Source organism: Typopeltis vanoorti, chromosome 9 (genome assembly GCF_054136105.1).
Source record: "Typopeltis vanoorti isolate ZY-2024b chromosome 9, IOZ_Tvanoo_1.0, whole genome shotgun sequence".
In the NCBI taxonomy this organism is placed as follows: Eukaryota; Metazoa; Arthropoda; class Arachnida; order Uropygi; family Thelyphonidae; genus Typopeltis; species Typopeltis vanoorti.
In genome coordinates this window covers 81,668,046-81,740,134 of record NC_143557.1, presented here as the reverse complement: position 1 = coordinate 81,740,134, position 72,089 = coordinate 81,668,046, and positions in this window count along the sequence as shown.

Here is a 72,089-nt window from a genome sequence, read left to right as displayed (position 1 = left end):
GAATCGAACTTTCCTAGGACACTCCTTCCCCAGTCATGGGATTGCGAAGCGTAAAGCCGCTAGGCTAACCGCGCGGCACCAAAAACACTTAAAATCAATTATAAATATAATTTTCTGCTGACTAAAACATTGTCTATGCACGAAGCACTATGGTACTGATAATCCAAATTCCGCTCTTACTTTTAATCAATAAATGAAACGAAGAAATAAACAAAACATAATCCGTAAAATAAATGATAATATTAAATTGCCGTTTTGATTCTTTATAAAATCAACAAAGAACGTTAGTATTAAAAAATTAATTTATAACAATACAACACGTGAACTTCTTGTATTGTTATAAATTACTCAGTTTGTCTCGGTTACTAAGAACTACTGTATTTAACTCAAATGCTGTGCGTTCGAATTGTTTGTAAAAGTCTGCTTTAAACGAAATTGTATAGCTTCTTGAAATTATAAGGCTTGTCTTTAAAATAAAAAATATTACAAAAAAGTTGTCTAGGATGCGAGAAATGCTTTCTTCCGTTGCTTTCGCCGTAATTACAACCAATATTTCCATTTCTCCAAATTGGAAGTCTCATTTGCAACCGACCATCGAAAAGTAGCACTTGCTCATTTTTTTTTTTTTTTTTTTTTTTTTTTTTTTTTTTGTTGTTGCTAGCTTTGACAATCCATAAGAGTATCAAGTATGTTTTAATGATGTTTATTACCAAGCAATTCTTATTTACTGCAAGAACTTGAGTAATAACTATACTTCCCTCTGCAGACAGCACACACAAAAAAAAAAAACTTTCTCGTAGTCAGATACATTTATCGCTCGTGACTTGAATCAAAAAAAATGCTTGGGAGGCAACTTCCGACGTCATCAACAGTAATTCTCAACCCGATTAACAAATAAAATTATGTTTGCTAAAGGTTTTTCTCCAATCGATATTAAACAATATTAGTTGAAATATTAAAAATATATTCATGATTGTTTCAGTAGGAAACTACTCGATGCAAGTAGTTTTTATACCAAAATTGTCAACTACTAATTGGGAAAATTTTAAATAAGGAAAAGCTCAGTTCCGATGGCTTCGCCTTTTCTCGAAAATATAATTCTAAATTTGTGTTTGTCTATTTAAATGGTTTGTGAATAATATAAAATACTTTTTAAAATGTTTTCCGAATGTCTGCATTTGAAATACGGGAGAAAGTGATGTATAGCTGGAAGACTACCGTAAAATATAAATCATGCGAAATGTTGGCACTTCGTGCTAATTTTTTTTTTTTTTTTTAGATAATTTATAGTGTTTCTGGCATCCCCGCTGAACATTCTCACGTGTGCAGAAATTCTATGGATTCATTTTTTTCCCTTTGATTAAGAACAAGTGTCATATCGTATAATTTACAGCATTGGTTCTTAACCTTTTCGAAGTCACGGAACACTTTGGATTATAAGAAAAATTTGGGGAACACCAAAACGGTGTTCATAAAGCTAACAATAAAAATATGCATGGACTTTCCTTTTATAAAAATGGAATTTATTTTAATACGATACTTGAGCTTGTCGGCTTTTGCAGATTTCAGCAATGTCAGGTCTAATATATGATATAGCTACCCATATCTCTTTGTCTATATTAGTACGTCTTTCACGCTTTTCAGTTTTTATAACGGTTAATATTGAGAAATCGAGCTCACACAAATATGACGTTGAAAATTGTAACAAAATTTTCAGTGCCCTTGTGAAGGAGAGCTGGATATTCGGCTTGGACAAAAATCCAAAATTCCTCAAGAGTTATTTCAAAGAATTCTATTTTCAGAGTACGATCCGTTGACAAGGTAACTAATTGTTCTTCTTCTTGTAACGAAAATTCACAACTCGATATATTAACTGTGCCAAATGGATTTCGTTTCCAGTCATAATTATGTGTATTTAAGGAAGGAAGATAACTTAAAATATTTTCTTCTAATATTGTTAAATTTTTACACATTAAAAAAATAGTACCTATAAACGATATTCAATCGGTTTAGAAGTAAACGCGCAAAGCAGTCTTCAGTTGTTAGGATCAGAGTAATCAATTACACTCAGAACTGTGTCACGTGACATCTTTCACCGGCGGAACACTTGTAACCGGTTTGTGGAACACGAGTGTTAAAGGAGGGGGGGGGACACCGGTTAAGAACCAATGATTTACAGCATTGGAATCATGGATGTCGGCATTGATCAAAGAGAGTCGCGATTTTAGGACATTTTGTTTAATAAACGAAAGGTACAAATATTAGTGCGATATTGATCATCATATTCTTAGGTTACGATCAATTAGCCGAGTGGAATAGCGTATCCGACCTTACACATAACCAACAGGCTGCAGGTTCGAATCGCGCCTGCGTTGAATGTTTGTGATTTGTCTTTAGGTGGGAGATGAATTTCATTGCCAGATGGGAGACCACCAGAACGCTTATTGAAGGTCTGAAGTGGCTTAACAAACTTTCATGTTCGATCTAGGGGAGTTTTGGGATTATTTAATAAATAAAATTAATAAAAAAAAGGAAAATCCTTACTTTGCCTATGTTACTAACGTATTGTAGGTTTACAACCTTTCTTGGCGAACACGCCTAATGACATAAGATAGTATTCATGCATAAATAAACCTGTAACGTCCTCTATTCCCTAAAAGACTAAAGGAATTCCACCTATTTTAACTTTTCGAAAAATTAGTGGGAACCCGGTCCGATCCTTAACCTTCAACGATAACCGAGCTTATGCTTACCGATGATTTTCAGAGAATCGGGAAGAGACTATACGCAGACAACTGTGCCATATCTTTTGATCCTAACAGTAATACTGTTGTTTGAAATGGTGTGAGTTGAAACGCTGATTTTTTTTTTTATTCTGAGACGTGGGGTTAAAACACCAATTTTACGGAGTAAAACCCAATTTGATTCTGCCAGATCTCGACGAACTAGGAATCCTGCTGGAAAAAATCTAGAAAAAGCTCCTCTAGTCGGCGATTAGAAACGAACTTATAACATCATTCTTCTGGCAGTCTACTATTATGGTGCAAAAAATTTCCACAAAACTACCCGCAAACCTCTAATATTTAGAATAATACAAAATATAATAAGCAAAGTTACTTTAAGCAAGAAGAAATATGAAAAGGACAACCCAGGAAGTTAATATCTATACTTGGGCACAGCGCCATCTATATCTGTGCATCATTAAATCAGAATACAACGAGAATACAACAATGAGAGTCTACCACAGTTAATTTTCCACTATTACTAGCTCACAATCAGCAATTTTCTCTGAAATTAATCTGTGAATTTTAATTAAGAAAGTCATTAAGGAATTTTTAATTTACTGACATCGTTATTTGGAAAACTAGCTGGCAGGAGCCAAGTGTATCGGCTCATGAGATTCACCGCTTATGCGTTGAGATTTTTAGGGGTCGGGGGACAACTTTGATGGCACTGTTATTACACAAAAACCTGAAAATATTTGCTCCAATGAATATTTTTCATTTTGGGGCCAGATGAAATTCAGTGTTCCGTAAATCCACGCGGCAGACACAAAATGATACAAAGTGTAGCTAAAGTGCCGCTTACAATATTTAAGTATTTTTCAAAATATCTTCTTTAGCAAAAAGAATGGTTAATTACAAATTATAAAGCTGTAATTTACGTCTGTTATCATCATGATCTCGCGTAATTCTTATCATTCGTAATTTTCCATCGTTCATATCAAGTTGGGATGTTTGAAGGTCAATTTCTTCAGTAGGGATTATCATTGACAGCATTCGAATTCCGTTCTTTTCATCGCAGAATCTTATCGAACGCGCCACACAAACCCTCTCCCCCTTTTCTTCCGTTTCATCTTGATGCTCGCCATTTCATGCAGAGAAAAGTTTCGTAGTAAGGCAAGGCGACAAGATTTTTCGACCGCCAGTGCAACATCTCATCAATCAGGAATATTTTCAATATTCTCGATCGGTAAGCGAGCAGCTGCATTCGCCAAAGCCTGCAACGAATGGATTCTTGTAGGCGTTTCACTGTTTTTTCTAAACATATTTTGGAACGAAATTTAAATTGGATGCGCGGTTTCGTAAAATGAACTGTACACAAATACTTGATCATGTCTTTGTTTATAAAAACAGATTGAACATCGCGTAGTGTGTTTCGGAGTTTTTCTGTTTCGTTATTTCTTGAGCACTTCTTTAGCGTGATGTAAAAAAATCGTAATAAACATGACTGACATCATACTCTGATTATGGAAACGCTCTTATTTCTCCATCACATATTCGCTCTGGATTCCTGTAAGATGATAGAAAAGTTGGTTTTGGATGTATCGAGTCATCAGTGATGTATGGCATAGCTGGAATCCTATTGCAAAACTGGGACGTCTTCGACGAACGTGCACAGCAGTCCCTGATAGTGTTGTTCTCGGAGTGGCGAGCAAGAAATAGGATATTCTTGAAGGAACATAACAAGGCGGATGAAAAAAAAGAAAACGTAAAAAAAGGGGAGTAAAAAAAAAAGTCACTACGCAAGCACACTCCATTTTCTCTTGGCACAAAGCCAATCTCCCCGACTCTGTTGCCGTGAGAGAAGAAAAGGGGAAAAAAAAAAAAAAAAAAAGGATTATTTAAAGTTAACCTAAGGCTTCTAAAGCAACGAGATGCTCGGTTGTGCAGATGGGGTTGTCTTTTAACCTTAGCGTATCGTGGTATTTATGAGAGAATAAAGGGGGGAAATAGTCTTTTGTGTACACGTAGTGAGGGGTGGAGCACTCGTGTCGATTAACTTCAAATTATTGTTGGGTCATAAAGGCTCTAATTCTGAACCTATGAAAAGCAAGGTAATAATTACGGAGAGTCGCGAGATAGCCTAGTGGGTGGAACGAAGTAACTCAGTGAAGAGCAGAACTCATTACTGCATTCGTTATAGGGGAAAGCAAAGCTGTAAGTGAAGAAGTCGGTTGTGTACACACAACCGTATGTGTGCACACTGGCAGTAATTTAAGGGACAGACCACAAGAATTATGTCATTCATTAAATACAAAATGACGTCTTTCGTTTATTAATTTTGCTGTGCGAACGAAAGTATGAAAGTGTTGACGTAATTTTATTTCTCACTTCTTTTTTGGTAAGTGAAAATCGTGTCACTAATTGGGTTATTTGTGGATTGAACGGACACTTACCGAATGTAGTCCGCTTTGCCACTTGCAGTACCAACACAGAATTTAACGTGATTGATATTTTAACATGATTTTAAAGGTAGAATATCCATCTAACCGAAATATATCCAACACATCAAGTTTTTTTTTTTTTAATTTCGTTTCTTTTGTGTGCATTATCCTTTTTTCTGAGTAAGAACAATTTTTCAGCTGAACATGAGGTGGGACTGTTATTCACCTCACAGAAAGACAAACCACCCGAAGAACACACGATTGATATGGTATCGTGTTATTAGATGTTTTATCCTAATACAATAAACTATGACACCCTTTTATGTTTAAGTTTCTGCATCATTTATTGTATTTTAAGACAACAGTAATGTCACTACTACAAGACAAGATCTTAATATTGCTCCGGTTTACTGCAACACTGAAGCATCTCCGTTGATGAAGAAGTTTGAACTGCTTCGGAAAGAATTCGTTTCATTCAATTCAAATTGTGTTCTCATTGCTTGTTATGAAGTTTCAGTAGAAAAATATATTTCCTTAGAAATAGATCCTGCTTTTGGCTTTTTTAACTCCCAGATGGGGTGAGTAGGAGTAGGCAGAACTCTTTTCGCTTCAAGTTTCAAAAATCATTAGGCAGCCGTTCTCCAACCCTCCGCTATTGTTGGTAGCCGAGTTCATTTCTACACACCTTTTGTACACTAAAGGATAACGAGAATTTTGGCAACGAACTGCAACTGCCTCTACTGCCCACCAGCACCACCACTAGCATTTCCACAGACAATCACAAACATCCATGCTCATGGTCGGATTCGAACCTGCAGCCTTTTGGTGGGAAAGCGCATACGCCAACCACTTGATCAACCAGGCAGACCACAGAACCACTTTTTATGGATTTCATATGGAATAGTCCGTAGTTTTGTGATACTTTAACTGACGGAGGGGGAATCTTAAAGAAAATGACATCTTTAAGGATCACTCTGTTTTAATTTCTAGACGAAAACATTACTTTCTGTAATAATATGCATATATTAATTAACAGCAGTCGGCTAAGACAAAAAAAAAAAAAAAAAAACTCTAAATTTTACAGAAATTCAAGCCGAAATTACAAGAATTACAAGAAACCACTTTTTGATTTTTCAAAAGTTTTAATTATTTATTTTTTTATCCCTAATTATAACATGTTTTCATTTAGTTACTGAAATTAACCCAAAATTAATCCGTTAATGTATCCCTTAATCTTTGTGTGTGTGTGAGAGAGAGATAATAATAATAATATAATTAGTTTTTTTAAAAAAAGTTAGCAGGTTTTGATGGTAATCTAAATTTCAAAACTATAATTCTGAATGTAGAGGCGGTTGATTAATTTCAATGCTAACAAGCTTTATTAAATTTATTTTTGTGTTCATTCAAAATTCATTTTTTACATCTTTAATTATTATAACGCAGCTACGAAATTAAAGTTTTAAGTTTCCCACATTTGATAACAGATGGCGGTAAAGGCAAATAGTTTATCGAAGACCAAAAGTAAGCTGAAAGGCCTTCTATCACGTCTGACAATACAATGGAAAATCATAACTTATTAACAATTCATTTGCCAATGTTTTAAGCTTTCCACTCGGTTATTGATCATTATTAATTCAATGTATGTTATTTCAAGAATTTCCTTATACCTAAACCTGAAAATGAAAGACGAACCACTTGAATCAATAAAGCAATGAAGGCGATCAATATTCGAACATAGATTTCAGATTCACTGAATGAGACATTTGAAGAATTTCCGCTAAGCAGTTGTAAATGGTTTACGTGAATAATAGTAATTTTCAACTTCAGCAATAAGTTATTCAATATTTTTTTCTTAAATCAGCAGTAGCTTTTTAGAAGGCAGAATAAAAAAAATCTCACGATAAATATTCAATATTTCTAATATAACGTTTTTAAGATCAATAAATTTTAAGGGAAAAAAATAGAAAATATAAGCCTTGCGAGTCCAAGATCCTATCAAGTGGTTGTTAGTCAGTACACTCTAACAATGAACGTAGAATAAAATGGCAAAAATAAATGAGTAAAATAAAATAAATATAAATCCTAATTTGAACTTCAAGTCAGCATAAATCAATTCATGCAAATATACTTCATTTTCACTTTTCAAGGTCCATCGAAACATCTTTGAAAGTCTTTCTTGTTTATAGAAAGTACTGACAGAGAATAATTAAATCATCAGTCATTCTGTGTTTACATTTTCTAATTTATTACACGGCTTAGAAAACAGGCAACTTAAGATTGATCGCTAAAATAATTAAATGTTAAGCTTTTTTCTAGACTTTTTCAAAAAAATCGATCATAAAACTTGCAAGCAGTAAATTATACCAATCGTATTCGCAGTTATCTGCTGTACTCTCATCCCGGAATTTTGAAATCATCGGTAGTCCTAAATCCACTATCGTGGCTACTAATGGTGGAGCCTAGTTGGGTACCAATTTACAAAAAGTTAGAACGAAAAACTTCTGCATGCTCCTGTTTGAGAAAGAAAGGCGTTTGAAGATTAATTTTGATTTTAAGAATTCCTTCAAGTATTACTTGATTTCTATTAGGAAAATCATGACTTTATTTTTGTAAAATTATACAACATTCACACCAAAGGGTATCATCAAAATTTTAATAGACGCAGAAATTCCAATAGACCCATCAAAATATATTTCTAAGAACACACATGTAAAAGATTAATTGCAGGGGCGAATTCTCCATGCTTGCTGCGCAAGCTCATTAATTGAGAAAGAAGTAATATTTATTTGTTAATAAATGCATGCATTTATAAGCATTCCATTTAGGCTTTTATTTTTGTAGACAGAACACGTCTTAAGCTTGCGCGGCAAGAATTGAGCTTTGCGTTGTTGTGTATCAAAGGCCGATGCTCGCTCGTCCAGTCAAAGCTACCTTGGCTTGCTCGGTTGCGGGAGCTTTCAGGTGCTCGCCGCAGCACTGTGATTTCATGCTTGCGCATATCCATTTCCGCTCCCTTCACGTCATCTCACTTGTTGCTTAGACACGGGCCATACGCAGTGGTGAGCCATGGAAATTTTAACAAAGGGCTCGCATCGTCGAGCAAAAAAAAAAAAAAAAAAAAAAAAGTCGTATTTCACACAAAAACTTTTATTAATACAGCTTGTGTACAAATTCCAATCAAGAAGTATTAGAGAACAATCAACCTCTAAAGGCTATCATTTTTAAACAAATATTTCATGATCTAAAGATGAAATATTTGCACACAATCAACTGTGTTAATTTATCATACATAAGAAAAACATTTTTTAACTATCAAAATATAATAAGAATGAAATCTTTTACAATCTTTTATAAAACATTTGATTGGCTACTGGTTTTTCCATATCTTTCTATCAGAAGGGAGAAGGGTAAAGATGGCGCATGCGCATATTTTATTTTCAAAAGTTGGGGGCATTCGTTATAAAGGAGTTGAAACCATAATTCCAAATAATCTATACACTGCCGAATAGACTAATTTTTGTCAGGTTACCGTATGAGTTTGTCGCTTAATGTGTTTCAAAAAAAAAAAAATAAAGTAAACAAGAAGAACAAGGGAAAATTTGAGAAAAATTTAACAAAGGGCTCGCGCGAGCCCCCGCGACTCCCTTATAGCTCACCACTGGCCATACGCAGTGAACGTAGCTCCAGCCTTTACAAGTGTGCGTGTTGCTTGGGAAAATTGAGTTACAACCAACTTTTCATGACGATGTTATTGACCAGCTCATAAAGAAGTACCGTAGGGTAGAATTTGTATTCAAGTAGCTAAATTGAAAAAGATAGAATATCATTTGTAAAATAAATGTTGTATTTGTATGATTAAATGTACATAAATTTCTAAATATACAGTTTTAAATAGTCAGTAATATCATTATTCCGCTAATCAGACTCACAATAACACCTCTCACTCCCTGAATGACAACAAGAACAAGCGTGAATTTCAAGACCAGCATTCGCCTGATTAATTGCAATAATTATGTTTTTATATACAGTAGTTATTTATTATTCAAATTAAGGCGTCACAGATATTAAGGTAAATAAACTGACGTAGAATATTGTTTACATTAAGTAAAATTACATAAAAAGTGAATAATTCTATGGAATGCTATTTTGCTTTACATTTTCCAACAAACCATTAGAAAGCGTTAGATTTGCACGAATATAACATTTTGCGATCTTCTACGTAAGGTTAAACACTTGTGTAATGTGTTTTAATATGTGGTAGCAAATTATCTCACAGTTGGCAAACTTCCAAATTAAATGGTAGCCATTTCTTTCTCTTGCTGCATGACGTTCTATTACAAGAGTTGATAATTGTTGCATGTAGGAAGCATACTGTAGTGCCATGTACACGGAAAAACAAATTGCAATTAAATCTAAATTTATAAATACCTTGTGATTAACTGTATATCTGGTTACAAGACTACTGAAGAGGATAATATCCGTGTTTGGATCCACTGAATTAAATAGTGGCTACCTATGTTTATCGCGTAATGTTTTTGATTATTAAAAACACAAAATGAAAATTAAATGCAGACGACAATTTACGTCAGCAAATAATTTGTGTAAACCAATAGGTGGCAGCATTATCTTCCATGAACGTAATGTCTTCATATCACGAAGTGACTGCTAACCGGATTAGACATCATTGCAACACACAATTAATCTTTAATAGCACGGCAAGCTGGAATGCAGCGCCTTTATTTACTGAAGACAGTGGACTCATTTTCGGCTTGATTAATTTTATTGTTTCCAGGAATAATTACGAAGTTTAATTTCTACGCCGAAAATTTACAAAAAATAATTTTCCTTTCTGAATTCAATTACAAAAAAAATAGAGTAAGTAAGGAAGTCGTAATAATTTTTCGTCGTTAACTACGAATGAAAAATTTGCAACTATCTTCACTGAAATTGTGTTAAACTTTTTTTTTTCTTAATCTTAGATATGAAAGTTTTTATGAATGAATAAAAAAAATACGAAAAAGGAAGACATAAAAAAGTATGAAAGCTCGTATAGTAGCAGCTAAAAATTCCGTGAATTAGCTATGTTTCGCTGATTTTCAGTCTAGCGTATTATCCTGGCATGTTAATACATGCTGCAATATAATAAAATATGTTAAAATATTTAACAAACAGCGATCTCTCTCTCTCTCTCTCTCTCTCTCTCTCTCTCTCTCTCTCGGGTTAACAGACCCGCTGAAAAATGATTTTTTTTTTCCCCACAGAGAGTTCATATCCTTTTTAAAGGTAGGTCTGTGGAATTGTTGATAAAGACAGAAGAACAGTAATTAACAAGATTGTAATATGGTAGCTTTCTGGGATTAAAATCCCCAATCCCAAACACACACATGCGTGCATTCTCTGTACACTGAAACAATATACACTAGACCGCAATAAATACTTGAACACTTCCATACTTCTTGAGTACTGTACTAATGAGAAACTACGCAACACATCAAAGTATAAAGGCAACACCAAATGCGTTGTTAGCTCCAACATGCCTTAGAGTTAACCTATTTCCATCGAGGTATTCTTGTAGACTCGTATTGGTCAACATGTTGGGCCTTCTTTAGCCGATATAACTGCTTATTTTCATCTTGACATTGACTCCAATAGACCATAGAAGGTATCCTGAGATATTTGGACTAACCAGACAGAATAACGTTCGGAGATCTGCGATCGAGCGAGCCATTAGCTTCAACCGGTGAATGCTGTGTTCCACATGATTCCAGAAATGTTGATATGATTCAAATCAAGAGAATTCACGGGAGCACCGTGAATCATTGGATATGCGCTTCGAACCATGCTTGCACAACTGCGAGTCTTGTGACAAGAGGTATTTTTCTTGCTGAAAGAGTCCGGATCCGCCGGGCCACATTGTCACCACGTAGGCAATTCATGATCCGAAACAATCCCCGTGCGAATTAGGGGTCACGATGTGTTCAGTGGAGATTAAAAGATTCAGTGATGTCTATGGTCAATCCCATACTAGTATAACGGCACCACTAGCCTGTTTCCGGCCAACTGGTGCAGTCTGGGCGATCATAATGTTTTGGCTCGTGAGTGTACTTAACTCTCTAACCTCGCTTTCAATGAAAGGCTGTTGATTTTCACCAATCCCATACAATTCTTTTTAATTTTCATGCTGTAGATCTTGTTGACTGTACGGTATGAAGCGACGAATCATGATGTGTATGTTTGAAATCAGATTTAGGTATAGCAACTACCAGGAAAACCTTATATACTCGTATTAGGGTGTATCATTATGACTGTTAACTATGACAGGTTTGTGGAGTTGACTCAGTTGAGTATGTGTCAACTGTCAATATGTGTTCAACGTGCTAAAGTAATGTATAAAAGGAAAGCTAATTAAATATAGCTTGAAGGAAAAGACAACACTTCAGGCTAGCGAGCAGAAGATACCCAATGTGAAGGGATATTTTCCCGAAGATATCCCTATAGAGTATCTTTCAGATGAGTTGACGACTTAACCAGCATAATCCAACTTCCATATTGAGTAGTATTTTGGTCGAAGAATGAACACTAAACAACTTGTGGTCTTTTGATCAGCATTTGGTGGAAAGGTCACTGTCTAGTGTACCGAAGCTTGTGAAAATAAAAAAAATTTGGAGATACTCGAGTGTTTAAAAGATTTTATTGGATATTACCCTTTATCGAAAGAAAACAACAGAACGCCCTCTCACAACAAATTGCCCACTACCTCTTCTAGGAATCATTACAGCCGGCTGAATAAAATGTATTTTCACGTAGAGGAAAAGATAAACCAGATTTTAAACGGAAAAGATGTGTGCACCCTCTACCTGCCTCTGTAAGTCATTCATGTTAGGTTTCTACGATACCCTGATGCCCCTCCCTTGCTTCCTTCTGAGTATTATTATGGATAATAACAACTGCATGCTTAATGATATGGGGAATATTTTATTGTACTGTTAAAAAAGTCTTGTGTTTTACATGCTATAATTTGCTTACGTTACCACATCTTATTTATTTTTCCTTTTAAATGATATCCCATGCTCGCCTCTCTCTCTCTCTCTCTCTCTCTCTCTCTCTCTCTGGGAGAAATGAAGGGCGACTTATTTCCTTCTGGAAATAAGTCGGCCTTCATTTTTTCTGGAAATTATGTTTCGTATTTTGATATACAGAGAGATGGTTGTTCTCGATTTGGCGGAAATGAAGCCCAGAGCTTTGTGTGCGCGTAAAAAAAATAGGATTGCTTGTTCGAAATACAAATACGAAACGTAATTCGAGGATATCTGTTCTGTGAGAACTTGGGATCGATATTTAAGGGGTAAAGTTATACTGTTGCACCAGAAAATTGCTAACTCATTCTGTGAAGTCTTTTTTCGTAGAATGTAATGTTTGTTTAGGTGCGAAGTTGTATTTAAACGTCTCTCTCTCTCTCTCTCTCTCTCTCTCTTTCTTTCTTTCTTGGAAATTTAAGAGTTTCAGAGTTCATTATTAGAAGGCTGTTACGTTTATTTCTGCCTATGCAAACAGTTCTCAAGTTTGAAACTGTGCTCTCTGGCCTTCTGAATGCGAAGTATTTCCTTGTCTTATTTTTTCTCTCTCTTCAGGGGAAAGTTACGTTCTCTTTAATTCAGTTTCGCACGTGGAACAACGATCAGTCTGCAACGATAATTGAGAGACATCATTCTGCACTATTTGTAAAGGAAAAATTTTTTTTTTTCGCCCACGAAAAGTTAAGTTGTTAACCTATATGACATTGTCATAGAATAAGTTTATTTATTTTTTATTTAAATGTTTTTCAGGCATTGGCAATTATTTTTATGATAATCCCACTCATAAAGAGTTGGAAGCCAATACGTTAAAAGAATTGTACCCAGTGACCATGCTGATGGTTACAAAGTGGAAACACTACCCATCTGTAATCCATCCATGTAGCCCATTTTAGACGGAAGAACTTTTCCCTCAAGAATAGGCAAAAGGGGCGTTAAACATGCACATAATGCGCTCTCCTGACGTCCCAAGTTTGAAAACTAGGGACATCAGGAGATCAGGAGTGTGCTATTTGATCACCGCTCAGAAATTTGCTGATTCAAGATCAACAAATATTTTGTGCCAATCTCCAAAGCTGTTCTCTCTTTCTGTTTTTTACTCCCCTTGTTTTCTACACGTATATTTTGATCCAGCAAAGCTGATGCGAAGTTTTCAACCATTTTTTTTGTACTTTCTTTAAGCTTTTTCCTCAGTTTAAAACGATTATTTTAATTTTGATTCTCCGGAAATTTAAATCTTCTGCTAGTAACTTACAGCGATTTTTGCATCCGTTTTTACAGGATCCTCCTCCTTTCGAGTTCAAGTCTCTTTTATACGGCTGTGACTGATTTCTTCTTCAATCCATCATCGTTTTTAATTATTGGGTGTTATTCATTCGTATTTTTCATTCAATAACTCCAGCAGCCTGGGAAGGAAAGAAACTGTGACTTGAGTGTGTCGGAAGATGCTTATGTAGCACATCAATACCTTGTTCAAATCTTTCAAGCCGTTGCATAATGTAACTTCATTTTATATTTGGAACTTACCACTTTCTTCTGTTCGCTTTCTGAAGGTGTTCGATGACGAACTTTGACGAGTGATAAGATTCGTTTAAATTGCTGTCTGTCCATTCCTTTTTCTCTTGCTGCGAAATCCAGCAAATGTATCATCTAGTTTCTCTTTGCAAACAGCAAATGTCGAAGTAATTGGCATTACTTCGACATTTGTTGGAAAAATCTGGGTTCGAATCCGCCTAAGAAACGGCGCCTCCGTAGCGCAATTGGAAGAATGACGGTACGTTGTGTCCTTCGATTGGAAAAGGCCTGGGTTCGATTCTCGTCGTTACAGGAGGAATTTTAATATGGGTTTTTTCAATTAAAAGTGAGTTAGCCGATCTCATACGGGGGTAGCAGGGTTTTTCGCCTAAAAACTCGTTTTTTTTTTATCCCGCATGCAGACAAATCGAGGACACACGCAATTTACAAAGAGAAGTACTAGTGTATTGATGGTGGATAGTAGATGGCATTGATGTAGGTGATGGAGAAGGAGAATTGTTGAGTAGGTGCCTTCCCTCGACGAGTCTTTGGACTCCTTGGAGGTGTCACGAAATAATAATAATAATAAAGCTTTTTCAGTTGAAGATGAGTTAGTAACTCATATGAGATGGCAGCGTTTCTTCTCCAAATAGGCAAACCTGCCGGAGAACACAGTTAACAGAAATAACATGTTTGCCGTAGCACCAGTCATATTTGCATTTAAGTCGCATAAAGTTACTACACAGTCTATAAGTTTTTGAAGATAGTGACTCTTCAAAATACTTGTCGGGCGTATCTTCGTCGTGCAGTTTCTTGCGAGAAGCCCACTCCCCCCCCCCCCCCTCTTAACTAAGGTAGTTGTACATTGGTTTAACTCTGACGAATACCATCTAAGTGAAATATATTTCACGATTTGGTTACACAATCATTTCATTCGCATCCAGGATAATTAAATTAAAATCCGATTGAACAAAGTGCGTAGCAATTAATTTTTGGGATGAATTTTAACCCGAGCATGCAGGTAATTGTTGCTCTTGGTGATCGGATTTCCCTCAAAACATCCTCCCTCAGCTTAAAACATAGCAACGTAGTTTTCCGTTCTTCATTGGTCTTTCCCCCTCTTCTGTTAATCGAAATAGTCTTTCTTAATCACTGTTGCCCCGAAACGACAGACCATCATTTAAATACAGTTTTAACAAGTACTTTTTATTCTACTCGAAATCTACAGTCTAACTTGTGATTTCAGAGGTATACGCTAAGGATAAGTTTTTAACGGATTTCTAAGTTAAACATAAAATTAAACACTGCAGAGTTAAGGATTAAAAAATCGTAAAGTAAATTTTGCTTTACTTTTACTTCGTTAAAAATGATTAATAGTCTTAAAATAACTCAAACCAGTAATTGTAATCATGACATTTATTAGTAAAAATAAATAGAAGTGACTTAATGATTTATAGAGTGGAATGTGATCATATTGTTAATTTATTCTTTCTCTCTTTCGTGAGAATGCTTGAATATTATACGTATAGTGTATGCACGCAATGCATTCTCGAATAACATCCTTTACTAAGGGACAGGAATTATTCCCAAAAAGTCTTTGCAAGTCCTAATGCAACACGTGATTCGCTTCTTCTGTAAAAATTAAAATTGAAATAATAAGATTTTTATTGTTTTTTCTCTCTTGAATTATTAATCTTTCATTTTCTTTCAATCTACCGCACATTCTTCCCCCCCCCCTTCTGCTCTTGCGACATAATCGCATATACTCGATTGCGACTTCCAGTAACTTTCTCTTTCCAGATGTGAATGTCGGTTATCGCCTCCGTAAAGCCTGACATCCCACCTTTCACGACATCTTTCATCCCGCAGCGTTCAAACGAAGTTCACTGTAATTATCTCACCACTCTCGGTTATCATTTATTAAAAGGGGGAATCTAGAATAAAGTTTGGGGATGTACAAGTTGTCGATATCAATCTCGTGCATGGGAGATGCGGCACTCGGTGTCAATAACAGATCCTCGTGAAAGAAAAAAAAAAATGTTTCGATTATTAATGCGCATTAGAATGGCGGCGATAACTGTCTGACGCAGAATCGGCGTGAACTCATTTGTCTTGGAGAAGTGTCTCCTGGAAAATAAAACATTGCATTTGCGGATTTTTAAAATTGAACGTCAGCTTCCTTTTTTAATTGGATGATCGGTCGTTAAAATTGAAGATCGGTTTCGATCTTTAAATTGAAAATTATTGGCATTCTGGGAGAGAAAATAAAGGCGATACTCCAATAACAGCATTCTACATGAATTAAATATATACCAGAGTCCGAAAAAGCAAATGTTATACCTTAACTTTTATATCTCACCACTTTTATAACTCAGATTATAAATCACCAGGGGGCGGCTCGTGCATAGGCACTGCGGAGCTCCAATTTTTCTCGAGATATAAATATATTAATTAATTTATTTACATTTGCTTGTAATATTTAATTTTATCGTCAACAATCCTATACAATTCTCTTATTTTGTATAAAAGATAATAAAAAATCCATCTTGTAGCACTTAGGAGGGCGAAGGACGCTAGCGGCAATGTGTTTACCACAGTGTCATATTGCTACGCGCGCATGCATATACACGTCATAGTGAGATACGAATTATTAGCGTAATGCGGCACTGTCCGTCGCGCAGTTCCACTGTTGTTTATATGCAGTTTGCGCCAGTAGTAGAGTGTTCGTAGTGCTCATCGTGTTTACTCCGTCTCTTTAAATATTTGGACATTACAGTTAAAGCCATAACATTTGTTATGGTTTTTATTTTAGAACATTATTGGGGTTATTGACAATTATGACCTCAGAATTTTTAAGTAATTTTGAATTATACCAACCTATATAATTTTATCGATAATAAACAATATTTTTTCAGGTTTAATTTTTTTTTTTTTAATTTTACCATAATTTTGATATTTTATCCAAACACGTATACACTACTTACAGTGTGTACATATATTTCGAAAGTTGCAGCACCCCCACGATTTCAAGCCACGAGTCGCCACTGCAAATCGCTCTATAATCTGTAAAAATCACAAATATTAAATTGAATGAACGTAATGAAGTCATCATGTCATAGTTTTAACTTACAAGAGAAGTTGCAGTTTATTAGAAAACAAATGCATACCCTGATGCTTCTGTTAACGAGATAACTGGTAATCGAGAGATAAAAATTTATTACTTACCAAAGTTCGCTTAGCATGTCTATGAAATTTAATTCTTCATTTAATATGCTAATAACCGCATATTAAATTAAGTAATTCGCATCTTTTTTTTAGCAAATTCTGAAACTACTCTCTTTCCCGGCACCAGTAGGTTCACTACATTCGTTGATGTTAGTCTCAATGACATTCTATGACCAAATAACTTGGCTCATAACTCAGCATGAGTGGAAAAGCTCTTATGAAGGTTCTTTGATCCTAGACGGGACTCGAACCCAGCTCTTTCCAGCCAAAGAACATCGACTGACCGACCCTCCTGAGGTGGTGCGATGTCGTTAGTGAGAATAGAAATTCTTTCAGCTGATGAATTACATTCTCAGTTTCATTTTATTTAAAAAAAAGCTAAAAATATTCACCCTTCATACCAGATAGGTCAATCAGCGTTCATATTCTGAACGGCAAAGGAGTTTTGAAAGAACTTCGGAGCTTACATGACTTTTTTTGATTTGAGTTGATTTGGTATTCCACTGATTAAACTTATTTCTTCGTAAGATTATATTTATTTTTCATTAAAGATTCAACCGACCATGCAGTTTCGAACTTAATGAGATTCCTCAGACCAAATAGAAACTCAGAATATCTGTAATATATCTGAGAATTCGGATTAACGTTTAATCAGAATTCTCTTTTTAAACAGAAACACATGAAATCGTTTAGGATTGTGTAGTACGTATCACAGCATGCAGTATAAACTATTCGTGGAAGACAGCAAACGACAACACGGCGAAAGTAAAATGGTCAATAGCTAGCTAATGATTCCCTCTACACTATGCTACAATGTATGCGCGACCCCTTCACCTCCCCCTCTTAATTAAATATCGAAATAAAAGTAAACAGAACATAAGTAGCATAACATATATGGAGGTTATCCCGATATAAGGATTAAGGAAGCCATACGCTATACTGAACCTTCTTAGCATAATTCAATCCCAGATTAGACTAGAACCATCTTCTACAGCGAGGCAGTTCTAAACTCAATAATTCAAACCACTAGTTTGTTATTTCGGTAATTATACTAATAATCATCAGGACGCATAGGTTGTAACTTTTGTTTAATAATCAATAATAGTTTGTATAATTGGTAGCATCGTTTAAGCCTAATTTAACAGACTTATTCAAGTCGGAATTGAGTCATTAAGTTCACAAAAACAGCATTCAAGATTTACGTAATTACATTAATTTCCGTGAAATCTTTTTTCTTTGAAAAAACAAAAAACTCAGCGAATTATGAATACATTTGGATAATTTCTCAACTTCATCCTCAAAATCAAGAATTTCTTGATTATCGAAACTGTTTATTTTTCACGCGTTACTTCAAATTAAATTCATATTCTCTTAAAAGCGTACAGAATAGTTAATAATCTACAGATTTAATTAATGACGCAATTTAAAGAAAGCGGGACTTGATTATTTTCTCCCCTTTTTGCGCTTTAAGATTCTCTCCTTCTGGCCGAATGCCAACGTTGCCTTTTCTAATGTGCCACCGATGTAATCCGGATCAATAGATCTCATATTTCGACTCTCCATTTCCCATGGCTCCTTCTTCCAAGAAAGTGTTGTGCCAAATAATAATCATAATACATAACAGCGAAGCCGAGAGAGAGAGAGAGAGAATCTGACAGCTTAAACAATGCACGCAGATCGATCCCAACATATTAATAGCTACTTTCCAGCGTGCACTTTCTTCGTAAACCTATCGATGGAAGAAGGTGAATATTTCCTATTAGCGAAGCCTTCCATTGATTCACCAGTTAGAGCAATACTGTTCAAAACTTCAAAGTCTAAAAGCCGAAACGACGTTAAAGAATACCGAATAGAAAATAGGAATTCAGACGTGTTCTTCTGTCGATAAGGTTGCAACATTACATCCAACAGACACTGCCTAAGAAAGAAAGCGAAGATGGAATAAAAGAAAGAAAAAAAAAAGCAAGATAAAAGAAATCGAACGAAATTTATCTTAAAATAAGCAAAATTTCGAATGCATTTCCAGAACCAAATTGAAACTCCGACCGTACCGTTTTGCGGTTTTGTCTGCCGTCGCTTCGTCATACTATTCACAATAGCTCGCTTCATTTCCGCATTCAAGTACTTAACATAACTGAACAGCGCACATGAGGTCGGCGTTTCGTATAGTATGCACGAAGTAATCCCAAGAAATGGTGTTCAGCTCACGTTCTTCCATAACGTCAAGGTCGTTCCCAATTACGAGAAGGATGTAATTGCGGTACCACACACTTCAGACTACGGAATGAGGAGCATGAGATCAATACATTCCGTAAATATTTTAATTGAATTGGCATATTATATATAAATATTACTGAATTGATAATGGTGTGCGTTCTGCCACCTTGTGGCGAAACTTTTAATATTCAGCATCTGTTTGCAGTTTTTTTTTTTTTTTTTATATATATACTACTCTAGGGGGCATTTTCCGAAATAATCCTCTTACTTGATACTATCTTTTTCTAATTTCTTCAAACATTTGAACATTATATTTGCAATTTATATGGATGAACAGTGAGGAGAAACATGTTCATATTGTCGCCATTGATATGACTGAATGACAATCATAAGCAACCATCATTGTTATAATATTGTCGCGACATAGAATAGTGATAGGAAGTCATTATTCGGCTATTTATCGTTGTTATAAGATTTTCTTGTCCCTCATAAGAGCAATGATAAAGAAGAGTCATCGCCCTATTGTTTATCATTGTTATAAATTTTCCGTGGCCATCGTAAAAACAATGATAAGAAGTAGTCATAATTGTTCTATTGTTTATCATTACTATAAAATTTTCAGTAATTTTCAGGCCGTTGTAACAGTGACAAGCAGTAGTCAACTTGTTCTGTTGTTTATTATTATTATTATAAAATTTTTACGACTGTCGTAACAAGCAGTAATTATCTTGCTTTGTTTATTATTAATATAAACTTTTCGTTTATATTATTTATATTTCGTTTATGTCTATTACATAAACGGCGTTTATATCAGTAATGTTTTATTTATTTTATTTTTTTTAGTCATTCATTATTATGAGTATGTTTTCCAGTTATTATAAAACGAACTCACTATTTCTTTACTTGTAAGAAAATTCATCTAATTGATGCGTGTTTACATCAAAATAATCGCATACCAAATTGCTTTAGACAGCTTAATACAAGGACTAGCGTTCACTATTTGTCTCTTGTCAATAATGGGAGTAAGTTTTCTCATTTCGCCAAAGAATTATTAGGATTATTTTTATTGGTTGTTGCAGTTGTTGACTGCTTCTATAGTTACTGCTGTTACTGTAGTCGATTCTATTAATGGCATTTTCTCTTGCGGTTCCTCACAACATAGAAGACAGGAGAGAAGTGGTTGCCCTTTCTCAGATGTCATTCAGACTCTCTGTTAGCTCCATTTATCACCGAACATATTCACCGAGGACAAAACGTTGTGAAAAGTATCACTTCTTCCGCTTCTGTTCGTGATTAATGCTAGACGGGAAGACACTTTGGTCTTCTCATTTTATCTACGAGTCTTTGCAAAGTAAGAATTGTACGGGTGATTTTTCGTCGCCAACTCCTTTTACGTTATCGCTAAGCTACATTAAGGCAAAGGTCACAGGACAGAAATGCTATAGATTAACATTACCAGCAATATTTTTGAAAAAAAAATAGTCGCCCGAAAAGAGCCCAATTTATTTAAATCGCCGGTGAGCAGCATATCAACTTTAGCGGTTGATTTTTTTTTTTTTTTTTTTTTTTTTTTTTTTTTTTTTTTGCGTCTATTCAGTTTATGAATCTTTTAGTCGATGACGTATTCTCTGTCATTTTAAAAGCACTGTCTTCATTAACTCATTTAAAATCACATTAGTATTCATTTCTTTCATTTATCAGCCTTTTCTACAATATTCGTTGTAAGCCCCTTCTCTTACCATTATAGTTTTGAACGCAATTACATCCAGTTTGCATCCAAGTGAAGGATCGCATACGTAATCGAAAGGATGAGTGAAACCGGTTCAAACGATGTATGAGATCTGTTGTACCGCATCCTAACACAACCGTTCTTCGCGATTGTTGTGTTGAAGATCATGTGGAGCCGTAACCATGGAAACCTTTCCATTGTTGGTATGCAATATTGGGTTGAAATACCTGGCCGGAGTTCGAGTGGAGCGAATATGTCAAATATCAGCGCTTCCATTATTATTCTGCAGTCACTTTTCTATCGGTTGATAAGTAATCTCTGTGCAATATCTCTACCAGCGAGAGTCTACTGCCTGACGAGTTCCCTTTGACCATAACCAGCAAACCGTAGATCGAATCGACTACCTTAAGTAAACTTGCAGTTTGTAGAAGTGACGGAAATAGATAGCTTGTCAAAAATTTGGAAACGTCAAGTTCTTTGTATCTATAGCACGTTTTCTAAGCCATCTAAATGGCTTAGAAAAGAATTTTCTTAAATTGTTAGAAATAGTATTCGTTATACACTGTTAAACTTAAAAATTAATAAAAATATTCTCATAAAAATATCCAGAAATTTTGAGTCCACCTTTTTTTTTTTTTTTTTTTTTTTTTTTTTTTGCAAAGAGAAGGAAATGGAACAACAAATGGCTCTCACTGAGAATTAACTGACTAATGAAGAGGGAAAAAAACTTCGAAATTCGAGTTAAATCGCTGAGTTCAAATTTCCTTAGTTAATAATTAAGGAGATGAACTCTACACGTATTCATTTGATAAAAATTAAATATTTTTGAACCATTTTCGTATCGTATTGCATTCTATAAAGCCACAAGAAATTGATAAGAACGCATATAAAACAACTTGATCAAAACATGACGTATTTTCATATTTACCATGCGATATTCTCGCTGAACTGCACTATCTGTCAAGAGCATCGTGATAAATTGCAGGGATGCGAGCATACTCCATGCATATTCCCTGATGAGACGCTAAACGTATCTTGCCTATCAACTTTGTCTTTTTGAGGCTCATTTTTGAAACTTTTAAGTGTTTGGAGACTGAGCGATGACCTCATCGTTTGGTTTCATCCCTGAATGTAATGTAGCGAGTTGCTTAAAATGAAAGGGTTCGTTGTTAATTTATATTATCAGTGGGTATTATGATTTTTTTAAAACTTATTCCAAGAAATATTTCTTTTACTTTTAATGGTTCAACACCTAAAAACCTCTGAAGTGATAACTTACATTATGTTCCCTCTTCAACTCTTGTGTTCTTATCCCGAATTCCAATACCAACATCCAGTAGTCAAAATATTTGTTTTTATTTTTTCAATTCATTGGGTTATTGGGATTATCCTGTTTTTTTTTTCACTCCAGATGGGGTGGAGTTGAATTTGTAGAAGATAAGATCGCTTCCATAAAGCATTTGAAAGAACGGTTTTTGATTGGAAAAGATCTTGGTTCGATTCTCATTGCGGACGTCAGGAATATTTCTCAGAAATATCTTTAGGCCCGGTATGAGACCGGTTATCTTATCTTCAGTTAAAGTATTTTTATTTTGCTTTTTAACTGAAGGTGAGTTTACCAGTCTCATGCGAAGGGGTCGGGATTTCTGCCCTTCCAAATAACTCTGGATTTTCATTCCGGAAAAAGACACTGTCCTGAAAGCATATAGCGAAATCATGTTTACAAGACGATGGACTTGTAAGAGACTTGCGTGAAGGATGCTGATTATCTAAGGGATTGGAGACCTGGATCTAGGGAATTGCATTAGGTAAGATGCAGTTTTCTGTGCTATTCTTCCTCCGTATAACAATAAACATTATTAAGCATTGGTAAGTAAGCTAATGATTAGATAATCCGGAGGAAAAAACTTCGTCGGAGGCTAAACATGGAACTTTTTCAAACGACTTCAGTCTTAATATTTAAGGATGATCTCCCAACACTTTTTATACAGAGTGTCGTGAGCTTTTCATTGACAAGAAAATCAGTCCACCTTAAACTATTTCCAATCCTTTTCTATTAGCAACTGAGATGTTTTGTTTTCTGATCTTCATAATTCATTGGTTGAAATGCTGTTTAATATTATTACAAATCAAATTAAGGTTGTTATGCTGAGCTTTTGTAAGTTCGTTAGGTAACATTCGGGCTTGAAATTCTTCTTCACAATGTTCCTCACCATCTTTTGTGTTTCCATTCGCTTCCTCCATTATTCGAGTAACCGAGATGCGTTAATAATCCCTTTCAATAATAACCAAAATTTTACGAGCATGTAGCTCGACCTGTGGGGACTGAGGGATTTATGCGATCTCATTGGGTAGTAGAATGGCTTTAGGTCTTCTGTGCTTGTAGAGATCGTTCTCGCTGCAGCTTGTTGTACCAGCTGATTAGGATGATTAGTCGCTTTTGAAAAGAACTTTACTGCTCGAGTGCGAAGAAATGGGGAGATATATGGAATATTGGTGTCCCGGTGAATCTGATCATTTCTGACGAACCACGGAGCATTTAGTATCATTCGCAAGCATTTGTTTTGCACTCGTTATAATTTTAATATGTTAACATGCATCTTTCTGTTAGTGAGATTGATCTGATTAAATGTATCATCTTCAATGATGTGTTAGTAATAAGTTTATAAAGCAAACTCTAGTGCCAGATTTTGTCAAATGCCTTTGCAATGTCAAGGAATACGGCCCACCGGTGTGTTGTATCCCCTAGTGATGTATTCAATTAGACGATGAATTTTTTTGGGTAGTACTATGATTTCGACGAAAGCCAAATTGTTTATACTGTACGATATTTAATATGTCAACTGATTCTTGAAATCTGGAGAGGATAATTTTTTTCGGCAATTTTTCCTAGGTGTGATAGCAGGTGCAGGTGATGGGGGCGATAATTTTGAGGTAAATGAAGGTTTTTGTCTGGCTTGTGAACCGAAATAACGTCAGCAATTTCCAAAAGGGAGGGAAATATTGCATTCTAAAGATAGCATTTATAATGGTAACAAGATGCACTATAGCTTTGTGGGATAGTAATTTGATAACTTTGTTGGTAATGCCATCCGGACTTGGAGCTTTTTTTATTGTTGAGATACCTGAATGATGTTAATTACGTATATCTGCTGGTGAAGTAGGATTAATCAGATTTGAATTATTGTCAGGTTGTTTTAGTGTACGTCTAACATGGCGATGAACTTTATATATATGATTGACGTTTAAATTTTCGTATGTAGGATTGTACTGTTTTTCCAGATTACGTACTATGGCTTCTGCTTCTTTTTAGCATCAGTGTGTGTGTGTGCTAAACCCTGATCTAATTGGATGGGGGGGTGGAGATTTGCGTTTGTTTCTGAGATTTCTTAAAAAATTTCCAGATGGAATGACCTGCAGGGTTAACAGATGATACTTTATTTTCCCACTGCTGGTTTCTATGATTTTTGAGAGCTTGTCTTACTGAACTGTTCAGTTTGATGAGGAATTTCATATCTTGAGGAGCACATGTGTGATATCTTTTCTTTTGATTTAATTTTTTTCTCTAATTTTATTCATGATGTCTTCTAGAACACAGTTAGGCTTATAAGTAGATGTAGATTTGGTGAGTGCTGCTAGTGCTTTGTTGACTTGATTAGTGAGGTTTTCTATCGCTTTATCAATCTCTTCCTTTGATTTTATGCTGGGTATTGGACCAATGCATTCAGGGAGTATTTTTGATAGTCTGTCCAAAGCTATGAAGGAGTGAAAGGGAGATAGTTGTTCTTGATTGCTCAATTTAAGTAAAATAAGTTTGCGGTCTGAGGACAACTCATTCAGTGATTGAAGATTGTCTTGGTATTTAACGTTCTGTACAATGGCAATATCTAAGACATCAGATCTGTCAATAGGAGTGTGATGAGTAGGCTTGGTAGGACCAGTCGCTACAATATAATTTGACCCTGTATAATCATGGAATGCGACCGTTTTTATTGATTGTTTTCCTGTTCCAAGCTGGGTGATTTCAATTCAGATCCACATCGATGATGATAATGGACTCTCTGATGCCAAGAATGGCGTCTGAATCAGCCGACAGCAAATTTCTCGTTAGTGAGTTGCAAGCAGCATAGATTTTGAGCTTAACAGCTGTGTTGGTGTATACTTCAATGCTCTTAATCTCTAAATTTGTAACTGATAGGTTGGTTATTGAATTTTGCTTAATGTAGTTTTTGAGGAAAATGGCAGTGCCTCTGTAATCCAGTCTATCAGTTCTGTAGAGCAGGTATCCTCTCAATTTCGGATTATCTGCAGGTCTTAGGTGAGTTTCATTTATTAATATAATATCTGGATTATATCTTTGTGATTATTCTTGAAATCCCAGTCTTGTTGGTTAAGCCGTTGTCATTCCAATCGGCAATTCGAAAGGAGTTTGGAAGAAATTTATTTCTAATCATAAGCGAGTGTTGTTAGGATAAAGTGCATTTCTTGAAGGAATCTTTTTTGTAGAGGTCCGTGATGGATTTGATTTACTGAAATCCTGCAGCGTGGTAGCGAGAGAAGCAGCAATAACTGCAATCAGGTTAGAATGTGTTTGATCCTTCGCGTTGCTTTCATATGGCAAAAGCCACTTCGGCGTAAGTTTTGTCCTTGTGATGAATATATGCTTTATAAATTCTGCTTGAATTTGCAGAAATTCTGCTTCCTTTAGTTGTGTGCGAGGTTCAGAGGTGGACTGATTATTTTCACTGCCAGCCTGTTTTCGATAGTAGGCGCATTCTTTGAAATTGACCAGATGAGGGCCACTGCAGTTGGTGAGTGTGGTTTTAGGCTTGATGCAGATGTTAGTGGGGATGGTTCTCACCACATTTTAAACACCTGTAATCAACTCCGCATAATTTCTGAGCATGCCATATTTTTGGCACCTGTGGCACTGACCCGATGATATTCTTTTTTTCTGAAAGGCGCACGTACTTCTTAGAAGTCTGTGAGTGAAGAAACCACCAAGTCAATTTTTTCCTTCTCTGGTATCATGTCATCCCCTTCTGTATCATTATTTGTTTAAGTATCCTGGACATTCGATTTTCTTTTAATAATTTTGAAGCAGCTTAAGTGCAACATTTTTAACCAGTTTTTGGATTAAGTCATTTGTGCCGAGATTATTGATAGTTTAAAGAAGTAACTTACCTGTGCAACAGCTACTATTTCTCTCAGGCGCTGATATGATAAAAATCAACGATTCTGAGATTCAGTTAACCAACTGAATAGTCCTTATAGTCCTTATAAGGACTGGCTTAAAGGGGCGAAGCAAGAATGCTTTTCATATTCCCCGTTATCTGTAGAGGACAGTGTAGGGATAAGGTGTTATTGAGTTATTAAAGCTCTAATCATGGCAGGAGGGTAACAGCAATAGCCAAGCCTCAGTTAGAACTTCATTGGCTACAGCATTGCCGTTCTTTTATTGTAGTTTAAAATAGGTGTGCGCTTGAAATGAAAGGATATTTCGAAAATAAATTATTTCTTCATTTAAGATGGCTTGATGAAAGGTGTTTTTTAGGTTAAAATAGTTTTTTTATCAAGATGATTTAAAATTGTGATTTTTTTTTTTTGCTATAATTGGACCATTTTAATTCAGTTAGATAAACAAAAAACTATCTTTTATTATGTGGAAAAAAGTCTTTCACGAAGGCCATATTTTCTTCATAGTCCTCTCTCACCAAAAAGAATTGCGTTTAAATTCCCACAAATATTTTCCTAGTAGACCTTGTATCTTATTATTTCCACCCACTTGGACATATACGTTCAGAAGTCTTCTTACTTACTGCATGGGTGAAAGGTATGAAGACCCTCTCGTGCTGTTAGGGAAAAAATACTTTTAACTTTCAAAGAAGTTTACAAAACAAGCGCCAATTTCTTGGCTCGTCAACTTAACCCCTTAACGTACCTATTAAAAATCCGAAAGCGGTAGTTTTTCTGCCAATTTTTTGGGCGAGGGTGATTTGCTGGATCAAATTCATCATTATTTGATTTTTATTTCTCTTAAAAAAATAGAAAAAGTTTCATCCCTGGAGCTAATATACGTTCCACTTTCTTTAAAAAAGAGATCCAAGCTGTTCTGATTACTGTTCAGATGAACCATCTTTTCGTTTGGAATTTAACACTTACGATGATAGTAGAGGACGTTGGAAGATCTAAAGAATGAGTCCGTGGTTTTATGATGGAATCTGTTTGGATGCAATATTATACGTATGTTTTCATGGGAAATCCAGATGGGTTAGTTTAGTTAAATGGAAGTAACGATCTGTTGCATGAACTTTTGATTCTCTTCAAATCATTGGCTCACAAAAGTCACGTGTCGACCTCTTCTATGAATTCATTGAGTCCATTTAACTTTATACGAAGTACAACAAAATGATGAAGCTCACATCTTTCGGTTCCCGGTTTAAAAGTAGTTAAAGTCTATAGTTAAAAATTGCAGCTACGAAAAAACTCCAAAATTGAAAAAAAAAAAAAAATGTTTTCTCTTCATTTGTGGCCCGATAGTTAAATTATTATAAAATAGTAATTTTATAATTGCTCAACAATGAGGTATTAGTCACATGACATTGTTCTCACGCAAATTGCGTGCAATATATTGATTGCATAAATCCTTTAAAAATTAGTCGAACAATATGATTTTATTTTATTTTTATTTATTAATTTTTGAATGGAAACCGCTAATCCATATATGAATTCTACTTTCAATTTAAGATGTCAAACGAGAGGCGTTCCGTTTTCATCTGTTGAATGCGGGTTTTTTTCCTTAGAAATTTATTTTTGAGGTTCGTCAACTCTCGAAATGAGCGAAAATTTAAGACACGGAACTGTCCTAAATTTATGTCTTAAAAGTTATGGAAATGTATTCATATTTCATTTTCACGTTATTTAATTCTCTACAAAATGGCTAAGATAAGAAAACACGATTTTAAGCAAATAGCCTTAGGTAAAAGGTGTTAAGGAGCATCATAAGAAGTCCCTAACATCCATCGAAACATTTTTTGGTTCCAATAAAATTCTTGTTGTACACAAAGTGTGCAACAGCACTGCATACGGATGCAGCGGGGGGGAGGGGGAGATTACTGCCCTTACTACGCCGTTGGACAGCAAAAGTATTTCCTTCCAGTCGAACACGTTCAATCAATTGGGAGGGGGGGGGGAGAAGACTGGTTCCACTCCAAACTTCTACTGATCAGAAATGGAAAAACCAACCACTCGTGTTACGTGTGCTGTCTGGACACTAGCAAATACAAAATATTTTGAAAAGATAAGAATTTACATTTAAATTAAAAATCTCCGATTCCGTGCTTGGGAGCAACTGGTGCATTCCGATACGCTGTTGCTGGAGGATGATCACAAACTTTGCTTCCCTGTTGTGAGATTCGAGCTACGAAAGACATCCAAAGCAGACTCTTTGCTGTTACTCGAAGAAAATAAATTGGGGCTAGTTTCGATCAAAGTGCTGTAGAATTTAAGCGATTCACAAGATAGATGTGTTTCTTTTCCTTTGATCACGTGACTGTGCATCATTGAATTCGTCTTCTTCCTTCCTTTTAAATAGCTTTTGGTTTGTGCGATGATTGAGCAACCAATTAAGTATTTTAATTTGGAGTAGCGCATTTAATGGGGTAAAAAAATATCCTAAAGTAATATCACATCCAAACAAGGCCATTTGATAATGAAAAAGCGTTTTAGACGTGTCCAAACACTCCCAAAGACATTTTTGAATGTAATACTAACGAATGTATTTTCATGACTATTACTTTTTACTTTGTGGGATTGCAGAGAAAATATTACGTGCTAAATTGTTAGATTTCTTGGAAAATGGTGCATGGTCTTTCTAGATAAGTATGAAAGAAAAAAAAGGACTTTCTACTTAAAGTCTAAAGTAACTCAGTGATTTTTCGACGAATAACTATCGCCCGTATATTCTCCCATAAGAAAGGATATTCTAAAGGAACTGGACTACATCCAAAAGTCAATGCATAATAAAAACATTTCTTTAAGTGTACTGAGACAGTTCAAGAAAAAAAAAATCTTTTTTTACTATAATACTATAACAATTACCTTTTTTTAATTCTCAGAGAAAGCATTTAAAAGCGCAAGTCTATTGCATTATTTCGAATAAGCGACTTTGTAAGTTTTGTGTGTCAAAATTCTGTTTGCCTTTATTTTTCGCGCAGATAAAAGTATGAGACTAAACAAAGGACTTTTTCAAGACACTTCAGGCCTTCATTAAGCGGGGAGGTGGTCTCACATCAGACGATGAACTTCATCTCCCGTCTGAAGACAATCACAGGTATCCATGCCGAAAGCGGGATTCGAACCTGCAGCCTATTGAACGGAGAGTGACTACATTAATCACTCGACCAACCAGGCCAACAAATGTCGAAGGACTGAGAACTAGCTGCTCTTATAACATGTTCACTAATTGACGATTCTAACCTCATGAAATATGATTTTCTATACCAGCGTTTCCCAAATTTTTCCTACGACGGAACACGTCAAAAACCCTGAAATTTTAACGAAACACCTTGGTTCGAGTGTCGAGTATCATCGGTCTCGCATTCAATGTAAAACTAAGCGCACACTATCGCCGAAGCAGGCTGTATCGCATCGCAAAAATGCGACAGCGCACACTACAGCGTGCCGGGCCGCATCGCATTGACCTTGCTTGTGACCGCACGTTTCATAGAATAGACACCTCCGTACTTCACTCGCACTCGGAGATGTCGACAACTGCGGGCGGCTGAGCCAAGGCCAGCGCGCGCTGGCCTTAATAGCACAATCCATACGCAAAATGAGCAGCGCCTGATTTTCAAACATGTTTGAACTTGTCGCAGAATTTAAAACCATTCCACGCTTATTAATTTTGATAAATTTTCACGGAACACTTATTCACCTTCCGCGGAACACACTTTGGGAAACAATAGTCTGTACTTTAAACTATGCTTTGTAAGCCATCGACCACTTTTAACTGATTTACTTCTTCTGGATCGATCATTTTATTTTGTTTTTTTTATTTTATGAGCGTCTTAAGTTCTGTTAAACATTTTCGATGAAATGGATAAAGCGGCATTGTACTGCATCTGCAATATTTAATCAGAGATGTGCATAGTTTAAAGAAGTGCGTGGGATGCGTCTTCGTAAAGCACTCCATTGATTAAAAAACAACAACCTGTGCTACAAATTTCCTTTTAATCTCGAAACTTCCATCATATATACCAACAGTTTCATATTCATTTGTCTGCACGGACCTACGAGTCTTTCAAATTTTCAATGACGTATTCATTTTTCAAGGAGGGAGTGTGACATTAATCTTTGGATGACATAACATCAAAGATGTCAGGGTTGCTTGCTTGACCTATGGAATCTGTACAAGCCCAATTAAACCATAATTAAGTTCTTAGACAAATTTGTATCGTTTCACTAATGGCCCATTTCCCTTTGTAGACTTCTTTAGTGTGCATAGATCAATACGCGTATCATTTTTATACTCCTGTTATACACTTTTAATAAATATCAGTAAAGTCCTTATTTCGTTCCCTGTTTTTTTTTTTTTTCCTCTATTCGTTAATGACTTGCTTAGACAATTGAACAACTAACAGCCCCAAAACAAACAATAGATGATAATTACCATGGTCGTTAGAGTATCCCTTCATCATTTGAATTCAGTACCATGTCTATATCGTAAGCCTAACCTACCAAATATAAACAAAAGCAAACAAACACACACACACAAAAAAAAGAACTAAAACGAAATACATGCAATAAAAACGACGTTTCTTTGCAAGGATGTATTATATTCCACTGTTGGCACATAATGGATGAGTCTGACCTTGTCTTTTATGCAGTTAACGTTTGCGTTTTGTATTATTTTTTTTCTTTCTTTCGTTTTTTTTTTTTTTTTATGTTTTTCTTTTTATAAGTGTCAGCTTCTTAAAGCATACAGAAATGATATCGTGTACAAGGCTATGATCGATGCGTTTCACCTTCGATTCCGAGCATGGCGACCTCACTAAGTAACGGCAGTCTTTATTCTAATCTGCACGTGCATGCATTTTTCGCTGGCAGCCTTGGGATTTCGTACGTTGGCATTGATGCATTTTGATGTGTGCCTTGGCTCTCATGCAGAATTTTTTGGTGATTTATTTGGAGAAAGACAGACAGAGGGAAGTATAAATCATTATTAATATGGAAAACAATAGCTAGGCCAAGATGGATAGTTTGCCTAAGACCACTTTATCTATGAAATCGCTTTTAAGTTACGGTGAAGCGAAAGCCGTATTATAATTAGCGAGGGGGGGGGGGAATAATACGCTTACATATGAATAGAATGTTGTTTTTATTGTTGGATTCTCAAGTCATTCAAACGTATAGAAATACTTGTATATTGGCCTTAATTTTATTGCTGAATTCGGGTGGTCAATGAGCTTCTATAAAGATATAGAAATGCTTCTAATATACATGAATAATGAGTGCACACGGTTTAGTGTCGTAATGTGACCTAGCCATTTTCTGAAGACGTTGATATCCTTTATATTGTGACTTATGTGTTGCTCTATAATTAGACGCAAATGTTATGTCCATGGGGATTACGGTTCATAAATTGGAAACAGTTTTAATGTTCGCGCAACTTTCCATAACTTTTAGCGTGAGTTTTAGTGACATATTTCCCAATAAATTAGAATTTCGGAGGAACTTGGTAGCGTCAGATCCAATGTGATTTGACATTCGATTGGATTCTTTTAATACGACACTGCAATAATGTCCAAATAGCAGCATATGAAATACGAATTGCGTGATACTCAGGTTTTAAAGCAAAGATATCATCTATTGCTATTACAGAAATGATTCTGTAGATGTCACTTTTGTTTAAAAACTGACCTATACATATTATAAACAGTTTACTTCATCAAGATATCACCACGTCTTTTGAAGCAAACGCATTGCGATAAAAATGGGAACCTTAGCCAAGTTTATAAATCTCCAAAGAATCTCTCGATAAAAAATGTTAATTTCCAGCATATGCAAAACCTTTTTATTCTATTTACATAAAGTATTGGGGAACTGTTAAAGAATGCAAAAACTTGGGTTTTAGATAAGGATCCGTTTCGAAATTGGTAACGTTGAGCTAACTGTTCACTTTCTCTGAAAACTGTCTCAATCAACGAAGCGTGCACCTACGGTAGCGCCACCTAGTGGTGGGGGCAAGAAGTGAGCAAGGAATGAGAAACATCCGAAATTTTTGGAGCCCCGAATTTCGAAAAAATCAATTGTTTGTTGAGTTTATTGTTTTTTAAATATTTTTTTTACTAGTTTTCTTTTATCCAACTATGAATTTTGTTATAGATTTTTGTCTTCTAACGTACCACGAGAAGAGTGCTTCTATAACCTCCATCTCATGTTGACTTTAAACTCATTTTACTCTCTGCATTGCAAATAAGCGTTTCTACGATATATCGTTCGTGAAGGTCACTAAGTCCCATACGTTGTGTTTCATTCCACCTCGTGTGCTACGGGCGCTCATTCCTCTGAGAATGCGGTTTCAAATCTTTCAATGCCGATACATCTGCAATGGCGAATCTATTGTTTTCAGATTTATTTATTTTTCTACGTTTTAGTTTCAAGTCCGAAACGGAAACTTCAGAAGAAATATTAAAACCACAAAATATCAAAGCAATCCCGCAGGATATCAGCAACATTCGGAATTTACTATCGACATTTTATACATAAATAATCTTTGTAAGTTTATTCTATTGTTTATAACTGCGACAGATGGCTTCTTTGTTAAATGCATTTTTTTTAAGCGCTGATAATCTCACCAGTGAAGAAATGATTACAAGGATCAACGGTACTTGTGCTACATTCTTTTTTGTTGACATCGTTTATTAGTACGACAATCGAACCTACACTCGTTTTTTGACTTACGCAGACAATTTAGTACCATTAACATCTTAATGAAATCTTAAAAATCATTTTAAAAAATTCCATCCAGCCGGTGCGAGTTATTAATACCGGTTTGAATAATTTTGGCCTAAATATTATCAAACTGAAACCAAAATGGAGTCTTGCGAACATTTAAAAGCCTTATTTATTAAATGTATCCAACCACAGCGAAGTTACATCAATATATAATTTTCAGCACGTTTCTCCCTTTTGCTAGACCGTTTCGGCAGCGATTTTCCATTTACGACTTAAATCACCTTTCTAATCACGGCTTTTAAACAGAAGATTAGCCGGTTTCATACGATGGGTGGCAGGCTTTTCATTTGTTAAAATGGCAAACCAGCCGAAGAACACACACACACACAATAGATATAATACACTGGTCTCCAACACTTAGTTGCTTTGCCCATAATTACTTAAAAACTCGAATAAAAATAACGTGTTCTACTTTTAATTTATTTTAATCTATTTTTAAAAAAATTAATTTCGAGTCCATGTTGTGCCTTCATTAGCTTTTTATACTTAATTTCGACATACAGCCTGTCCCCGGGTTACGAACAAGAAACGTTCCTGAGAACGTCTTTAGGTCGGATTTTTATGTAACTCGGATCCCTGATGATCATCGCATATGCGGTAATAACACCCCTATATTGTAATAATAACTTGCAGAAACTATTGTGCTGTTTCTTTTGATTCAAACAAACAGAACAGAAAAATCAAACATTATAGAGGGGAAATTTCAACCAAGAATATTAAAGATTGCATCAACGTCTTGCTTACTGGAAGAGGCATTTTTGAGGCAAGAAGGTTGGTAACATTAATCGAAAGATGACGATGGAGATGGTGCTAGAGAGGATGGACCTGGTGCTGGAGAATCAGGATCTGATTCTGCTGCTGGAGGAGGGGAGCTTACCACTGAAGTCGGTTTCTTGAAAAAAAAAATATATCTAGGGTTGTTTGCACAGCTTTTTTTTTTTTTCATCATAAATGTAGCAGCGAGAACACCTTTCTTTGAACACCAAAGGTGTTGAACAGGATGCACAGTAAATCTTTGTAAACCGCTCAATGTTAGGATCTTGCTCCTCAAGCGTAAAGATGCCGCGCCAATGAACCGCTTACGCCATGCGAGTTTGTTTACATGCGCCGAAGAAACTAGTTCCCGAATTAATAATTTAATTATTTAATTATCCTTATGGGGAAACCTTGGGAGCCCGTTCGTAAGTATGGAATGCCGTAAGTCGGGTCGTCCGTAACCCGAGGAACGACTGTACTATAAAAAAAAAAAAAAAAGTCATTTAAACATTTTACTTTGCCTTTTAATTGTCGCGTTCCGAAGGTGAATTGTCATCTTAACCATATTAAACTCAATGTTAGCTTCAACGGAAAAATACTCCTCGGAATCGAAACTTACCACCATAATATGCGAGTTGAATCACGTGGATATGATACAATACTAGCAAAGGGAGACTTAGAATCCTCGTCTACTTGACAATAGAAAATGACCAACAATACAGAAGTGTAATCCCATAATGTTAACGGTATCGATCGGTTTGGTTTTCTCTTATTTGAGTGGAAATTCTTACTCCCCCCCCCCCCCAGGTCGAAATTAGCTGTCCAAACTATGAGCGTAACTATTTGTCTTTGAAGTAACGATTGCCATAGAATTAACGGTCGCTGTCATTGGCACAGAACTGAGCATTTTTCCAACCGCGCGAGTTATAACCAGGATATTCAGCGAATAAAGACAAATCAACTATTCATTGAAATCCCCTCCCTTCACCCCCCCCCTCCCGTTTGTCCATCCGTCCAGGATGTTGAAATCTAAATATAACTCCATCATTTCTGCTACGAGAGACAGAAAGAGAGAGAGAGAGAATTCTCTTCTGGGAGATTTCACCGTGGTGATATTCCAAGCTTTGTATGGCTGCACGTTAATGCTGTCAGCCGGGGGGTTTGTGCAGTGCGCGTGGTGTGTGTGTGTGTGTGTGTGTGTGTGTGTGTGTGTGTGTGTGTGTGTGTGTGTGTGTATTGATCGACAAGCATCCTCAGCGTGACTAAAGGAAGGCAATTCCTAACGTATTGCAGCAGTTACACAAAGAGCACGTGCTGGGGAAAGGTGTCCCGCTAATATGGTGATCTGGAAAGATAAATTTGATCAGCGGTACTGTAAAGCTGTGACATACTGTGGGCTCTTTCGGGATGGCACGTGCAAGCTGTGTTTTTTTTCCTTCGACAGGGAAAAATAAAATGCCAAGGATTGTTTTGGAGAAGTCTATATAAAGGAATTTTTGCTACGTAAACAACTACGTCGTGTGTGTGCTTGTAATAAAATAACTTTCAGACTAAATCATCTTACGACTGTCTTGAAAGAATACGCAAGATCTTCTTCACACACAAGATGGATCCTTTGATCGTTTTAACAACTCTTAAGACCTCTTAGGATTACATTCATTTTTCTTCGGAAGATGTTCAATGAATACATAACTAAATATTAGGATTACACTACATTTAAATCCAATATTAAAACTCATGTTCCACATGAACGTCATCAAAAGTCAGAGTACGGATAGTTCTCTTACTAAAAACTACTCCATGTCATGAAAAAACACTCAAGATATTTCCGTAGAAACTTTTCATGGCTTTATAAAGAACAACCACAATAACTTACTGTTGTTCATTGTAGAATCGATTATATTGTCTTCTTGACACGTTTCAAACCTCGTGTGCAGTTTTATCCAGGGTTACTTTCACAGATTCGACACAAATGAACCGTTTCTATTTAAAACCTATCTAGCAGATTACTTCCAAAAGTGTCCGAAGTGATCCGTTACATAGTTTAAACTGGTAGATTTCATGCAGTCGGTTCATTGTTGCGTAATGTTTTCTGGATATTAACATCATTGGCTCGTTTCTTTATTGTTAATAAGGCACAATAAATCTGCAATAAAATCATGCCAGTGTTTAAGTTTAATTATTAGCTGAAATAACTGGTTAATTTCTTTAAAGTTTCCCTTGTTGAAGATAAAACTACAAATTTGTAGATTCATGTAGTTCGGTTTGTCTTTGGCAGTAATACTTCAGTTAAGTGTTGAACAGGATGTTTTAAACAATGTACAAATAATATTAATAGCCGATTTCCGTGTTTGGTAGGTTTAACTCTATCAAGTTATACTTGACTATTTAATTTGGGAACTCTTAGATCTCCCACTTTCAAGTTTACCAGAGTCGATAGAGTGTCCAACAGTGTCTTTAGGATGTATTTCTTCCTCTTAATCATGAGTAAGATTTACTGATCCCGAAGTGTTGTAAGCGACAAATTGATGCCGAATATCATCCATCTTTACAGAAATGCTCATTTAGATTGTTATTATGCAGTTGAGCAGGACATAATAAATGCTTGGTCTTAATTATGTTCGCTAAGTCGATTTTGCCTCGGGTAATGAGAGTATTATAGTCTCAATTAAGGTTGGCTATCGGAAGGGAGGAGGGGGGTGGCCACAAGTTTGAGTATACTTGATCCGCAAACCACCTGGCATTGCTTTCCTTAATTTAGTGAAGGATAATAAGTATGAGTGTGGTAACAAATCAGATTCCGGTATGTTTCTGTATAATCTCTCTCTCTCTCTCTCTCTCTTTCTTTCTCTCTGAGATACCATCGAGTTAAGTCAGCAAGCATTTCTTGCATCGGGTGTGGTTCTCTTTAGAAGGCCTTAAGAGATGCCTGTTGTACTACGCAGTATTTTCTGACTGTTCAAACTCATATTTCTTTGTATGCAAAATTACCTTCTAAAATGGATTATGAATGTCAAGACAACTCATTCAAATCCCTTAAGACAAAAATATAAGGATAGCAAAAGATATAACGAATAGCAGTAGAAATAACTCGTCTGTGTTTTATGCAGGGCCGACCCTACCATACAAGCGAACCAAGCATCGCTTGGGGTGCAAAATATTGGGGGGGGGGGGCGCAAATTGATTCGAAAATATTTGGAATATCAACAATTTTATCGGCGAGGGCGCTCCAAAGGCTCCGCGCTTGGGGCGCAAAAGTACTTTGGGCCGCGGCTTGGTTTTATGATGCTGATAAATTACAGTAACAAAGTCAGTGCTAGATACAATAAGTAAAAAAACGAATAAAAGAGAGAATATAATTTATTCGGACTGTTTTTAAAGTTTCAGACCTTTCTACATGTCGTAAGAGTTTTATATTACTGTCTGAAATTCCTATACGTGATTGTATTTGAATTTGCGTACTTCAAACACTATCGTAAATTGTAATCGCCTGTATTAACTGCTATTAAGCTGTGCTTACAATAGCAAAAAAAAAAGTGCACACCAACACGTGATCATAGATTTCATTTCAGTGTTGCATCTCGGTTGCTTTTTATTTTAGTAATGAACAAAAAATACAAATCACAGCATATTAATTAATAGTCTATGACGTTTGCTACTGAACAGGTGACGAGATTAAATTGCTCTTTCACGGGCCCAAAATGTCTTTCATGGATGGCGTTTTTCCTGCAAACACAAAAACACCACGGAAGCAAGCAAGTGGGGGGGGGGGAAGGAAGGAATGAACATCGTTCAATGCATAAACCACGGCGACTCGAGGCGAGTGTTACGGGTGGGAAAGTTAGGTCGCACGCGATAATTAATGTGCTGTTTAATTAACTTAGGTAAATGAAATACGAATCTGATGCGATGTCGTATTCATTAATCTACACCAGAGCGCCCTCAATATCGAGGGCTGCTGTTATGATGTGTCACGGGGAAGCGATTCCGATCAATAATACGGGGGGGGGAGAGCACACTGACGTATACGACACGGATCGGGTGTCTTGATAAATGCGGATCGCATCGGCCGACACAGTGACGCGACAGTATGCACCATGTTCAGGCTTTCCATAGAGATGCACCATCGGAAAGATTCCGCCGAAGAAGGTGAAGATAGAAAAACGGGAGAGAGAGAGAGAAACAGCGCGATACAATTGAGCTGCTCGGTGTGTGCGCGCGTTTGTCTGGCAGCACGCCAGGATGTGGCCCTTTTTGGTGACTCCCCCCAAGGAACGAAATAATTCGGAAGATTATTCCCCCCCCCCCCCTCTTCGTTGACATCCAGTGATGTATTGTGCGGAGATGATTCCGGCGAACGTATCGTTACGGGTTCGTGGTGGTAGCCAATGATGAGAGGGAAATTAATATAGATTATTGTCGGTGTTCTCCTAGCGAAGTCATCGGACACAATTCCAATTTGAAATCGCATTGATCATCATTAAGGTCTTTGGCATTGGTCTGTGTTGTGTTGTGTTTCACTTCGGACACTAAAAATTCCGTGGAAATTTTTTTGTCATAAAAAATGCCTTTAAATGGAGTTTAAAAAGCGTCAATACAGAAGCTTTGTTTTTATTTTATTTTATTTTATTTTTTTGCGCTTCTTCCTGCGGAGCACAGTTCATCTGTTGAAGACTGTCGCGTCAACCGGAAGTGGATTCACTGTACCGTTTCGAAGTTGATTTTTTTTTTTTTTTCCCTCTCTAAAATCCTTTTCCATTTTCGTAATCGGATGGATTGCTTTCCTTAATTTAACCCTCTCATGCATGAATTTTTATATTCATTTGTAAAAAAAAATTCTAATGATGATACAGTACCATTTTAATCGTACACTATTACAATGAATTGATTAATTTTGCTAAATATTCGTGCCCTCTGTATGTTAAAAATGATGTCCTCCTCTGAGGATATCATTTTTATGTGTCCTCATACGAGGCCCTTATGCATGAGAGGGTTAAAGATTTTAACATCCTTAAAATTTTACATTTTTTTTTTTTGTCTTATTCTTGTGCTGTTTGCAAATATAAACAGTTCAGTGCCATCCATAGAACTACAAGTTAAACAGCGATGCGATCCTAATACTTTTATTTCCCTTGTGTTTCATAACAGTTACTTCGACGATGGCTTCCATTACAAGTGTATTTATTTATTTAAACCCTGCCTTTCTTTTCCGACTCATTGAATCGCTAAGTTGATTTAATAATAATTCTTTTGTCATTAAATTGAATCTCTTTATTCGGCAAGCTTGGTGCCAGATTATTGAAATTTTTCCGGAGCTATCTAAATGTTAATCTGAGGTTTATTTAAAATAGTTCCGTAATGTTGTCGGGATCAAATTACTCCTCTTAGTGGATCAGCAAAAACTAACTAAAGTTCATTTTGTTGATCAGGAAATGCTTTTCATTTTAACTGACTTTTATTTATTAGTATTTTTATTATTGTTGTTTTAACGGTGATTGCGTTGCGGAAATTTCAGACCGGAAGTTCAATTACGAACAATTAAATCAACGCTAGTTAATTAGCCGTTTTCTGAATCGTAGCCAACTTCCGGCTGCAATTCACAAGTGCTTGACTCACTTTGATCTTACTTGAGGGATAGGTCGATCAGTTGAACGGTGGTTTGTGCAGGTCTCCACATTTTATTCCCCCCCCCCCGCATCCCTTTCATTTTGATTTGATTGATCTGAAATTCTCAGGAGAGTTGAAGCAACATTCTAAACAACCATAATAAAAATTTGGTAGAAAACTATTGTAAATCATGCTGCATTATTCATAGGGGAGAACGCCTCTTCCCTTATAATCTTCCTTCGTTTTAATCTGTTTAGGGGCGCAGTTTATTATACCAGATTTAGTTGATATCGGTTGAATGATGTTATCGGTCGAGGAAGTGGACAAAATTGAAAGTAAGGACATTTGATTTTAAAAAAAGGAACATTTTTGTCCGTTTCTCTCAAGTGCTGTGTGTGTGTGTTCACTAATCTAGAATGATGGTTCAAATATTCTTTACCATGCCCTGTGGAATACTTCTGTCGCATTAAAGTGGAGGAACAGATAGTACGAATTTATATTCATCGTGTAATCGGAATTATAGAAAGATTTAATTTTTGCCCTAATAACTGTCTTCTCGCTCAATTACTTGTCTTAAGCATAGTCACGACCGTGAATCTTTATTAGAACACAATGCATTTACGTCAGTATGCAGGATTGAAAAAAGTCACCTAAATTAAGGGAATAAATACCCGAGAATCACAACAGTTGTGTCCAGTCGAGAAGGTTTTTTTCTTGATAATATAATATAGAATAATAATAATTGTGGGTGTGCCCTTCACGAAATGTAAGGACCGATTAAGTTGTTCTATTTACTTTTGTTCCACAATGATTGGATATGAAACAAACAAACAAACAGCAAAAACAAAATCTTGACATTGTTGGACAAATTTTTATAAGGACTCTACGTACGACATTTCTATAAAAAAGTTATCCAATGAGAGTCTAGGAATAACTTACCGAACAACAAAACGAAACAAAGTGTTTTCGCATTTTGCGAAACTCGTCTAACAATGGTAATAATATTCAAATGTTATCGTGAATCCAGCAACAAAATGATGACGTAATAGTGAGCAGTATTGTTACGTGAAGGCTTAAAATAGTTTTATTTTTAAACAATGAATGAAATAATAACACGTTACTTAAAAAAAAAGTCTATGGAACATGAATGGAAAAAAAACGGTTTAAAATTTTTGACGATAAATCGATTTTGACTTATGTCAAGAAACCTGATTAAAGGTGAAGGATATGATTGTGTGCATTGTTTAGGAAAGTTACGTTCATCCTGGTCTTTACTGCAATGTCTTCTGTCTGTTTCTCACGATGCGCAGTGTCTTTCACAGTATCTCTCTTCTGCGCACTAACCTGCTACCTCTTGGCGTGTGTGTGTGTGTGTGTGTGTGTTTCAAATGAAACTTGTCTATTCCGACCGCATCCATCTCCGTGTCTCGAGGACAGGAAATTGAACTGTAGACATCCTTCACAAATAAAATATATGCCTGCATAAGGCAATTCGTGCAGTAAGATGCCATTGGGGGTGTACACTCGTCTAAGACAGTGAATTCGTTTTGCTTGTCAAACTAAAATTCGAGCGCGGGGTGAATTGCCATGCGAACTACACGCTCTTCCCAAGTCGGGCAATCCCTGTCATCATTCCGGTGTGTAATTAATCGGCGACCGTATTTATGCACATTTCCAAAAGGGGTCTGTGATGAGTTCTTATTCATCATTTCTTCCTTTATAAGATCAATGCCGAGATGCAGTACATTAAGACGGCGCTATAAACGGAAGAGGAGGATCATGAGTTGGTCGAACCGTATATTTGTTAATTCACTATCTCTTTCTTACTAATTCACTTCGTTCTATCACGCAGCCTGTTTCTCTCTGATTCTGACTTGTACACGCAGTTGGCAGTCATTTATTCGGTCGTGATTTTGACCATCCCAACCCACCATACTTCGATCTGTTAATGGCCTCTAATATTAACCGATACTTTGAAACAGCAGTCAGTAAAACATTTAACCAATGTACTAATAAAAGGAAAATATGTGGGCTCTTAAACAGAGTTCGTGTCTTTTACATAGTACAATATCAAAACAATCGTGCCACAGGTTTTGCATTTTAATAAATGCCTATAAAGTTACCACGCATATTTATTATCTCCCATTTTAAAGTAGTTTTAAGGTGAAGTCGACGTTACTTTCTTTATTAGCCACTTGAATTTCTTTTACGCAAATACTAGAACTTTCATCCGCTTGCTAATACGTTGCCATTTCATATTAAAAAACATTGATTTATATCACATTGAAATACAATAACCTTGCTTATTTAATTCATCCAATTATATAGAATGGAATTTTTAAAAAATAAATTACTGTCAAAAATGCTTCATCGGCTTTCTATACGTTAGTAAAATAAAATAGAAAGAAACTCTTCGACTGTATAAACGCAATATTTTTAACACAGCAATGAGTCTCCAAACGAATGATTATAGCCGCCATTGTTGTTAGGAGTTCAAGCGATTCTGTACATTAATTGTTAGTTAAAAATGGGTGTATTCTGTTTCAAGTAGCATTGTTGAAAGAATTTATGATTTGCTGTTATTAGTAGGATAGCAATCACTAGTTTTCCGAGTGCAGAAAATTTTATGAAATATAATATAATTCCATATTATTTCTGGTTCGATAAGTCAGTTCCTTATCTTTATATAACACACATTATTATTATTATTATTATTATTACTACTACTACTACTACTTGATATCTCCAAGTGTGTCCAATGTCTCATCATGGAGGATACTCTATACCGACACAGCTCAACATCTGCACTACTTAATCCGCATTTTTTCGCCTAATAATACAGTTTTTGTTGGTTATGTGTGTTCTTTGGTCGATTTGTCTGTATGCGAGATAGAAACCAAGTTTCCGAGAGGAGGAAAAAAACTGCCACCTCAGTATGAGATCAGACTAACTCACTTTCAATTCTTTTATCATAACGAGAATCGAACTCGGGTCTAATGAAAAAAACGAATGCAATGAAATAATAATATTGAAACAAAAAAAAAATAGTGTTTGCTATACTTTATAAAAAGCTTGTATATATCGATTGACTTGCTTAGAGGCAAGTCCGAGGATTCTTCAAGGGAAAAAAAAAAAAAAAGAAATCCCGCAGTGTAAACACACCAAATGGATGTATCACTTGCGCGAGAGGTCGCACGAAGTCATTCCTAACCAGATGACAACAGCATGGGATCTTCTCGCTGTCGCTATTGCACCTTAAGTACTTTTCCCCTCCGTTTTCCGCGTGATCTCGGTGGCATTCCGTGGCCGAAGAACGCAACTTGTGCAGAACTGGGGGGTGGGGGTGGGGAACGTCCTTTGACTGCCACTCATCGATGGATGCCCTTTATTCACGACGTTACAAAGAACGAAACTGGTTTCAGATGTTCGGTACACACGAGATGGGCAACGATCGTTAACTGTCGGCATGTTTGTTATCGCGTGCTCATCTGTCACCTCGCAAACAGAAGTGTCAGCCAGCCAGATGACAAAACGACGATAGTTATTAGGTGTACCGAGTCTCTCATGTGGACATCCAGTAGGCCTATAAATGAGCAGTTGATAGGTTCAGTAGTTTTGATGTCGAGTTCCACGAATCGATCGAACTCATATCATTGTTGGACTTCAACCATTAGCGCGTGGAATCCAGTGTTCGATGCGATTATTTAAATGAAATGCTAATTTAATAGTGTTATGATACGTAAATCACGTGACAAGTGAATCATGCATAGTTCACATATTAGTTTAAATTAAGGGGGGGGGGTATTAAATCCCACATTATTTCAAAGCCGAATAAGAAACTGAAAAAAAGAAACTTTTTCGGAAAAATCCGAAAAGCCGCAACTTTTATAGTTGACTATATTCGGCATGAAACTCTTTGATTCCTGTCTTTGAGTTTCTTATTCGGCTTTGAAACAATGTGGGATTGAATATCCCCTTCATTTAAATAATGTTACATCGCCGAAGTGAAGCCTAAGGAAGTGAATTGAATTGAATTAGAAGTGAATTATATTAAATCACGTGGTTTTATCCGAATGAGTAAAATTTGATCCATGTCGTTCTGGCATCAGACGAAATGCTTTTTTCATATTCACGTGTATCCCATGACTTACTCCATGTATCGGGATTGAATTGATTCGCCATCAGGAAAGACTGAACAATGCAAGGAATACTTTTAGGAATAAAACGTAAGGTGCTGAGTCATCCAGTCTTAGGCGAGGTCGAATGGATTCTCTGTCACCTCAATGTTTGTTTGAATCCTAATGGATTTCAAGTAATAAATTCATTTTTGTGTTCCGTACTGTTTTTTTTTCCTTTTTAATAAATACATTTGAGGATTTTTTTATTTATTTATTTTCGCACGCCCTTCCATAATCCAGTGATCTCAACTTCGAGTGGATAAGATGATAGCGCTACGCGGAGTTTATGTGCTTTGTAAAACTTCCTTAGAAGCGAATAATGACAAATACACCCTTCCTATTATTGTTTCAAACAACTGAAGAATACGAAAAATTGTCTTTACGCCATACTTCTTGTGTGATATCAGCGGAATAGCATAGACTGCCATCTAGTGATACGCATCTTAGTGTTCCATTAAGTCACCATTGATCTCTGATCATCAATGTTACTTCGGCTTCAGAAGGATTCGACGAAGAAGTAATAGACTGTTTATTAGTTAGAATAAAACTGTCCTGCGATATGAACTATTTAAAAAATTCCAGATTCGTTTTCTGAGAAATATTCTCAGTACAATTTTTCAATTTAAGGAAACACATCTTCCACAGTGCTGAATATAATTGCTGCTTTGGCGCAGAAGCAACCTCATCTTCCACCATTAAAACCCTTGTAATGCTCTATAATGCTCTCCGATCCAATTCTGTCAGTCCATCCCAAATACATTGACACTTGTAGAAAGTCGCTTTCAGTAGTTCAACTTGGATTTTTTATGTTATTCAATTATCCATTCTTAGATAATACTTTTGGTTATTATTTTTAATTTTTTTTAAAATTGTTTTATCGTTTTCTTATCGGTGTTGTACTTGGGAATAAGAGATATGAGCCTCCTCCTCCCTGCAATGTACCGTCTCCCTCAGAACTCGATGATTTTTACTTCTCGGTGTGGTATTGAGGGTAAGGTACATAGAGTATCGCTTAAGTTTTAACGAAGTTCGTGCCAATGTTTTCTGAACAGCCATCGAATGGAAGAAACTCATTCACATTAAAAAAAAAGTGGACAATTTAATCTTCTTAGCAAAAAAAAAAAAAAATCTGGAAAGTTCTACAAACACTTACAACAAAAAGTAATTAATTTTATGTCTTATACATCCTAAAAGAAAAGATATTTTCCGGAAAAAAATTAAAAAAAAAAACATTTTTATATGAAAAAAGTTTATGAAACATTTATGTTCTAGGTGTTTATCAAAACTTTCTAGAACCCCCCCCCCATCCCTCGTATTTAGGTTCATTTAGGATAAGACAACTTAAATAAGTGACAGTTGAAGATGGAAACGTCGTAGTGCATTGATACATCCCAGGATTTATCAGTGGATTGTATTGATGACTTCCAGTGTCAAAATGAACAGGATATTTCTTCATGTAAGTGAGAACAGACTCGTCGATTAGTGGGGTTGAGAAGTAGCCATCCCTCGTCGATTGTTCAATGACTTTATCCCTGTTAATTTTCTTTATTGACTGAGTAAAACATATTCGGGGCCATACTTAAACTTTTCCCCAGGCGGGCGTGGCCCGAGGCGCTACAGTGCTCCGGAGCCTCAACTCATTGTTGAGGCCCTTAAATTTCCCTATTTTTCGGGGCTCTGCTACAGCCTCATGCATAAGTACGCCCCCTATATATATGTACTTCGCCTGATCGATAATTGCATAACCTAAATTTTGCTCAGTAGACGGGGAGCGTCTTAAATTATAGCTTAGATGCCCTCGTAACTATTAGGATTTTTGTCTAGGACGATTTACCTATCTTATATTATAGAAAGATAACTCTAAATACGAAATATAAGAAATACAAATTCATATAAATAGACAAAAAAAATTGTTTTTTTTTTATTAGTCTACCAACAGATTAGCAAGCAAACAAATAAAACTCAACAATACGACAGCAACTTGCCCTTTGTTTATTGTTACGATCGCCTGAGCGTCGGGAGATTTTCCGTTGTAAAATTCCCTGACCTTTTCTTTCTGCCGTAGCCGAAATGTTCCTTCGGAGATAGGGTTACAACTGTCTTCATCGAATTTCGTCTCTCACCGAGAGTGGTGGGTGTTGTTTCAATGCTCGCGAAGAGCACAAGTTCACTTGTGAAGAGGAGTGTAATAACTAATTAGTGGCGAGTTAGCACCTCGTCCGGCGTAATTACGAAGACTGCTGTTAGGTCTTCATTAGCGGTTCATAAATAAGAACAGCGAATGTCTTCGGCGGATGAGATCGTCTGTGACACCTCGAGAAAAATTGCAAAGCTCATTACAATCATTCCTTTAAACTAATAGCTTTTCTTTTTACGGGCTTCAGTAAAACTTCATTTGGTCGAAGCCCTTCTGGGGATATTCGCAATTAGCCGTTAGTCATTAAAGATCATGCAATTAATTTTGCAGCCAAATCCAAATATTCAATTTGTTTTGTGTGCGTTTACTTTGAAACAACACAAAATTTTCGTCGCGTTCGGGGTTAATTTGTTCGAGGATCGCCGATGTTATTTGCCTTAATACCAGAATGGTCTCCAACCGTGTTTACTTCCCGTAGTCTTTCCGAAGCGACAACCCTTAATCATGGGATGCAAGCAATTGCACGAGAATTTAAATAAGTGATTAAACAAACAACAAAAAAAAAACTGTTGATGGATGGCCGTTTAGGAAAACCACTCAGGACTTCGACGAGTGGCGATTAGGATGCGGAGGTCATCACTGCATGTAAAAATAGCTTGGGTGGTAAATGACTAAATATACAGAGAACTCTTTGCCCTTAATAATAATTACGCGGTGGCTGCTTTTCAGCCATCTATTTCCACACTGCCTCTGGGATCTGTCGATGATTGAATTAAAAACAAAAATCGTACGGCATAATGTCGGAAGTCTGCCATAAGTCGTAGATTATCATTGCCTTACTGTACTTCTGCAGTACACGCAAGAAATCCCCCTCCCATTAATTCGATACTGGGGGGTAGTCTGGGGACAACATGACTTGTTCTTTCAGTATGGAAGAACTTGGTTCGAATCCCGTCTAAACAGGAGGAATTTTTATGGCTTAAGATGAGTTTTCCTGTCTCAGGTGGAGGAGGAAGAATTTTTTTTTTATTGGAAATCAAGGTTTCTATTCCGAAACAGACAAATCGACCAGAGAATACACGAAGTCAACAGATATGCTGGTCTCATAACATTTAACCTCGACCATAATTTCCAATTTTCCTGCGTAAAATAATCCATCATAAAATCAGTTGTCGATTTGCTGCTGCTCAGTTCCCCTCTGTCAGTACGTCGACAGGGTGTAGCACAGAGGCAGCTTGCCTCACGGCGCGGCTTAATAAGGGCGCTCGTTCAGCCATATTACGACAAGCGCCGTCGCTACGCTAACAATTCCTGTTAGCTAGCAAGGGCGGAAGGAAGCTTTTCCCAGCTTAAACCGATTAAAAGTTATTTGCAAACAGCAACGACCCAAGAAAGATTGGTTGGTCTAGCAACTATATCGATAGAGGCGGACATAGCTTATAATTTAAATTTAGAAGAGCTTATAAACAGGTTTATTGTGCAATATCCCGTAAAGCAAACATTTAATTAATATTATTATATAATCGTTTTGCATTAATGTTTCTCTTGTAATAAAAACAAAACAGCATTTGGAGATTTTCTTCTATTTTTGTCTTATAATCCATCAGAGGCGATATTTAATTGCTTGCCTCAGGGCGCGATCTAATCTGGTGACGGCCCCGCCCTCTGCTCACCATATCTTCATCCCTTCAATCCAGGTTTAACCCAGAGAAAGCGCACGTGCTCCTAAAACACTGCCCCTCCCTACAATAAACGGTCCCAATGCGCCCTTGAGCCTCCGTAGCTCAGTCGGTATAGACGAAGCCAGCCCTTTGGTCGGAAAGACCTGGGTGTTCGATTCCCGTCAGTTACGGAGTAACTTTATCTGGTCTCTTTTGACGAAAGGTGAGTTAGCCGGTCTCATACCAAGGTAGGGTTTTTTTTTATTTTTTATTTTCCACCCAGAACAGGCAAATCGGCCCAGTGAACACACACGATTTATGAATACATCCCAGCCATATGCCGGTTCCGAACCCGGATAAAATTAGGGATTTGGGGAAAGCAATGGTGAAGTACTCTGTAAAAATCTCACCAGGAGTACTTTGTGGGCAAAGCCTACAAAGTCACTTGAAAGTTTATTTTGCACTTGGTTAGACTATAATAAATTCAGTATTACCCTGTTGTACTACATTAGCTCAGTCCTGAAGATACTTCAGGCGCAAACTTTGTTTGCTCACACTTGCATAAAGGATTAAACTAAATTTATTATATCCTACAGACGGTCAGAAACGACTGAAAGGGAAAATCAGAATGCGCACTTAACTATACATACATAATAGACTGCCTACCAATTATTGGTAGAATCCTCCTCCACATGACTATATTCAGGCCACCTGCTTCAGGGATTGAATTCTCCTGTTGTGGCCGCCTGCACTCATGTCCTTAGGCCTGTTTGTATGTCTCACGACAGTTAAAAAACGCGTGTCCTCTCTGAGGTTTGAGTTTTAACTCTCGGAAGACAGACAACTTTCGTATGAGATAGCACTCACGTTCATTTGAAGAAGCCGGCTTGGTTGACCGAGTGGGTTCAAATCCCGCTGCGAGCATGAATGTTTGTGATTATCTTACGTTCTGTACTGCTATAACTTTTGATATGGCGCAGAATGATGTTTGCTGCCCCTGCGACATTAAAACCATAAATCATCATCGCCATGTGCTCTTTGCATCTTTTGACTTGCGATGGAGTTCAGTACTGAGAGGAGTCGCTAAGAAAAAAAATCAATCGTGGCTGGGGGGAGGGGGGGGATAAACGGAATAAAACACCAAAATTGTGCTCTGCAACGAGCATGCTCACTAAAACGCGAAAATGAGTCTTTGCAATGAAAGGTCATTCTTTCGACTGTATTACGAAGGCGTTCATGGATGCATTCAGCACTGCAAAGGCCATCCACAGTCGAAAAAAAAAAAACACTTTTTATCAGCTGTTAGATTATATAGTCAAGATGTTTTATACATCAAATTCAACCTCAGAATGTTCTTCAAAGAATATTTTCAGATGCCTCTAGAAGAAGATTCTACTTAAAGAGAAAAACAGACTACGGTTGAAATCCTCTCGAGCTACCTTTATAGTGTCTGTTAAAAGGCGCATGCACTTTAGTTAGAAAGACCCGGGTTCGAACCCCGTCTAGGATTCGAGCAATACGTTGAAGAGAATTTCAATTCAAGTGACAGCCGGTCTCATACAGAAGTAAGAGTTTTTCCTAGCGTAATATGCAAACTAGCTATGGAACACACGCCAGCGGAAATCACAGCCCCAATAGACCTTGCATCACAGTCCTCATGGCTATGATGTCATCGAAACCATTGTTTAAATACAAAATTAATGAAGGAAAATCTCACGTAAAAAGAATTTTTTAATTTTGTATTTATGACTACTCACGGTATTCCCTTACTCAGAATTAAAAAAAAAAAAAAAAAAAAAAAAAACGTTGTTTCAAGAATACGATGTAGAGCGCAGTCCTCCAATCAGTGCTGTTTTCAAATTCCAAACCTTAGTATTCTAGGCAGAGTATGAAAAAGTACTTAAACAAAAACGATCACGTGCTCTGCTAGGAACCAATTTCCTATAGGAGCTCTATTAGAACAAGTTTCCGAAGAGCCAAAAAAGGTTCAAGCTACTGTATAATTTTTTTTTTAAGTCGAAATTATGTCGTAATGTCCATTAAACGGTTGAAAATCACCCATCTTAAACACGAATCTGAGATCATTACCGAACACTTGAGAACCATTTTGAAATAGAAATTGTTGAGCATTTTGCGTGCCCAAAATCTCAACAGTATTTCTAGAATGCCATTTTGTCATCCCCGATACGATCGCTTCATAGTTATATGTTGGAATACCGGTAGATGGCGCTTTCATCTTTTCAAGTTATTCCACACAGTGCTGATAAAAACAAAAAAATGTGTCCAAAACCTTCGACTGGAAAATCAAATACAGGCAGGGGATTTATTTTTGTTACCTTATATATATATATATATATATATAAAAGGTAACAAAATTAAATGCCTCCTTCAATCTTTTAATATATATATATATATATATATATATATATATATATATATATATATATATATATATATATATATATATATATATATATATATATATATATATATATTAAAAGATTGAAGGAGGCATTTAATTGCCTGTAAGCTATTAAAACAAATAATAAAGAGCGAAAAAAATTAGAGATGGCACTTAAACAAATTAACAATATCAACAGCACGTGAGGTGGATTTGGCTACAAGGGGAAAGTGATCTTGCAAGCAGTTAGCAAAGCAATTTTCTCTTTCACAGTTTGTGTAAAAGGAAATTAAATATGGAGAATGAAAAACACTCATTGTGTGTGTGTGTGTGGATGGATCATAACAAAGCTCGTCTCCTTCTCCATCATTAGAACAACACGCTACAGAGAGCAATGAGTGAATCTCCCCTAGGAGACCACTAATTATTTTCCGATATCAAGGAGAGAAACTGCGATAATTATAGGGGCGGCAACTAATTAACATTTGCCAACACTTAACAGCACGGTGAGCAGTTCAGGAGACTCCCAACTCCTTTAGATAATTTTAAAGAAATTATTTTAGACGCCTAAACTACCTACTCGGGGGGGGGGTTAGATGATAATGCTGCTTTTTATTATTCTTTATTTATTCCCTACCCTCTAACAAATAAGATCAGGTAAAAAAAAAACACGTCATCTTCCTATTAAAATATGCATTTACTTTGATAGAGAGAAAGAAAAAAGTATCGATTTTTGCCTCGAATTTATCCCATACCTACATTCATTACTGTGAGTACTGGATAAAAAAAAACTTTTACTGCATTAAAATATAATTAAATACCTATTGTTTTTAAAAATCTCTGAAGGAATCCCTGGCTCCTCGAAAGTCTCGAATAATAATATTTAAAAAACTTCTAGAAAACCAGTTGCACAAATATAGTAAAATATAATAACCTTCTATTCCCACCAATGACAGCCTAGTATTGATTCAGCAATTGTTTAGTAGTCGTTGTTGGAAATTTCAACCAACATAACAATTGAGAAAGAATCTCAATTGTTGTATGACAATACCTAAAAAATATAGTTGATGTGACGAGCAGCGATACATATTTAGCTATTATGTAGCTTTTATCGGCTTGTAGTTGCTTGGAATTATGCCAAAAGGTAAGTAAGGCTGTCAAGCCAGTATATATTGTGTCTGTAAATTGTGTATTATTGTGGTTTGCCTATTTTGAGGGATTCAAAACCCGACTTTCCAGGAATGGAAAACTCTATTCTGTAAACTTGTCATCAGATGTTAATTATTAGAAATGTTTTAAGCAATGACATTGTTGAGAAATAAAAAAAAATAAAAAAAGAACTTTTCCATTTAGTTTTTGGGCTAGTTAATATTTTTCATGAAACAACGCTGACGTCATGAGTGACGTAGCATGACGACCTGATGGTTGAATGAATAGGGATATCGCTTTGCTTCCAACGTGATATGGATTTGAATTCCACTGTGTTGGATGTTTCTGACGTATCTGCACGGTAGATGATTTTCACCGCCTGATGTGAGACAGCACCATATTTATTAAAAACGTGAAATGGCTTCATAAATCACATTTTTGGTTTCTTTATCGGGCCGTAAGTTATATAATGTTCTAAATATCAAATCTCGTGCAATTTCTAACATAAATTAGGAAAGGGAGCGCGGATAAGTAAGAAATAAAAGGTAGATAATAAAAACACTCTATTGTTGTTTTAAGGCTTCTCGTGATACAGATTGATGCTACTAATAGTTTCCAGGATATGCGGGAATCACTTATTGCACGAACGATTAAAGCTCATTATTCTAATCTAATTTACAATGCGTTCGAGATTACGCTGGATTTCCTCAGGGGATGTTATTAGAACTCTGAATAGTCAACAGCCCTGAGGAAATCCAATACCTAATTAAGGCACTGCTTTAATCTCGGCTAAAACATCGCATTAATTAAGCATCCAGTGATATTTGATCATTTATTGGACGTCAATTGATGCGAAGCTCTCAGAAGTTATAAATATTAGACATTAGTTCGTTTCCCTTTAAGTTTCTAGTCCGGGATTTTCTTAGAACTTGAGATTTGTGTTTTAGATTTGACCGTTGCTCATAGTCTGATGTCCTAATTCGAGGGCAACACGAGCACGCTTAAGATCACTTCAAAGGGAATGGTATGTCTCATGAAGGAGCGTCATCTAACTGAATAGCTACCCGCTCCTTCCTTCCTTGGGATTCCATAGTAAAGCAGCAGTCCGACGCCTCTGTGGTCTGGTGGTTTTTCTATGTGTCATTTTTCGCTGATAGAAACTGAAATCAGGTTTCAGTTTCTATCTGTGATGAAGAAATCTCTTTCAAAGTCTTTTATATACAAAAGTAAATTATCCGATCTCAAACAGAACTAGTAGGATTTGTCTCCAAGAAACGCTTGATTTTCTGTTCATATGGAAGAGAAACTTATCTGTCTTTGCCCGAACCTTTATTTTCTCTCTTTGTTTTCGTATATTCTTCTACTTTAGCTGTAATAGCCATCTACGTTTGGTCGTAGTTCATGTTTCAATGATGGTTGGAGCGAACCTTTCTTCTGTCTTCTATTCTTCTTCCTGTTTGACCAATATATGCTTGATCATAGCTGCAGGAAAGAATATTTTCACTGTGTGCGTTTTTGAGGTATTGATATTATTTTTTGCTAATCTCAGTTTTCTTTTCTTTTTTTTATTTTCCCGATAATGAGGAGAACTTGGTGCAGACTGTTATTTGCTGTGCATTTAACCCAAGAATTGTATATTATGATGCAATACCATCTGGATCTATTTCACTGTTGGTGAGTTCATTTGCATCGACATGTGGGGATGTCAATACAATCTGTTGATCGTAGCTTCTGCTAAATACTAGAATAAGTCAGCATGTATACATTTCATTACAATCTTTATGTATATGCTCTCTCTCTCTCTAAGTGAGATGTCTTCTGGATATCAGTGCATAGAAAAAGCACATTTCTATTAACTTGTCTTCAGGACAAAGGGAAACTAAAGCCTAAAAAAAAACATTCGACATAACAAAGCATGTCAGGACATGCCTCGTATACCAGTCTAAATGTCTTCTCTCAGTTGCAGATGATCATTGCGTCTCTTTACAACTGCTTCATTTGCATTGTTAGTGAGCAATGGTCATCAGATTTTGGAGTTTGAGGCAAGTGAAGGTAAGACGTTCTTCTAAATTCTAATTGCTCACAGACGAATGTTAGCACGGTAAGGCGAAAAGTATAACAATGAGTAGAGAAGGTCAAAGAAATCACCTTCTCTTACCATGATAGCGGCTTAGCGTCTTTACTACATAAACTAACTAAAATTATAGATTATGAAGAATCATGTGATAATATCTTTAACAATAACGACAACGAATGTTCATTCCAAACAATGATTTATTCTATTTCAGCCTACAACAATGACACCAAACAAATTCGTTATCACATTGTTGTTAAGAAGTTCGTTTAATTACCCCAAACGATATCAGGGAACCATTTTGGCCAAAGGAAGATATTCAAGACAGGATTTCTGCCGAACCTCTTGCCGCTAGCAATCCGTAGCGAAATCTATTCCTTGATACCTTCCGTCGTTGTTTCTTGCTTGCAGTCGAAGCTATCTACGGGTAGTTTACGCGCACTCTTAATAATGCTCTTTTCTTCGGTTGCACATCTATTCCGGTTGGGTGCCTGATCGATTGTCGGATGTGACGTGCTCGGTTCCAATAGTTGTTGGGCATCAATCGGACGGCAGGTGGGGGGGCAGAGGGGAAAGACACGGCTGGAAATGCCATTTTCGGGGTTAAGTGAGGGGGAAATGAAACTTGAGATCACTGGGGTGGTGGAAAAGCTACGTTAAGAGTCGTAAACTGATTGGAAATTGCAATCATCTTCCGCTACCTCCGTCGTCATTTGTGATGCCGACGCAGGAGTCGGTGACGTCCTAAATTGTGAAAGTTCAGGAAAAGAAGTTATTGTCTGTTGATTAATTTGTGTCTCTAACTGATTCTCATTCGGTAATATCAGTTGTTTTTTCCTTCTATTTACCTATCTTTCCGGTGCATTTCTAAGCATCTTTATCGTTCTATTAATTTCTGCTTCTTTTATCATTTTATGGTCGATCATCTTGCAATCACACGAGCTTGGAAGTCAGAGAATAGTTTTATGGATAAGGAATGGACTACAATACCTTTTGTAAGAAATTTTTCCACTTTTTTAACACGTGACGCATTTGGATTTGAAATTATTAGTTTTTTTTTTTTTTCCCCCTCAGTTTGGATAAAACTATTATCAATATCCCGATATGAAATCAACCTGTTGTTAAATTCATTAAGTGAGCAGACGAAACGGTGTTGCAAAAATGAATACAACTAACCAATGACATTTCACTGAAATTGAAATATCAACAACAATGAAATTTCCAACAATATCCTTTCGACTCACAATTATTACGTTTTATTCGAATGCGTTTATCTTTTTAACCGTGCGTTAACTGGGTATCGCGTTGAACAGTTAAATGTGCTAATAATTAAGCTAATTGCCATAATTAAACTTTCATATTTCATACAAGGACTGTAACATAAGATTCGAACTCATTCATGTGAGAATTCCATTTCCCAGTAGAGATTAACACTTCGCATTTAAAAAAAAAAAAAAAAAAAAGGATAAAATAAGCACGCAAAAAAAAAGTAAACGGAAGTGCTTGTTGAAGTGAGTTTAAAGACTAGATTCAGAATATGATTAATAGAGAAGTACAAAATTAATACACAAAACGTCAGAAAAGTCATTTGCTTGAGACTTCGGGCCAAAACCGGAAGTGAATGCAATGAGCCATCCTTAATGACCGGAAGTATCCATGGAGCAGAGAGAAAGAGAAAGTGAAGAGAGAATTGGCTGTCACGGCATACATCTCTTGTCATAGCATAGAGTAATTCAGAATAAAGCAATATAGATTGTTATTACTGATAATTTAAATCATTTAATGAAAACAACTGAAAAAAAAATACAGGATTTTGTTTGTGAATCTAAATTTAGGTTTATTTATAAACCTTATCCAAAGATCGGGAAGGTGCTCCCGTAGTCTCAGCGGAATGCTGAGAGATCCGACATTCTATCAAACCTAAGATGTTTGCGAAACCGTATTGGAAAACGAATTCGAGGAGTCTCTCTGTTGTTATCTGTCCACTTAACCACACTCTCCAGCAGGACACTCTTACCTGATTTATGATTTTCCGATGGGAAGGTTGGCTTTCTAAACGGCAAGTGTACTGATCGATTTGAACAGTTTGGATTGTCCACTTTATCTGAGTGTAATAGAAAATCAGTCAGAATATCTTTCTCTTGTATAAACTTAATCGTGTTTTTTTTTTTTTTCTATATTCGATATTGCGTTTTATTCCCATCCCCTGTAATCCGTGTGTGTATACAAACACCCCATAGTAAAATGTCGCAGTCTTTGAATCTTTTATTATTATTTGTGAATTCTTACGGACGGATCATTAGTAACTCAGCATATTACTAGAAATGTCTATGTAATAAATACTTCGGTTTTTTTTAAGATCGATAAGCGTTTCCATGACAACGGTGGTACTAGTTTTTCAGTAAATGATGTTGCCATATAAGATAGATTTTAATACGCTACGCGTGCCGAGGCTCTAGATGATAATGAACAGTTTATTTCGGGGGGGGGTATATAATTCGTTTCTATTATTGATATATATATTTTTAATTTAAGGTAATCGCCTTTTAAAATAAAGAAGTTGGAATAATGCCGGTGTGATTGGCCGAATCACTTACCCACTTTCTGAACTGTAGACTGTTGGTTCGAATCCAGCTGTGAGCATGGATATAACGCCTTTTTGATGCGAGATGAATTTCACTGTTGGGTGCGAGACTACCCCCTTGCTTGTTGGAGGCCTGAAGTGGCTTTAAAAAGTTCCATGTTCGGTCCCTGAAAACCCTGTTTCAGAGACCAATCAAAAAAAATACATAAAAACAAATAAATAAAAAATAACCTTAGCCCACCCACTCACAGTACTAAGGTACTACAGGGTTTACAACCTTTCGCTGGCGGCAGTCACATAAAAAAAAAAAATAAATAAAACCATGCATGGATGTTCGATCGCATTAGCATTCCTAGTTCCGAGTTATAATATCATCATTATTCTTAACTAATATTTTTCTTGTGTTTCAATGTATAACGCCCCAACTAACTCTAAAATAAGATTCCCCCCCCTCTCGCTTTTTTTTTTCCTTTTCAGACGGAAAAGATGGCATTGAATGCATCAATTGCTAAAAACATACTTTCGATTTAAGTGGTAGTTTAGGACCTTCTATGAACGCTAAAGTATATATTAAGCCCAATGGAACTTCTTGTGGTCGTATGCTTATATAATTACTGGAAATTGAAGCCTCCTTTGGAGTTGTTCTAAAGTACAGACATTAAGAAGATTATAATATCAACAAATCGCTTTCATATTGCACTGAGCGAACTGCTTTATCTCCAGTCCTCTTTTTTCATTACGAGAATAATCAGAGAATCCAGTTTAATAGGCTTTTGATATATATTTCCCCCGATTTGTAGATGACCATCATTTGTTTCCTTAGAACTAAGTATTTGAAACTTGGGAAGTTTCTTAAACATTAAGAATAGTGAAGTCCTACATTACTATTTCGCGAAGGAGTTTAAATGTCCTCAAGTATAACAATAAATTTATAATCAACCGCTTGAAACAATTATGTTAAAATAAATGATTTTATGAGTTTGCGGTCTTTGGATTTTGAAGTCTTTTATTAGCTTAGGAAGATGAAATTGACGCTAATTAAAATGGCGGTTTTAGATTCGTTTAAAATATTAATACGTAAAAAGCAAAGTACCCGATTTGGTCTTTGAAGTTACTAATGTTTGTGATATTACGTTCGCTTTCATTCATTATTACACTATTCGTCTTGTCTCTTTTTTTTTTTTTTTCCCCCGGATTATTGTGTCGTCAAGAAAAGTTATTCGACCGTAATTTTGTTTTTCAAAAAGGACCCCCCCCCAGTCAGCCTATGTGGATTTGAACTCAAGCTTTTCGCATGGGATATATCAATACGAACGTGTTTACATTTCACCATTAACATCTTAATCAACTGAAAAACATATCAACGAATGTGAATGGGCTCAGTAGTTCGAGTATACGATGGATATCTGCCATATTACACACACGAACTCTTTTTTTTTGTTTTAATTTATTTTTTTAACGCAGTCATATTTCAAATTTTCAGTAATCTTAATTATTTTCGTATCCAGTGTCTTAATGCATTCATCTGTCGCCAGGTGGCGCTTCCTCCCACCGAAACTATTACTGGGGTTGAAACAAATACACGCCGAAAGAGTTAATTGTTTCTGATAATTAATAGAAATAATTGACTCATTTTAGTCATTTAAATCAGAAGTGAATAATTATATTCTGCAATTGCTCTTTACACCGGATTAGAGCCGACTTATTTCGCTGAGCATGCTTGTGTATTAATGTATTTAACTGTCAAGAGCGTCTTCCAATTTATTGTCCACGCATCGTGCACATAGAGAGAGAGAGCAGCTTTGACAATATTGAAATCGCATGATGAATAGATCTCTTGACTCCACATTGAAGACAATCGATTGTGGCAGCAAAGAACGCGTGATCATTTCTTAAAAATCTTTTTTTTTTTGTTGTTGTTATGCAAACATCTCTTTGACGAAACAAAGACTGTTGAGCATCGTATCACACCGTGTAATAATAGCAACTTATCGATTAGTCTTATTTCTGTAAGCCGAGCTAATTAGGCGGAACAAAGAATGATAAATATTCTTCCACAAGCGTTACAATTATAATAATTTATTTCTATTATCCAAGTGGTTTGATAGTAGAAACAATCTTATCGCGGCGTGAAAACGTAACAATGGTCATTTCTGGTAACCATGGAAACCGAACAATGCTTCCACGTTTTTCAGTGAACTCGAGTATTATGTTGATTTCTGACTATCCATTATGATAAACATAACTACAATTATGACTTGTAGTTTCTTCTAGTCATTTCTGGTAACCATGGAAACCGAACAATGCTTCGATGTTCAATCAAGGATGGACAACGATTTATTCATTGTTTTGTTGATGTGTACAGGGAATAATTAAATTAACAAAGATTTTGACATTGTCTTTTCGGTGATAGCAATCTTTTCATCACACCTGTGACTCGACCCTCTCAGTAATTACATTCTGAAGTAAATGTATTAATTTTTATATTCCTTCTCTTCAACGGGTGATAATTTATTCATTCATTAACCACTTAATTTTTTTCCCCTCCCACCAAAATAAATGACTTGTTAAGTCAACACTTAACAAGGAGTGATGACTACCTTCTAACATGACCTTCCGATGAAATTTATTCGTCATCGACCCTTAATAAAGAATAATTGCTGCATAGAACAGAACAAGTGACGAATATTGGCTAGTTGGATAATTATTACTTTGGGAATTCTACAGATTTCTACTTAGGAATAATTAGCAACTGTGAACGCTACTTGAGAAACATTGTAACAATTCTTTTAGCAGCTTGGTTTATGCAAGTAGTTTTCCCATTGTTGTGAGTCCTAACTCTGTATAGTTGCATATCGTTACCATTTGAAGCTCTTTTTAACTCTAGCTTTATCTAGAAATAATTAACAATGATAGATATATAATTGAAAATACTTATTATTTTTTTTTATTAATCTAGAAATGAATCGCATGTTATTTTCCACAATATTTAACGAATGCTGTGGACTGCCGTTTTTTGAGAATAAATTTAAAGACAGATAAAAAGGTGAAAAATAATAACGGAGCCCATTATAGACCATCAGAGAGAGAGAGAAAGAGGGAGGGAGGGAGTGTGTGTGTGTATCACTGCTTCAAAAAGACCAACAGAAGTCCCCCCCCCCCTCAAGAATTCGTTAAGTTGGACTATTCTTTAGTCAAGGGGAATCGGATTACTTATACTATCGAGCTCATCTTTGGAATGAATGTTACCTCATTAAAACTTTTAAATGCTGTTCCTTTGGGGAAAATATTCTCTGTTATTCTTATTCTACGGTTCTGAACGTGCCTTTAAGTAATCTATTACGTAACAATGATTTCAGGCTAAGATGGTTCTCCCGGTTTGTATCTCTGCGAAAAAAAATCCTTGCTACCTCTTTATGAGACAATCTCTGATATTAGATTCGTATTTCGAGAAGCTTATGCTTCTGTTGTGAAATATCAGAAGCACAGGCTCCAAAATTTTTCAGAATATATGGATGGAGTTGGTTGATTTAGTATTGAGTCAGCTGAGACTGATGAAATCGGTTTCGGTTAGTTTTTCTGTTTCTTTGAGAGATTTTATTCACTTAGAAATTTCCTAATGGGATTCTATACGAAATCTTTTTAATTAAGAAGCATACTCGCAGATCTCAACAAGCAACGTCCTGTAATTATCCATGAATGATGACAATATGAAGAAAATACGGGATCGACTTGAAGCATTATCGAAAAAAATACAATCGGAGAAGAAAAAAATTTTTTTTCAGTCATTAGAATTTTTTTTTTTTTTTTTTTTTTTTTTTTTCACAAAATCGAAAGATTATTGCGACGAGGAATCATCGAAATTTTATTTCGTTGGGTAATTAGCGAAATGATTTGGAGATATCCGCAGGTCACACAAAGGATTTGATATTCACTCCGTAGTTGGGAAGTAGATGATGGCGATCGATATCTGGGATTATTTCGTGTCTTACTAGGAAAGCTTTTCATCAGGTCGGGATAGACTGTCTGAATTAATCTTGTTTGGGAATCTCAAAATGAAATTTCAATTATTTATCTGTTTGCGAAAATTTCCACATTACGGTACCAATCCACATTCTAGTGTTTATTCACGAACGAAGAAACTTTAAATGACGAATGGAGGCATTAAAATTACATTTCGCCATAAGCAGTTTTAAGTATAAAATTGATATTCTATACGACAAATATAATTTAATGAACACACAGCCAACATAACTAATAATTAACACACACAGTCAATAAATACCTTTAAACTCCTTAAAAGTAATGGCTGGATTACGAAGCAAGAATGCTTTTCGTATTCCCCGTTATCTGTAACAAGAGGGTGACAGCAATAGCCGAGCCTCAGTTAGACCCTCATTGGCTACGACATTGCCATCCATTACCCCCCAGGATACCAATTTTAGTCGCCTCGTACGATATGCATGAGTTACATGGGAGAATAAATAACTTATCCTTAAAGTCCTTAAAAGGACTGGCTTAAAGGGGCGAAGCAAGAATGCTTTTCATCTTCCCCGTTATCTGTAGAGGACAGTGTAGGGGTGTTATTGAACTATTAAAGCTCTGCTCATGGCAGGACGGTAACAGCAATAGCCAAGCCTCAGTTAGAACTTCATTGGTGATACATAAGTAAAGCCAATCTCTAAAAATTAAGACGATCCCTAGACCACTCAATAGTGGCCGAAAGATCGTCCATCTCAGCGTTAGCTCCACTCAATGATGGCCTTCCACCCATCACCACCACCGAGCAGAACCGCTCAAATTCCGAAGAAAAGCATTCACCGACAAAGCCCCTCAGCGGGCCGTACTGGAGAACACTTCCCCGAAGACTCAAATCGCTCCCTTAAGGCAAAAACCTTAACAGAGCGAACTCGAACTCTCGAATCTCTGCGTCCCAGGGGGTAACAGCAACAGCCGAGCCTCAGTTAAACTTCATTGGCTACAGCATTGCCATCCATTACCCTCCAAAGATATTCTAAATAAATACCTTAGTCATTATAAGGACTGGCTTAAAGGGGCGAAACAAGAATGCTTTTCATCTTCTCCGTTATCTGTAGAGGACAGTGTACGGATAAGGTGTAATTGAGCTATTAAAGCTCTGGTCATGGCAAGAGGGTAACAGCAATAGTCGAGCCTCAGTCAGAACTTCATCGGCTACAGCATTGCCATCCGTTACCCTCCAAGGGCGTTAATCACCGCATCTCACGGTCGATTACCTCGGCGCATTTGGAGTGATTTCAAATAAATACCTTAACATTAACATTTCTGGCTAGATGGGTGAAGCAAAATTGCTTTTCGTATTCCCCTTTGTCTTGTAATGAAAGAACTTTGAATGGAGTGTTTGTGAGCTATATGCTCGCCTATTGAGGGCAGTGAAGTTGTATTCAGCTGAACTTCAGATAGATTTTGGTCTTTTATATTTGTTGATTTCTGCTTCATTATATTCCGAGGCTTCTTTGATTAACGGATTTGGATGGTTACTTGTCTTGGTAAAGAACTTCTCAGCTAGATTTATGAGAAAGGAAGAGATATAAGGGATATTAACTTCTCTATGGATCTGAGTGTTTCTTATAAACCAAGGGGCAGCCAGAATCATCCTCATGCACTTATTCTGTAATCTCTGAAGTTTTAGAATGTTTGAATTCGCGGTGTGGCTCCATGCGGGGGATGCGTAAGTGATAACTGGTCGAATTACCATCTTGTAAATTGTTAATTTTGTTTGCGTGCCAAGTTTACTTTGTCTGTTGATCATAGGGTAGAGCTGTGCTAAGACGCTGGATGTCTTTGAGGTAATGTAACTAATATGTTTGCTGAATAGGAGTTTACTATCAAGAATCACTCCAAGAAATTTAACTTCAGTCTACCATGGAATCTTTACTCCCAATAAATAAATGTCCTCCATGCTATGGATTTTCTTTCTAGTAAACAGTGTGGCTGAACTTTTCTGGGGATTAACTTGGATCCTCCAGTCTGCCATCCACTTTTCTAAAGTGTGTATGCTAGTTTGTAGTCTTTTAGTTGCCAGTTTTGGGCTCAGTGATCTTGTCAACAGTGTAGTATCATCTGCATATAATGCAGTGAATGTTGTTCTTGGGTTCAGAGGGATGTCCGCTACATAGATTGAGAATAGGAGAGGTACAGAAGAGATCCCTGAGGTACGCCTGCCGAGATCCTGCGTCTGGGCGAAACCGTTTCGCCGACCCTGACCTGCATATATCTGTCTTTCAGGTAAGAATGTATTATTTTTATTAACTTGACTGAAAAGTTAAATTTTATCAGCTTGTAGGAAAGCCTTGAAGCCATACTTTGTCAAACGCCTTCTCTGCGTCGATGAAGATGGCAGCTGTATTGAGTTGCCAGTTGAAACCTTTAGTAATGATTTCTACCAGCCGGTGCACTTGTTGAGCTGTACTATGGGCCTTACGGAAGCCGAACAGTTCATTAGGCAAAATTCCTAACTTATCTGTTTCTGCTTGGAATCTTGAGAGGATCACTTTCTCTGTTATCTTTCCGAGGCTGGACAATAGGCTTATGGGCCTGTAGCTTTCGAAAAGGTGAGCGTTTTTTCCTGGCTTCTTCAGTGGTATGATTGTGGCTGTTTTCCATGTAGAAGGGAAATGCTGGAATCTAAAGATGGCATTTGTAATGTTGACGAGATGGACTATGGCCTTTCTTGGAAGTAGTTTTACTATTCTGTTAGTTATGCCATCCGGTCATGGAGCTTTTTTATTGTTTGTATGGGAGATGATATTTATCATTTCTGCTGCATTTGTAGGAGTGATATGTTCGGAGTTAACAGTGTGCTGTCTTAAGGTTGTCCTAACATGACGAAGAATCTTGTACATAAGGTTAATATTTAGATTTGTATAAGATGGATTGCACTGAGATTCCAGGTTATCTACTAGTGCTTCGACTTTCTCTTCATCTTTGTGAACTGTCCCTTTCTTGGTTTGTATAGGGGATATGAGTTGCTTTTTGGTGCGGATTGCTCTTAAGAATTTCCATACAGAATGATCTTCAGTATTGATGTTAGCCAATTTGGTTTCCCATTGATGGTTTCTGTGTTTTTGAAGAGCTTCTCGGACCTGCCTGTTTAGATTGTTCAGTACGGTTTTATCTTGTGGGGCTCTGGTATTGTGGTATCTCTTCCTGACTCTATTTTTTCTCTGATTAGATCCGTGATTTCTTCAGGGATACGGTTGGTTGGGTGGAAGACAGTGGATTGTCTGACTGATTCTATTGCATTCTGAATTTGTATGGTTAAGTAATTTATTGCTGTGTCACTTCCTTTTTAATGATATTGGGCACTGGACCAATATGATCGGGAAGAAAACCTTGGCTAACTTCTCCCATGGTATTGATGTGTGCAGAGGAGAGAATTAATCTGATGAACCTAGATGAAGCGCTATGGGACTGTGGTCAGAAGATAATTCGTTGACTGATTCCAATTTGAATTGGTATCTTAAATTTTTAAATATGACAATGTCCAGCACATCCAAGCCACCCAAAGGGCTGAAGTGGGTGGGCTCGATGGCTGGCCACAAGAGCATTGCATAGTTGAAAAGTGTGTGGCCTTTGGTGTTAATTGAAGAGCTGTACCAAGCTGTGTGTTTTGAGTTGAGGTCTCCTGCTATTATTATGGAGTCATTTGGACCAAGTATGGAGTCCAGATGTGTGACTACTGTGGGGGGAATGTGTCAAAGAGCTTGACTTTTCCTGGCCAATTATCACTCAGCAGCTTTCCTAGTCTGAGGAATTCCATGTATACTTCCTCGAATTTGGCTTCAATGAGAAGTTTTGCCATGACAATTATTTAGAAATGTGTTAAGACACAGATGGAGAAAGAGTAGAGATTGCTCAGGTGTTCCGAGCAGGTAAAGATAATCCTGTGGACTTTTGAGGGTCCACTAGCAAATCCCGTAGACACACTAAGGTATCTACCAGCAATAAGATGTCAAGATATAAAACAATGACGATACTAGCGGCAGTAGGCCTAGCGTATTGCCCTTGTAAATTCAATTGACTTACCTGGATAAACCACTAGGGAAAAATAAAGTGTCTGTTTATGGCAGCAAGCAATTAACTGCTATTACTAACGAATAAGCATAAATCGCTAAAAACATATCAGTCAAATTCACAATTCACCATAATACACGACACGAAACACTAACACGCGAGCCGCCATCACTTTTTCAAAACTCAAATAAATAAATACCTTAGTCCTTATAAGGACTGGCTTAAAGGGGCGAAGCAAAAATGCTTTTCATCTTCCCCGTTAACTGTAGAGGACAGTGTATGGATAAGGTGTTATTGAGCAATTAAAGCTCTGATCATGGCAGGAGGGTAACAGCAATAGCCGAGCCTCAGAACTTCATTGGCTACAGCATTGCAATCCATTACCCTCCAAGGATATTGGATTGAATGAATCAATCACCGCATCTCACGGTCGATTGATCCCAGAATCATCCAAATAAATACCTTATTATTCGAGCTTTTTTTTATTCATTCATTATTTTTTTTATAAAAAGATGTATAGTTATTTTTCTAACTAACAGACTGATTTGAAAGCCAATTTAAATAGTTTTAGTAAAATATATAAGAAAATGAATAAAACATTGTTTTTATTTAGATAAATACTTTTAAATACTGATTATTGCGTTGTTTCTAACTGTGATGCATTAATTAAACATACATTAGACATATTTTAACGTTTGAGTCTCTGGGCGATACATTCTAAATCCCTTACTATATCTATAGGTGACTGTTTACGTAAACACGGTTTTTTTTTTAAATGAAAACTTTTTATAAATATTCATTAAAAGCTTATTTTTGTAATGTTTTTTTAATTTATTTATTTTTACACGATTCCCAGTAATACTTAAAAGGAGAGTGATATAGTTTAGAATTATGAAACAAGGGGGAGCTTCTCACCAATGCTCGCTAATCTCCGGTTATTATTTGCGAGTTTCTTTTCACTTTGCGTCATACTAGAACTACGTGTTAACAGCAACTACTATTTCGAAAGGACACGGATTTGCAACGTTGATTTTCGCGAGTTGCATTATGTAATAGAACATACTATAAACGACGTAATTAATTACTTCATTTGCTTACCATTAGTAACAAAAACTTGCAACAAGTGTTTATCTGACATCTTTCTGATGGCAGATAAATTTGAATTTTGTTTGATAAACAAATAATCTGAATTAATAAACAAATTAATCTGAACACTTGTTATTTATCTGACATCAGAAAGATGTCAGATAAACAAGTGTTTATCTGACATCTTTCTGTTTTTCCCCTCAAATACTGTATTTTGCCATGGTAACATGACGTCATCCACATCGTTCAAAAACCAGGAAATATTTTAGTTTAAGTACATAGGTAGGTAGATAAAATTGACATTTCGTCAATAGATGGCTCTGTAGGTTTTGCTCGCGACTTTCTTAGCTTGCATTATAGAAAGATATGTGAAAATAATAAATATATTTAAATTAGTTTTTCATTCTTTCTTTCTTTCCTGATGTCCAAGAAAAATAATCGGTGTCAGTGTGTCACCATAATTAACTTATAGTTTTCATTAATTCTTCCAAACTTCTTTTTTTTATTTATCTACAACGAACTTTCTAAGGTGTCTGCAATGTGAACAACCCTGACCGTCTGGAACTGCCACGACCACCTTTTTCAGCGGGTTCAGAACTCGGCCATAGCCACAGTGTCTGTCCACATGCAGACGTCGTGGCCTTAATTCATTGGCGATGTACCCGCCTGCGTGGGTGTATTAATGGCGATTTTTCAAATCAGTGCTCTGTCGAAGAGGTGTTGACCTCATTTTCATATTGTCGTACCATCAAAATAACTTATCGAAGTGGACTGCGGCCTCTCTCTTCTCGTCCCTTTTTATATCTTAAATTCCGACTCTACACTACAGTGGTTGGATTAAATCACAGGAGCACGCACGCGTGCAATTTCCCCAATAAAGCTAGCCTATTACTCCGATTCTCTAGCTGTGTTGAAGTCTGCATCTTTCGTTTTTTTTCGATGATTTTCGTTTGCTCACCTGCGAATTCTTAGTGAAAAGAATTTTATCGAAAAGGTGTTTTTTTTTAAAAAAATATTTTTAACATTCAAGGAATTTCTGCGATTGAAGTTGTAACAGACTGGAAACCATAGAAATGGTGATCTACTCCGCTGTGTGTCTTGCTTATCGGTATTTAAAAAAAAAAAAAAAAAACGATTTTTGTGTCAGTCAAGATAAAATTATGTATATTTCTAACAAAAGCTTCATTTCGGTAATGTTAAATAAATAGAAAATATTAAAGATCCATCCTTATTTCATAGATGGAAAAAAAAAAAATAGAAACTCGGAAAGTTTCGAGAACTGACCGATGACCTTATGAGAATACAATCCTCAGCATCGAAGTTGCCTTAGCTTGTACTATTTAAAAGATACGAGCCCTGCTCAGACGTTCGTATAGTAGTCTTATTTTATTTTTCTTTGTCTATGAAATAAAACCAAAGGGCATTGTCGATGCTGAGGGAAGTACTGATGCTCTGCTGTGTGTATGTGTGTGTGCGCGCGCGATCGTGTGAGTGAGTAATATACTTGATGCGTTTTCCATGTTTGTTTGATTATTTATTCCTAGTAAAATTCCTATTTCTTCAAAACATTAGGCCATACGCTAAACCAGAAGTAACTTTATGGTAGCAATACGTCACATCCGTTTATTGCAAGTTTTATCAACATTTCTTATAAAAACTAATTAAAGTTAAACTTCAGTTGTTTTAAAGTAATCATAACTTTTTAAGTACAAAAAATATAATTAATAGAACCTTTAAAACTAAACAGCGAACCTAGTGTTTTCTCACTACGCCAAACGGAGCAGGTGAGTACGGTGGTTGTTCCGCAAATCATATTTCTCTAAGCCACCCGATTATCCTTCATCGCTTGGAGTACAAGGCACGGAAAGAGATACTAAACGTACAGGTTTATTGCCGTAACTAGCAGGTGGCATCCACATTGTTCCGATCCCATGATGAATCACGTATGTTTAATACGTCTGCCATTGCGGTTTTGCCCCGGAGCATCTGTTTCCGTATCTCACCTTATCTCCGCTAAATTGTCCCCCCCCCCCCCTTCCTTCCTTTCGCGTTCTTTCTGATAAAGGGAAAAGCTAAAGAAATATCACGGTTCCCTATCAGTCTAACGGTGCTTGTCAAGAAGCTCCCGCTTACTGATTTGTCGAGCAAACACAGCGAACAAAAATTATTTATGCTGAAAAAGAAATGAAAATACGATCTGTCTGTTGTATTTTGTTATTATCATGATGTAGCCGTAGATCACAAATAGAGAGAGAGAGAGAGAGAGAGACGAGATATTTTGTACGCAGAGATAACAATGCGCGTTCTTAGTAGAGAACTCCAGTGAATCTTGAAGTCAATTTTATGTGCCAAATTTTTAACTTCTAAATACGTCTCTTAAAATATATGCAATAAATATAAGTCTCATGAAATATCCGAGGCTAAGTAGATGCATGTTATTTATTGTAGTCGTTCAGAAGACGATGAATGGCGACGATAGATGGAATTATAACCCTTATTCAAATAAACGCGTAATTCAGAAATGACAAAAAATAAATTAAAAAAAAACCCTCTGATATTAAGCATTAAGAAACTCATAAATATTCCTGATTCAGTTTCTCTAGTCATGATATACTAGCGAATGAAAATTGGCGATCGTAAAATCCAACATTCAAAAAAAAAAAGTAATTCAGTTATATATGCTTATCCTCTTGACGAGGAGTTGCTTATCCTGTACGGAAGGTACATCACATAACTCGCAATTATCTGCAAATGTTGTGTTTCAGTATAGCAAACAAGCACCAAAATTTCATTGTGACGTCACGTGTATTCAGTCACAAACTGGAATTATATCTGCATTGTTGTATTCCTGAACAGTCAAACAATTGGTCGAAGTAGTCCATTGTTACGTCACGCACGTGGAAAATGGGTATTGCACTGTTCTTCCGTAAACAGATATTCTCTGTCGTTCTGTACTGAGCGCGCCGGCTAATGCCAACGTTACCTATTGTTTAATGCGGTCTTTGAACCACGCTAGTTCTCCATATGGTTATTTGATTAGTTTTCATAAAGGGGAAAATGGGTAGAATATTAACATCTTGCTTGTTCGCCGCTTTTCTCTTACACCTACCTAGTAAGCTGTCTATTTACAAATTGTATCCTTTATTGCCGACCATTTCACCCTCGTTAATGGCTTCAGACGAACTTGCTTTTGCATATGAAGTCGTGCGACTAACAAAGAAACCACGTAATTGTTCAGTTTGCTATTGTCAAGGTTTAGAGAGACACTTTGTAAAGATTGTTTCGGTGTGTTCGCGTATTTTAAAATGTTATTACGGGCTACATGATTGTGGAGCATTCTATATCTCAGGCGGAGGGTATTAAAAAGTGGTTTTGGCAATTTGCCTTGGAGATGTTCCAGATATTTGACTCTGTCTATGACAGATTAATGTTGAGTGCATTTTGCTGTGCCTCTTATGACAGATTTTTTTCAGTTATTTCGACTGTTGCAACTTATATTTGGGAGATCTTTCTTTGCAAGCATCTGCAAACGAGTTCTGGTGTTTATCTTAACTTATTTTAAGTCGTTTGGATAGGCATTGGTTCTCTATTAATGTTAGCGTCAATCAGCACATTTAATGTTTCTACTTGATTTATAGCATACCTAAAAGAAATATATTAATTTAATTTTTCAAAGAATATCTCTACGTATAAGAAACAAAGAAAAGTTTCTTTGTAATATATTTTACTAAGAAAAGAACATGTAAATTAATTATACCTACAAGCTAAACAATAACGAACTTTCCATTGTTAGTACAACCTCTTTTCAGTGACGTAATAATGTCCATTATTACGTCATTTAAAATAGGCGTATCACATATTCTTGGATAATAATTTTTGAAATCAACAACAGTATACTATTTGTTTTCAGTGACGTAAACATCTCCAATGTGACGTCACTGAAAACGGGTCTTCCACTATTTTTACATAACGAAACGTGAAAACGATATCAACATCCTATTGATGTCGTTTTCACGTATCGTTATGAAAGAATGGTGAAATACCTGTTTTCGGTGACGTCACAATGGAACTAATACGTCACTGAAAACAAATACAGAGTGTTCCAAAAAGAATGTCCCGATTTGAAAATTGTATATCTCTGCAACCACGAACTACAAATGAATGCGACTTGGCCTTGGACAACAGCCTTGGCCCAAAGTTTGATATGACGACCGCTAGATGCCATTACTAATGCCGAAATGGCCGCTACGCTTAGTTAATGAGAAGAAGGCGTCTAGTCAACAGAAGGCGTTTTGTAACTACCACATTTTCATTATTAAATATAATTATTTGAAATCGGGTCATTCTCTTTGAAACACCCTGTAGTATACTGTTGTTGATTGATAACGCATACAGATTAATTATTCTTTTTTGTTGTTGTCGTTTTGTTTATCTGCAATAGCAACAAAATATTGCAAACGTCTGCCAATAGAATAATCTTCAAACGAAAGATACCACCGCTGTCATTCCCCGTCCGTCACTTTAGTTCTTTCGCCAGTTGTAACGCGAAGGAAACAACCAAATGGTGGACTCTGATACCTGTAGTTCCGACTCAAATGGTAGGTAGGTAATTTGTCCGGCATGCGGACAGCTGTCGATGCTGAATATATCTGGAACGCTTGTCATTTGTCGACCGCCGCCGAAACATGACAAACAACAAAGTTGGATGTCTCGCAACCTACACGGAACTGTAACCGTCGTGATATCCCGAAATCCCACGAAGTTTTGTAAGTGTGACAGATGTGGAATCCTGTTAGCGTTTGTTGCGTCCTTGAAGAATCAACGCATCTCTCCTCCGTTTCTATCGAAGTCGGCTCTCCTGACAACAGCAGAGTAATTTGCTGGACTTGCACAATACGACGAATGCACGGCACTGAACTTTTAACCTGTCAAGATTAATGTCCGTGAGATAAATGGTTCATTGAGGTCTGTTTCCGGAGTCTTTTACGACTGTTGGTGACCTTCGAATCGATGTTGGTGTCATAGATATCAAAGAGGATTTAAGTGCGTATGTATGTGACGCTTCTATATTAACACAGTAATCCTTGTGGCCATAGTTTAAAGGGAGGAGATGCATTAAAAGCTTCTTTTGTCCAGTGTACTTACTGTTTACCAAAAAATCGTCTGCTTTTATAGTGGATGCCACTGGTGGAATGGCAGACGATTGTTTTTTTACTAAAGCAGTATATTCAGTGAAACTGACAACAACTGTCAATATTTTGATTGGCAGTCGACAACAATGGTTAATACTATGAAGTCGAACAGTGAAATCGACATTTCATTATTATCAGTTTATTCAATATTTCATTTTAGCACAAATTATGTAAAGAAATTTATATAAAATCTGTATTATTAGTAGTAGAAATGAAAAAAAAAATCTACCACCTTCTTCTTATTATTATTGTGCTATCTTCTATCGAAGGTCAGCGACCATCTTGGCGAACAAACTGCGCTCTTGTGCTAATCTGAGCAGTTGTGCACTGCTCTTTCCTGTCCACGTCTTGATGTTGTCAAACCATGATATTCTTTTTCTTCCTCTAGTTCCTTTGCCATCAATTCTTCCTACCAAAATAGTTTGTAGAAGTTGGTATTTGCTGTTTCTCATGATGTGTCCAAGATATGATGTTTTTCGTTTCTTGATTATTTGTACAAGATGTTTAGCTTTGCCAATGGATTTTAAGACATCTTCATTGGTAATTTTTTCTGTCCATGATATCTTTAGCATTCTTCTGTATAGCCACATCTCAAAGGCTTCGATTTTCTTGATGGTTGTCGCCTTCAATGTCCATGTTTCAACTCCATAGAGCAGAATAGACCACATATAGCATTTCAGCATTCGGCATCTGACTTCCATGTTTAGGTCTTTATTGCAGAATAGTGTTCTCATTTTCATGAAGGACTGCCGTGCAACTTAAATCCTTGTCTTTATATCTATTTCAGGATCCCACCTTTCATTAAGCCAGCAACCAAGATATTTATATCTTGACACTTGATCGATATTTTCCCGATTGAGTGTCAGTTTCATTGATGAGGCTGGATGTTTGCTGATGATCATGTATTTTGTCTTGTTGATGTTTATATTTATTCCCATTCTTTGGCTTTCTATGTATACTCTGTCAACGAGTTTTTGGAGATCCATAATGTTATCTACAATTAGCACGGTGTCATCTGCATATCGTAGGTTGTTAACAATCTTTCCATTTATTGTGATTCCCTCTGGACATTCTTCCAATGCTTTTTTAAAGATTACCTTTGCATATATGTTGAACAGGAGTGGTGAGAGCACACATCCTTGTCTCACTCCTCTTTTGATGTTAATATCACTGGTGGTAATGTTGTCTAATTGAACGGTAGCTGACTGATTCCAATACAGATTTGTTATTAGTCTTATGTCTTGTTCGTCTAGCCTTGTTTGTTGAAGGATTTCTATTAAGTTAGTGTGTCTGACTTTGTCGAATGCTTTTTCAAAATCTATGAAACACATAAAGACAGATTTCTGTTTTTCTATGCATTTTTGTATCAATATTTGGGTACAGAAAAGGGCCTCTCTAGTACCCAAACCATTCCGAAAGCCGAATTGTGTTTCACTTAGTTTCTTCACTTTTTCTATAAATGCGATTCTGAATTACTTTCAAAAATATTTTTAATGTTTGGCTTATTAGACTAATAAGTCTGAAGTCACCACAGGAATTCGATTTGAGTTTCTTTGGGATAGTCATAAATGTAGATTTGAGCCAATATGATGGAAATTCATCACTTTCATATATTTTATTAAATAGTTTTTCAAGAAGTTTGATGTTATCTGGTTCGATTAATTTTAAAAATTCTGTTTGCACACCATCTGGTCCACTGGCTTTTCCTGTTTTACTTGTTTGTATAGCATTCTCTATTTCGCATTTCATGATTGCTGGTCCTTGAATGTTATCTTTTATATTTATAGGCTTCTGTCTAGTATCATTGAAAAGTTCTGTTACATATTTTATCCAAATCTGTGCTTTATTCTCTTCTTCTAGAACTATTTTTCCATTTTCATCTCTTAGAGACACTATTTGCTTTTTCCTCAGTTTTCCGGAAATTTCGTTGATTTTCTTATACAGATTGAAATTATCATGTTTCTTCTGAAGCAGTTCAATTTCAGTACATAAATTTTTCATCCAATTTTCCTTGGCTTCTTTTATTTTTTTCTTGATGATGTTATGTGTTTCTGTATACCTGGCTAGGTCTTTGTTTTTATACATTCTTCTTGTATCAATAAGAGAAAGAATCTCATCTGTCATCCATTCCTGTTGTTTTATATTATTCACATAACCTACTTATTCAATACTTGTTGTTACGATGGCATTCTTTAAGCTATTCCAAAGAGATTCCACACTTTTATTTTCTTCTATGTTAATCTGTTGTAATCGCAGGCTAAGCTG